The sequence below is a fragment of the Dendrobium catenatum genome, unplaced genomic scaffold (genome assembly GCF_001605985.2).
Source record: "Dendrobium catenatum unplaced genomic scaffold, ASM160598v2 fragScaff_scaffold_1413, whole genome shotgun sequence".
NCBI lineage: Eukaryota > Viridiplantae > Streptophyta > Magnoliopsida > Asparagales > Orchidaceae > Dendrobium > Dendrobium catenatum.
Window position 1 is genome coordinate 328989 of NW_021319875.1, and position 72089 is coordinate 401077.

Genomic DNA, 72089 nt, shown 5'->3' on the forward strand with positions numbered 1-72089 from the left:
ATGGATCAGGAAACATTTTCTCTGACTATGTAGGAGTTGCTTCGTGGTGCCAATCTATTCTTTGGAAGTCCATTGGAAATATTTTTCCATAGACTTAAAGGCGGGTTCTATTCTCTTAAAGTAAGTCACTATAGAGAAAGATTGGAGTTTTTATATGTACGCCGATATTTCCATTCTTTGAGATCTTACCAAGAGAGATTATGCCAGAAGATTGTAGATATGATAAAGGCTTGGAGGAATTGCAGACCAAATACATGTGTCGAAGAACGAGTTCAAATTTTAAACAATAGGAAATACCGAAAACCTGTGTTTCTGGTTGATCTTAATGCATTTCCTACTGATGAAGAGTTTTCATCTAAGGCTGAGAACAAGGTTATGAGACTTCCACAAGTTAAAAAACCAAGGCATATAAAAGAAGTGGAAAGTACACATGTTCCTGCCATGGATTGGAATGGCATGGGTTTAAATAGCAGGAAAAAAGCTAAGGGTGTTCTGAAAATAAAACCTTTGACGATGAATGTGGCATCAAAGCAGATTGGTCTACAATTGCACACAGAGTCCCAAGAACTATTTAGGCGGCCTCCAAAGGGTGTACTAAAAATAAAGCGTAAAGGTTATCCCAATAGTCTAGTAGAAAGACCAAAGGTGATTTCTGTTCTGCCTGAAAAGAATTCCAATACCGTATTTGATGTTTGCCAAACTAAAATCTCTTCTTCATTTTTTTTTTCTCTTTTTTTTTTTCGACATTTCATCACAGATCAACTAAAATCTCTTCTTCATGTTTTGCTTCACAGTTGCAAGAGGAGAACTTATATAGTAAGTTAAAAACTGATTTCACAAATGGTAAGAAAAGCGAGGATGCTTTAAGCATTGGTTCTGAGTTATTTGATAATGCACGTAGCTTCCTGAGAAAGAATACAGTAAATAGTATGAAGATGTACTCTAATGACACTAGTGATTTTGGAGGATTTTTTGACAGCCAAAAAACTGAAGTTTTAAGTCCAGGCTCTTTATGCTTATACCTATCAGCTTCTGATCATTATGGAAGGAAGATAATGCCAGTTCATACCAATTTTACAGAAGCAGTATCAAGAAACTCAACCTTAGTAATGGATGATTGTCAGATTTTTCCAAATTATCCTGACCATTCCGAGCACTGGCATAGGGAAAAAAATGGAGATGATGTTGGAAGAAGCAGCATGTTTCCTTTAACATATAAGAGGAAAAAATATGTGACAAAGCTTAGTTCCGTTCAGAACCTTAAACAGCCATCAATGGTATAGATAATATGGAACCAGCAGCTTCAACTGCAGCAGATTTTCATCAAGTGGACAAAGCCAAGTCAATAAAAATAAGAGTCAAGGGATGGAATGAGTTCAATTCTTAGTAAAAACAACAAATTCTAAATTGTCAGCACCATGGTTCTTTTTCCACCTAAGCAACCCTTTCTTTAACAATGATACCCTTCGCTCACTCTATGTGATTTTCCTCAGGTATTTTCAAACTTATCGAGTGGATCGTTTCAATGGACATAAGAGAGTTCTAGATGTTTGTTATGTCAATTAATGTGATGGCACTTAGATTTGGATTTTGGATCTGTTGGAGTCACAGAAATTGGTCATCAGAGCTAATAGATTCATATGAATACATAGGAATATTTCTTGTTTAAATTTATCCATTCGTTTCAGATTTGTATTTTGTTCTGTTACATTATCCTGGATTAGGTAGAAATAGGGGGTTGATTTTTTTATTTTAGGGTTTTTATTAATCAATTCTTGCTAGTTTAACAAGCTGGTCCTTGGAAGAGAACACTGTAGCATACCTAAAAAAAGCATCATGAATGGGGGGATTCACCAATGTAAGAGAATTAATGGAGTACATGAAGCTAATAAAACATCATGGGAGGCACCTACAATTTGAGATAATTATTTCCTACAAATTCATTAGTATGCAAGTTTAGAAGTTTTACAATTCCTTAATATTATCAAATAATTCAAAATTAGACTAATAAGCATATTAAAAGAATTGTTTCAAATGTTTCTTACGAAAGAAGACTAATAAATGACATATTTTAATTATTTAAATAAATGACATATTTTAATTATTTAAATAAATAATGAATAGGTATTTTAAAACTTTTAACAAATTAAAGAAGAAATAACATTTGAACACAATTAAATTTATAAATATTTTTTTCTTAAGTTTAAAATATATATCTATACATTTCTTCAGCTCTTAATAGAGTTTCAATTTCAAGGCCCCATCATGATCAATTTCTTTAAATTAGGTTAAGGTTTATAATTTAGTGATATCTTGAATCAGTACCATATGTTTAGAAGTGAGAGATGTGGAAAAATATATTAAAAATAAATGAGTATTAAAGAACAATAAATTATGTATTAGCTCTTCATATCGATTACTTAACTATTCTTAAACACTCATTAATATAATTCTAATATATCATTACCTTTTAGTATGTTTAGTTGCTTAGTGTTTGTAAGTGTAATTTAACCTTTTTTATTTGTAGTGTCTTCTTTTAATAAATTTAATACATAATTGGAATATTATGAAGTTGATGATTGTCTCGATGGAATAAATATATTGTTTCAAATATATTGTAAATGTATGTATTCAAAATGAGCACACGCCCACCATCTTTTATATTAGTATATGAAGGAGAGTTATCCTTAGATGATAATTTTTCACTATCATATATTGGTGGTAAATGTCAGCCCCTACAAGTTCCATTCAAATCAACTTTGAAGCAGTTAAAGGATAGGGTTCTTAGGGCGCTGAAGTTTGATCCCTCAAAGTTCGTGGCGACCATTGTGGGTAGTTTCTCGGTGAGTAACCAATTCATAGCTTCGAAGGTTGAGGACAATGAAGGTTGTGAATTTGTATTATCATTGGATGTTTCTGATGTTCTAATTCTCTATGTGGAGGTAGAGAAAATTCTAAATGATATTGATTTGGATGAAGATTTGTCAACTCAAATACGCGATTAGTCGTGCTCGATCATGTGCATGAGATGCATGATGCTGTTGAGATGACATTCACAATACCTAATGCACATCTTGGATATGTTAGTTGTGAATGAAATTATAATATTTTTTAAAGTAAGTTCTTATTCATTGTGTCTAATATTACATAAGTTGATTATGAGAATGAAGAGTTGATGATATCTTTCATGATTATGCTGTTACAAATTTTGGTGTTAAGCCAAATATCAATGATATTATTCGTGACTATTATATAAGAAATAAAAATACAAAAGAGGGCATAACATATAATAATGAACATGCTGAGATTCCCAAGATTACACATCAATGGAATGCAAAGGTTGCAACTGATAGTAATAATGTTTTCAGCATTACGGATTTTGAATTTATCATTCCAAATGAATTGATAGAGCATGTGTTTCTGCCGAAAATCTGAACTACAATTTGCCTTGCACAGCAGAGATATAGCACTTGCCTTTGATGGGTTGTGCTTAATTCTAAGCATAATAGAGATATAGCACTTGCCTTTGATGGGTTGTGCTTAATTCTAAGCATAATGCGTTGCTTCATATTTGACGACTCCCATATATCTTGATGCATATAAGATAAAATGAATCAATGAAAAAGTGAAGTGACTTAATTCTTGTGCCTTTGATTATTGGATTCTAAAGAAAAACTAGATATTTAGACAATTTTTCTAAATTTGGAAAATGCCTGCAAACAATTATGATTAGAACACAGCAATTTGCTGAACAAAAAAGCTCTTTGACCTTGAACTTATGCAACAAACAGCATAAACCTTAACATCAGAGACTTTTCTCAACTTTCCGTAATGGAGCAAGTTAGTAAGATATATTTAATAGTACTACACAAACATGGGAAGATGGGATTAAAAAGAGCATTATAAAAACCAATTGACAATGGCCATTTTATAAGAATTAACACATTTATGTTCCCATAAATTGATTAACCAAAAACTTTATCTTGCATTTGGAACATAGAAGCCCCTAAAAAGGGAACTTTACTGTTTGGGCACAATGCTTTTGGCTTCCAAATTGCAATCTGAATAATTGTACAATGGTGTGGAGATCAGTGGGAGATTCGTGAATCAGAATTTGGAAAGAAAAAAAAAAAAAGAGAATTAAACAAGCCTTCTCATTTCCCACTATAACTTTCCGTGTAAATTTGGCCTTTCTGCCCCTGCCATGATGCTCAAATCTAGTAATTTTCTTTCTCTTGATCCAGAAGAGACATCTCAGAAGCGCAAGGAGGAAGCTGAAGATCTTTCTTGAGGTAGAGAAGATCAGCAACTGATGCATAGAAAGAAGAAACTTGTTCTCAAAACAATGGTTCAACCATTTGGCTGAGGCGGCTGATCATTTGCTGGAACTTGTTGAATGCTTTCGAAACCAATTGGAGATTGAAGTGGATTCCAGCGATCAAAGACAATTCGTCCTCCACGACCTATCCTGCCATGGAATCGACAGGTTGGCTTTGAACCATTTTCAACTGGGGAAGAAGATGGTGGAACAATCCCTGCAGCAGCCAATTTATCTGGATCTAAAGGTCTTGTGAATAGCAGAACTGGTTCATGTGCGTCCTGTGTCATGCAATATTCAAACCACATTACTGTTCATGTACATTGATTCATGACTTAGGGTTTGTTTGGGACGTCTTTCTTATTGCTTCTTAAAGCAGCTTTCTAGTACAAAAATTTTAATTTTTGTACTAAAAAATTATTTTAAGAAGCAGCAAAAAAGCCGCCCCAAACGAAGTCATAAATGAAGCTTTACACAAACATTTCAATGGAAAATATTCAAACCACATTACTAGTAAGTATCGTTGATACATCTACAATGTTATCATTCTTCATACAATTTTTTCTTTACTAGATTAAGAATTTTTACTTATGCACTGTCGCAAAATTATATAATTATAGGTATAAAACTAAATTCTCTATGATAGCTAGCATAGCTTACCAAAATATTTTTTTAACCCTTAACACACCACCTTAGTTGATGATACTAATCTAGAAATATTGCATTTACAGATAACAATGTTCTGTAAAAATCTTTGAAAGATATAAATTCATATGAACTTTTTTCATTTTACTTTAGATCATAAGATAATCAATCTTAATGAATGAATTTATGTTCTCATGCTAATTTATTGTAAATAATGATTAAAATATATAATTAGTAGTTCAAATGTCAGAAAAATAAAATAAATTGATCAGCTTTTCACATCAATAAACTTTTAAATTTTTAAAAATATTTAAAAAAAAAATAAACTATAATGTGAAGCAGATGTTATAAAATAAACAAGATTTTCCTATGATGAAGATTTATAACAAAATGATTAAATGGAAGGGACCTGTCTAAGCTTTGGGTTTTCATTAAGGGACTTGTAAAATTATGCTATCCCTTATCAAATCCAAAAGCTCAGACATATTGGTTATTTAATCAGTATGTATTATAAATTGGCAAGTAAAACTAGTCCTATTTATTTTACATAATTTTCTACGTGATATAATTTATTTGTCGTAAATCAAAAACTTAAAAATATTTTAATTTTAGTCATATTTAAAAAAAAAATTCAAAGATCACATACCCTCCTGTAAGACCATCTGTGTGGCAATGCCCTTCCCCGTTTCATGTGACTCCTAGGAATCACTAAAATCTTGGGCTCCGCAAATGGTGAACTTCGTGCTGCTCTCACTCGTGGACGGCCTGTTCTGGCATCATCTGATTCTATAAAATCATCCTCACTTGAGCCAAATTTTTGTGAATTTGACTGAAAACCAATCATTGCCATTCCATCATCGACAAGTTGTGCCTCATTCTGAAAAGTAAAAGAGTCAGAAATAAAATGGAACAAAAACATTGTAACCAAAAAATTCAACAATAATAATAAAACATAGGGTCAGTGTAAGGCAACTTTTTTCATAGCATTATTTTTCAATAAAATGACATAATTTTATTTGGCTACAACTTTTTTTACTACTTACCAAAAATTTATTTGGTGAAAAATAGGGTGCACATATACAAATAAGACCACCTAGACACCAAATACATTTATTAGAAAATATGGGACACATACACACATTGAACACTACTTCAAAATTAAAAATAATACAAAAAAAAGAATATTAAAAACAACAAAAAAACACAAGACATTTAATTATAGCAATAACCTTAAGAAGATGAAGAGTCCAGCGAAACCAAAACCAACAATAGAACTTCAAAAATAATTTTTTTTAACATCACTTGTAAAAATTCTACCAAGGGTAAGAGAATAGTGATGTATTCACTAAATGTTAGTTGCTAAAGTGAGGAGGGTGAGCTTGAGCTTTGGTGATGAGAGAGAGGACATCGACTCAAGCTTGGGCTGGAGAGAGAAGATGGAGAGTGCAAAGGGCTTTGGCATCGAAAGGGGAACGGGCGTCGATGTCAGTAAGAGGGGAGAGGGGAAATACAAATGCCAAAAACATAAAACCCTAGTTGTGAGTGGGAAATTGTCGAGTAACATTCGTGAGTCCAAAACTGAAAAAATGGAAAGCAAATTTAGGTCTATATTAAGTAAAAAAAATGAAGCCTATATATAAAATTATAATTATGTTATTTAGGTCACATGTGTCAGATACGCATGTCCATTTCATTTTAAAAAGTATTTAACGAAAACATGTTCGCCATGTGTCAGTGCATGCAAACACTGCATATCTCAAGTTTTGGTGCATCATAGGATAACATGCAACTTTTATACATTCTAGAGTCATTTTTACGAGAAAGTTATACAACTTTCTCCAAGGAGAAATAATTCATAATACCCACAACTTTGTTGAAAATTGGTTTTTTCTACAATAATTCTACAAGATAAGCCACCACAACTAAAATGAATAAGCAGACATGAAGAAAAACATTGATTTTTCTCAGCCTAGGAGCAAAGTGATCAATCTCCGCTCATCCTCCCATCCATAATTCATTGTTATAAATTTCAAATATGAGATCAAAATTATTCATTATCTTTAATAATGTTAAAGAAAGACAATAAAATAAACATCAAGTCTTTATCCCACTACGTGGGGTTGGCTACATTAATCTTTTTTTTTGCATTATTTCCTATTAAGAGTAAATTCTCATTTAAATCTAATAAGGAAATAACATTTCTAATACTTTCTAATCGAGTCTTTTTTAGGTCTACCTCTACAATTCCTAACATAGGCTAGATCTAATACATATACTATCCTAACTGAGTCATCGGAAGGCTGACATTTAATGTGACAAAACCATCTAAGGCCAATCTTTTTAATCTTATCTGCCACGGGAGCTACTCTAACCTTTTCACGTATATACTCGTTTCACATTTTATCACTAAGAATAAAGCACTTCGTTTGGGACTTTATCATATGTTTTCACTAAGCAATAAATATCATATATAGATCCTTCTTATTCTCGCTATAATGCTCCATCAAACCTCTCAATAAATGTATGCTACCATAGTAGACTTACCTGGCATGAATCCAAACTGATTTAGAGAACATTAGAGGCACATTGTAAATTATGCTCAGTTACTCTCTCCCATAGTTTTAATATATGACACATTAACTTAATTTCTCTATAATTTGCAAAGTGCATCACCTTTATTCTTAAAAATAGGAAACACACTCCATCTATACTCATCTGACATCTTTTTAGCCTTCAAGATACTATTAAAAAGTTTAGTAAGAAAAAAAATTCCTTCATCTCCTAAGCATTTTCACACCTCTTAGAATATCAGGTCTAACTATTTTTTCCACTTTTTATTTTCTTCATATCTAATAATCTTAAAACAAGAGAAATAAAAAATTTCAAAAATTTTATAGATTGTCTGGCCATCAAATGGATTTATAAAAAATTTCTCAAGAATGGATTTGATTGTACAAAAATAAATAAATAAATATGATTTTCACTATTATACATTTTAAAATGTCATGCAATTAAACATGATTTGTCGATAATATTTAAATGTTTGATGGTTTTAGCTAGTAGTGAATGTATGAGAAAAAAAAAGCCTTTTAAGTAAGCTTTTATTCATCTCATCGATGTTTATTTTTTTGGATGATTGATAAATGATCAAACCGTTTTAAAAATCACACAAACTTAAACAATAAGAAAATTTCAAGTCATGGTTCTCCATCAACAATGCGATCTTCAGTTTGAAAGTCTAAATAAAGATATAAAATTTTCAAGAATTAGAAGAATAATCATTCTAAAATGTTAGGCTTGGTTTTAAAGTAATAGTGTCGCAAATATTTTATTCGAAAAAAAAAAAGACAGCATATTTTATGCAAGAATTGATTCTAAATTATTAGACAAATGTTACTAAAGGAATAATCATTCTAAAATGCAAGAATTGGAGAAAAATCTATAAGGAAATTATCATTAGTACTCCTAAGCCCAATTGAGAAAGATTGATGATTTATTTTATAGTGCCTTCATTGTCGGCCGTCTTTTATTGTTGCTATTACTCTTAAACCATAGCAGCCTTCATTGCTGCCCTGCACCTTGCTGGCTTGATTAATATAGCATTCATCGCTATCCTTTGCCACCAAAATGTCTGAAGCTAATTCCTACCAAAGCTTTATGGAAGACTTTATGATGCACTAAGAAAAAGGAGATCTCTAAAATATGCAACCTCCTATCCCTTAAATGGGAAGAATTACTTGAATTGGTCTCAATTTGTGAAGACCTAATTGAAAGGGACAAGAAAAATGAATCACCTTCTTGGGGTATGACCAAAGGTAGATCCTAATTTTTGGGCATGGGATAGAGCAAACTCCATGATCATGTTATAGCTGTGAAATTCCATGACTCCAGAAATGAACGATACTATCATGTTCCTATCTATTGTAAAAGACATATGGGATGCCACTAGTCAAACCTTCTCAAAAGCTTGGAATGCTGCACAAATCTTCAAAATTAATGTTAGGGTGGAAAGCACAAAATAAGCAGATCGTGACTAAATATGCCACTCTCCTTCAAAGCTTGTGGAAAGAATTTAGTCACTATAGATGCATAGAGACCAAGTGTCCAGAAGTATAACTTTCTTGCAGGATTAAATACGGAGTTTGACTATGTTAGAGTTCAGATTTTTGGCAAAGATGAGACAATCTCACTAAATGAGTCCATTTCTCTCATTCGTGCTGAGGAAAGCCAACAAGAGGCAATGTTGGAACCAAATGTTGGTAAAGGTTCAACAATATTGACAACCAAAGAGGCGTCGTGAAAGGAAAAAATGTAATGATTTTTTAAATTCTAAAGACAAAGACTCACTTTAATGCAACTATTGTAATAAATCACGACACATAAATCAGAGACGTTGGAAGTTACAGGAAAAACCCCCAAGTAATGAGTGGAATCAAAGAAGTAAACAAAAGTGAACATCATAAGCAAACACTACAACAAATCAGCTTAAGCCAACAATGCAGTCCAGCTTCAGAGAGCTCAACAAAGAAGATATTGATAAGCTAAAATAATTCCTGGTATCTTTTGAAAAATTACCTGCATCTTCTTCTCTTGCACTTTTAATATCCATTAGATTAAATACCTCTAGAAATCATTTGAAAGGTGTATGGATCATTAACTCAAGAGCCACATATCATATGACACACTCCACTACCCACTTCATAAACTACACTCCTTTCCCGAGTGATAAGAAAATAATCACTATTGATGGTTATCTTATCACAATAGTAGGCCAATGAGACATACCCTTATCTCCATCTCTCACTTTAAAAAATGTACTCTACATATCTAAATTATCCACAAATTTAATCTCCATACAAAAATTTACTAGTGATCATAATTGACAAGTCTTCTTTAACCCTACTTGTTGCTTATTTCAAGACCAGGGATTGAGGAAGAAGATTGAACTTGCTAAGGAGAGAGATGGATTGTACCACCTGGAAGAGCTGAACAAATCCATTATTATTAATAATGGCTATTTTATTTTATCCCTATTTAATAAAAAAATTATACAAAATTTTTTTTATAAGTTGGAAAATAAATCTTTTCGTTGTGAAACCTATGAATTAGCCAAGCATAAACAAGTTACTTTTCCAAACAAAAATAAGAGATTTCATACCCCCTTCTACTTTAGTCATAGTAATATCCGAGGACCCTAAAAAATTCCTAAAATTTCAGGGGCCAGATGATTTGTATCCTTCATTGATGACTCACTCGAGTCTCTTGGATCTCTCCTTAAAAACAAATCTATTGTTAGCACTATCCTCCCCATTTTTCTCACCATGATCCAGAACTAATTCGAGATAAAAAATAATAAAATTTTGTTTCTATAATGTCAAATATTACTTTAACCAAACTCTATCCTCCTCTCAAAAGGAAGGTATCATTTATGAGTTTTCTTGCATTCATACCCCACAACAAAATGGAGTTGCAGCAAGAAAAAATGGCCACCTTCTTGCCACCACCAGTGCACTTTTATTCCACCACAATGTACCCAAATCCAATTGAGGGGAAGCCCTTCTGACTGTCATATATCTCATAAACCAACTACCTTCAACAACCTTGGGACTAAAAATACTAATGAATATTCTACTCTCTTCTTACCATAAATTCTGAACCCATAATAGCCTCAAACCTAGAATCTTTGGGTGCAATTTCTATGTTCACATGCATAATCAAAATAGTGAAAACTTAGATCCCAGAGAACTCAAATGTATCTTTGTCGAATATTCATTCATCAAGAGAGGTTATAAGTGTTATCACCCCTCCATCAAGAAAATTCTTCCACCTGTTGACGTTACTTTTGATGAACAAACATGCTATTTCACCAAACCTCATCTTCAAGGGAAGACTGAAACTGAGGAAGCTAAAGAAAGTGAGCTTGCCCCTCTTGACCTTCCAGCTCCACCTCAAACCAATCAACCAAAACCTAAAATCAAAGCCAAAAAAATCAAGGATAAAGCTATTATGGATAACATGAGGTTTGGAAAAGTATATTCCAAGCGTACAACTCCAAACTATGCTCCAGAGCAGATCTAAAAATCTGAACCATCTCTTGAAATTGAGGTAAACACAAGTTCACCAAAAAAACCTCTCACGTATGACGTATCCCATAACCAACTTTGTATTCTCAACTTCACACAAAAATTTTCTAGTCACACTGAATGATATTCATACTCGTAATAATATTTCTAAGGCCTAATCTAATGAAAATTGAATAAGTGTCATAAAAAAAATGAAATGCATGCCTCATAGAAGAACAATACGTGGGAGATGACCGAACTACCAATAGGCAAAATAACCATTCAGCTGCAAATGGGAGTTCTATGTGAAATATAAAGTTGATGGTACACTGGAAATGTATAATGAAAGATTGGTAGCAAAAGGTTACACTAAGACTTATGGCATTGACTACCGGAAAATTTTTGCACCTGTGGCTAAGATGAACATCGCGAGGATCCTGCTCTAACAAGCAGCTAATTATAATTGGCATCTGGAATAACTGGATGTCAAAAATGCATTCCTACACGGGAACGCGGAGGAAGAAATATTTATGGAGATTCAATCAGGATTAAAGGAAAAATCTGGAGGTGATCAAATGTGTAGGTTAAAAAAGCTCTATATGGGCTAAAGCAGCCACCTAAAGCTTAGTTTGGAAGATTCTTAAAAATTCTACTACTCGATGGATATCGACAAAGCCAAGGGGACCATATATTATTTTTCAAGCACTTAGCCTCATGGGAAGTCACGGTTTTATTAGTTTATGTGAATGATGTCATCTTGATTGAAAATAATGAAAAGGAGAAATGATTGTATGAAAATGTCTTGCCTAAGAGTTTGAAATCAAATAACTTGGTAGATTAAAATATTTTCTTCGAATTGAAGCGGCCCATTCAAGAAGAGGAATCTTCATTTCACAACAGAAATACATTAATGATTTTCTTAAAGAGATAAGTAAACTAGCATGTAAACCAACACTAATACCAGTAGAATCAAATATCAAATTGGGGGAAGCTAAAGAATATTCAGACGTAGATAAGGGAGCTTACCAGAGACTTGTAAGAAAAATGATCCATGTTTCCCACACCAGACCAGATATAGCCTATGATGTTAGCATGGTCAACAAGTTCATACAAAATCCAAAGCATACTCACATGCAAGTTATAGACAAAATATTGCACTACCGTAAAGGGAATCCAGGTAAAAGAATTCTCTTCAAAAGAAACTGTGGAATAATCCCAAAAGCATATACTGACACAGGATCACCAGTAGATAGAACATCTACCTCGAGATGCTGCACATTTCTTGGAAGAAATCTTATTACATGGATGAGCAAGAAATAGAGTGTAGTGGCAAGGTTTGGTGCAAAAGCTGAGTATAGCTATGGCCATGGGCATATGTGAGCTACTATAGATCAAGATGATTCTAAAAGACCTAAGGATCAAGTGAGAAGGACCCATGTAGCTACACTATGACAACAAATCAACAATCAACATAACTCACAATCAAGTTCAACATTACAGAACCAAGCATATAAAAGTGAACAGACATTTCATAAAGAAAAAATTAGATATTGATTTTATATGTATCTACAATGTCTCATCAAAAGATCAACTTGCAAACATTATGACCAGGAACTCGATAACTCTACCTTTCTGGGACTGATTATCAAGTTGGGAATAACAGATCTATATTCCCCAATTTGAGAGGGATGGGGTGTTAAATCTCAATCGTCCCTAAATACTTAATCCCACGTCCAAGATGGGGATTCGTTGGAGGCTCACCTGTCACCTGAATCACGTCGATCTCTGTTAAATACCAGTCATCCCTTGACATTTGATCTCACGACAGCTAGGATAGGAATCCATGGGAGGCTCCCCGGGATCACACTGATCTCCTTCCATATTTGGGTGGTTGATTTAGGAAAAATTATACTAGGACAATTATACATGATTTTGTAATTATTTATTTCTTTATCAGATATCTTGTATAGATCTATAAATAGGAATAATTTTGTGCGATAAAATTAAGCCTTTTCTCTCTCCAATTCTCTGAATTTAACAATTATTAATGAAGATATTATGAATGTGATTGTGGGTTGTACTCATTTAAATTAAAAATAGTTCAAAATTTTGATAAGAGATGAGGCAAACAACTTATGTTTGAAGAGGTAGATTCTATATACCACTCCTTTTTCATTTTTTTTATGCAAATAGAGAAAGAACTTGATTTGCTAATGCACCATAGTTTGAGCCTATTGCATCGAACGCCATTGTTATAAAATGGGCTGCACATTCAGAGAAACCTTCTTTTGAGCCTAAATCAACTATTAAGACCTAGGGTCGAATGAAAAACTTGTGGTAAAGTATACATGTGAACGAGTAGTTTTTGGTAGGGATAAGTAAACCTATGAATTATAATAGGATGAGCTAAAAGAGTATTTATGGTGGGAATGAGACAGGTTAGAAAAGTATAATTCTGAGAAGCTAAGCCTAATTTTAGAACATACGAGTTTTGTTGATGATTGATTCATGGTCGACATGCAATCATTAAATTTGAATCCAAATATGAAGTTTGACAACAATAAGACACCAACAAGTGTCACTTCACATTCTAACCAACTAGAGAAGCAAGAGTTCAGTAGGATGTCATTTATGAAACGCCCAAACATAAACCTAATAATGATGAGGGGGCAAAAGTTGCTAGAAATTAAGAGATTTATCACAACCTAAAATAATTATGATGAAAATTGAGCATGGTTCTACTAAGTTTAAAAATAGCATTACATATTTAAGAAAGAATTTTTATGGACCTTTACCGAAAGAGCTGAGAATAGTTGATGTTAAAGGGTTTTTTAAATTCCGAACCTATAATAGCCTCACACCTAGAATCTTTGTTCTTTTTTTTTTCTCCCTTCTTGTTAAGATTCTTCATTCTCTTCATTATCATGGAGTTTTTAAATTCTCTTTCAAGGAATTAACCATCATGAATGGTGAAAATCAGACTTAAGGAGAACTCCATGAGCTACAAGCCTCATACTGCATGAGTGGGAAATAGAGAAAATGATCAAAATAGTCTCTTGACTCTTCAAGAAAGACAAAAATAGTTTCCAATTATATTAAAGGATCATTTTGGTCCCTCAACTCCTTAAAGAAGAACCATGAGATTATTTTGATTCATTTTTTCAAACTTGAATATCGGGATCAAGTATCATTCAGTTTTTCACTAAAGAAAGTAATAGATCGACTCTCTTAACTAAGGACAGCTCCTATGCCGGCATGGGAAGCATCACTGTCTACTTCAAACATCTTGTCAAAATCAGGTAACCTAAGAATAGGTGTTTGACTCATTTTTGTCTTAATCCAATGAAATGTTTTTCAGCTTCAAGGGTCTACCTAAAAATTTTCTTTTTAAGACAATCAATGATGGGTGAAATCAAAGTACTGAAACTTTTTATGAATCTTAGGTAAAAAGAGGCTAATCCATGAAATCCCCTCACTTAACTAATTGTTTTCGGAGTTGGCCAGCTTTGGATTACTTCAATTGTAATAGGGTCCACTTTAATGTCATCATCAGAGACAACATATCCAAGGAAAGTCAAACTAGGAGACATGAAAGAGCACTTTTTTAAGTTGATGTATAAGCATTGTTCTCTTAAAGTTTGAAGGACGTGTCTCACATGTTCAAGATGATCATTGGAACAAGTGCTATAAATCAGTATGTCATCAAAATAAACCACAACAAATTTTTCAATAAAGGGAAGTAGGATATGATTCATGGAACGCATAAATGTGCTAGGAGCATTTGATAGTCCAAAGGGCATAACTAGCCATTCGTAGAGTCCGTCCTTTGTTTTAAAGGTTGTTTTCCACTCATCATCGGGTCATATTCGGATTTGGTGATATTCACTTCTCAAGTCAATCTTAGAGAAAATTTTAGCACCACTAAGCATGTCTAGCATATCGTCAAGTCTTTGAGATAGGAAACATATACTTGATGGTTGTCTTGTTTATAGCTCGACTATTAACACACATCCTCCAAGTTCCATCTTTTTTGGGGTTAAGTAGGGTTGGGACAACACATTGACTCATGCTTTCTCTAATTAATCCTTTAGTTAAGAGTTCAGTTGCTTGTTTGTGGAGTTTTTCATGTTCAGTAGGACTCATATGATAGTGAGGGAGGTGTGGTAAATTTGCCCTGGGTATAAGATCAATATGGTGTTAGATATCTCTTAGAGGAGGCAAGGAATCAGGTAGTTCTTCAGAAGTTATGTCTTTAAATTTGTTGATTAAAGGTTGAATTTCTTCATGAAATTTTTTGTTTACTTTAGTCTCTTTTCCTACCACAAGATAAATCACTTCAGTGTCTTTGAGTTCATTTGTATTGAGAAGCAATTCAGGATTGGGTGACTTTGAAGTTGTTTGGACCAACTATTAAAAAAGCAGACGAGGCGTCCCCGCATCGAGTCGCGCCTCAAGTCGAGGCGGAAGTCAAGCGTATTGGGGCTTACGCCTCGAACCATCCAGCGAAGCCTACGATTTTTTGCACGAGGCGTACGCATCAGAGCGTAACGCCTCGAGGCAGTACGAGGCACCGCCTTCGGTATATATGTAAATACGACGCAGCCCATTCGTGTTCGTGTATTCCCGTACAGGATTAGGGCTTCCTGTGAGAATTGAAAGGCGAACTGGAGGCGAAGCCGTGAGGGAAAGAGACGAAGCCATAAGGGTAGGAGATGAAGCCGTGAGTGCAGGAGACGAAGTCGAAAGGAGACGACGCAAGAAACGAAGCCGAAAGCAATAACGGTTTCGAAAGCAGAAAACGAAGCTGAAGTTGTGAGTGTAGGAAACGTTCAGGCCTCAGTTAGGTCGGAAGAGCAGGTTAGTTGTGTTGTGGGCCTTGACTTTGACGTGCAGTAACGAAAGCTTGAATAACTCCTGATTCGGCTTTCTTTCATTCATCCGCTCATTGCATTGTTTAAATTTAGGCCCGCCAGAGTATTAGTCAATTTTTTCATTTGTTGTTGTACGTTAGTCATTTGTTGCATAATCATTTGTTGTCAATCTGCTCGTTGATTATTTTGATTATTCATTATTTTTAAATAAAAAAAGCGAGACTCACACAACAACTCACTCTGATACCAAATTGGTGTAACCTAAGTTCCATAACCAAATAAAAGAACACTAGGATAAACAGGACACCTCCTTCTGTAAACAAAAGCCAACAACAACAGAAAGAAAACTTAATAGAAACAGATATAAGAGTACAAGAAAACTTAGCAAAAACAAACTAATGTATAAAATAAACTACCCTAAGAACAACCTTAAAAAAAAAGTTCACCTCACATGCAAATCTGAAAATTAGGAATTGGTGGTCTAAGGAAAATTAAAACCAGTGGTTTGCCGCAAAAATCTTGATCCAACACCGGTCGGCACTACTCCGAAAAATACCGATAAACCGGCCCAACAACACACTACATTCACTATATTTGGAGAAAGACACAATTGGAAGGGATGAAATAGATAGAAGACTAGAAGAAGAATTAGGTAGAAGAAGATGGCAGCTCTCAAGCTAGAAAGAAAAACCCTCAGGTTTAAAGAAGATTTCAGCCAACAACCTACACCCCCAACCAGCAGCAAACAACCCCCATTTATAGGAGAAAATGAACCCAATCAACCTCATAAATGTGCCGCCCCCAAGCAGCCAATAGGAGCTAACACAACATAGAAAATAGCAAAGGGAGGGGAATGGACAACACAGGAAACCAACAGCCAAAATATTCAAACAGAGATCCAAAATCTGCATTGGAACCCAACATAAATTCTAATAGCCGCCAAACACCAAATAGCCAGGGATAAAGAGAAATGGGCCAAGCCCAATAAGGAAATATTAGCCCATAAATAAATGCCCACTTAGCCAAAATAAAGCAAGCAAATAAAATCATCATGAGTGGAAAAACCAAAGGAGAGAAATTACCTAAGAGAACCAAACTAGCATGTTCATCGATTGTCTTCCATCATAGGGTATATAAAAGAAAAAAAAATTACATAATATTCAAAAGGTAAGAAATACAAAATGAAAATCATTGATTGCATCAGGCTTGTATTGAAAGCACTCCAAAGTAGTGAATGAGAAGAGAAAATCTGCCAAGAGACTGAGTTTTGAGAGAGAGAGAGAGAGAAAGTGGGATGAAGCAAAGGTGGTAGCCACACTAAGGAAATAAAAAGTAAATTACTGTATTCATCAATAATTAATTAATAGTCTCATATAAGAACCCTTTATTTAAAAAGAAAATTTACAAGTGATAAAATAGCAGTAGGAAAGAAATCTAAGTTCAATTAAAATAAATCAACCAAATATCTTTTTTAAAGACAAGCTTTTATTAATGGATTTTCTAAAAAAAAGCAACATTTGATTGCATCTGATCACTTGAATAATCCTAATATGGCAGTTGCCTACATGTCAAAAAATGGTTAGTTAAAATGAGACAAGAAACACAACCTACCTACGTGTGATAAAGGTTGAGTAAATGAAGTGATTAGCTTTGTGTAACTAGTGACCTAATTGAAACTAGGATATATTAAGCTTTCTCAGAAGGATTAAGACAAAGATATTAAGATTTAGTCTAAGTGATGTTGATGAAGAAGGGTAGCTCCATATCATGCTTAGTTGCTTTAGTTATTGTTCAAATTCAAATATGAGGATCATAATAGAAGCTAATTAGCATGATTATTTGTTTCTTTCATTTATATTACCTTTTTTGATGTTTTAGAGGATGTTATGGAGGATTGAACTATTATAATAGGAAAAGAATAAAGAATATAATTTGACATAATAGAAAGAAACAATTTCCTCTATCTCAGTTATTTTTCCCTTGGTTGTCTGAAATGACAAAAAAAAGAAAATAATTCTCCTTAATTTCTGCATGATGATAAGACTATTAAAATCCTCACATCTCTCGGCTCTTAAACTTGGAAGCATTTATTTCCATGGTTTATGTGGCTCTCATGTTATCTTTAACATCCAATGTCACGTTCCCTCTTCTGCACGTGTTAAGCCTCAGGACTCTTCGTCCAACAACAATCAAATACTAGAATGCATCTAAGCTTCTTCTTCGTGTTGACCACATTCATCTAAAAATAATCTTGGTTCTTCACATTAAGCCCTGTCCACATTGAGCCCTCTTCATGTGTGTGCTAGCGCAAAAATTTCTCTTTTTAGCTCACCTTGCAACTCACCTTCACTGCCATCTTGTGGGCTCACCTTCATTGCTTGCATCACTCTTAATCTCAACACATTTCAAAAATTTAGACATCGTGAATCGCTCCTTCAACTCTTTATTGTAACCCACTTCTTCGTTCATTCCAGTCTCACCATCGAACTCCCCCCTCAATAGGCGCTACAAAATAATAGCATTTATTTAACACCGCTCTTGAGCTATCAATCTCCTACAACTATTGACCCATAGATCAGGTGTTCTACACTTTGTCAAATTTTTATGATAAAAACCTCCAACGGTTAGTACTTGCTTATTAGCCAGTCGTTGCTCATACCCTGCGATCTTCTGATAGGAAACACTTGAAGATCTCAAGTATTTTCTATCAATCTTCGAACAACAGCGAACTTTCTCCATAATAATCCGCACAAAATCACAAAAACAGTAGATAATTTGTATGATTTGATGAAAGGAACACGGAAAATAGCAAGATAAACTTGATCCTCAATTCGAGAGGAGGATCGATCTCTCCCAAATCTCTAGATGCCGCTAGAGCTGAAAGAAAACCTAAATCTAAGAGATCTCAAATTTCAGTCAAATTCAAGATGCCATAACCCTAGCAAAATCAACTATTTAATTCATACAAATCAAAAGGAAATCCCTAACTAGTCCATACATTCAAATTTCCCTCTCAAAACCGTTAAAAAAACTTCCTAAAAAGCTCTGCTTGGGCTGTCAGGCCGCCCGATCTCCGCAGGAGGTGGAGATCCTGCGTCAGTTTGCGAAATGCCGGTCTGGACCGGTCTAACAATACTCCCCTCCCAAAGATCCACCTTGTCCTCAAGGTTGAAATATGCTCGTGTTCCCGTGGAGGTGGTCATCCTTGAGGTGGCTGAAAAACCTTATCGAAATGTTGAATTAAGGGCTGCACTGAAAGAGAAACATCCACTCCCTCCTCCAATCTGATCGCATCCAACCTGTGTAGTCCCACCAGATAATCTTCTCCCACCTCTTGTATGTCCCAAACCATGGTCTTAAGTGATGTCATGGCTTTGGATAGCCCCTCATCGCCCCTTATAACCACCTTTCTCCCATCCACCATTAATTCCATCATGAGTGCTCCCCAATTGTCCTTGATTTCCCCCAAGGTTTGCAACCACTTCATCCCCAGGATAACATTAGTACTTCCTAACTCTAGTGGGAGAAAGTCCTCCCTTACTTGAATCCTCTGGATGGCCAACACCACTCCTCTACAAATCCCCTGGCCTTTCTCCACCTTCCTTGTACCCATCATCACTCCATAACAATCGGTGTCCACCAACTTCACTCCCAATTGATCAACGACCTAAGTGGAAATGAAATTGTGGGTAGCCCCACTGTCAATTAGCACCACCACCTCCCTGCCCTCTATCTCCCCCTTCACCTTCATGATATGATTCGTAGTGAATCCTATCACTGATTTCAGGGAAACCTCATCCAGATCCAAGTGTAGCTTCTCCTCCTCTGTCTCCTCCTCACCTCCCTCCTCCTCAGTTTCCTTATTATCACAGACGGTGAGAACCTGAAGAGTTCGGTCCATGCACCGATGCCCTGGCGTATACTTCTCCTCACACCTGAAACACAACTCCTTTGTCCTCTTCTCCTGCATCTCCTTCTTTATCAGCCTCTTTAAATTTTCCCCACTCCCTCCTCCTACTGGCTTCTCCCTAGTGGTCTCATTAATGTTGCCTGATGCAGGCCCCTTGGGTGCTAGAAGAGTGGTCGTAGTCTTGTAAGAGCCTCCTGAGCTGCTGCTCCTGGCTCCCTTCTCCAGATTCTTCTGATTTTCCACCAGCTGTGCCAACTTCATGGCCTCCCCCAAGTCACTTGGCATCAGAACTTTCAATACCGCTCGGATCTCTGCCTTCAACCCCTTCATGAAGTTCCCCTCTAACACCGTATCTGATAATCGCTCCACCCTACTGGCTAGGTGCTCAAACTGCTCCCGATAGTCTGCTACCGATCCCTCATATGCTAGAGAAAAGAACTGCTCATAAAAACCTCCTCCCCGGTCGGTTTGAAAACGTTCTATTATGCAATCCTTGAATTCCCTCCAGTCCCTGATAAGTCCCCTCTGGTCTCTCGACTGGTACCATGACAGTGCCTTCCCCTCCAAACATAGGCCTGCTGCTGTCAGCTTCTCCTCCTCCGTTAGCCCATTAACAGCAAAGTACATCTCCACCTTATAGATCCACCCATACGCATCCTCCCCTTCGAAGATACGTATCATCAACTTCCTCACCTTCTGATCTCCACCATCCCCCCTTATTCCTCCATAGCTTCCCCTCTCCCAAGTGCTCGGCCCACCTCAAGTCTCCGGGTTTTCCCTTGCCCTGCCATAGCCCAAAACCCCTTCGAATTCCCCTCTTCTTCCTTCAAAATCAGCACCTCGACGACCATAATGTCCCTCCCGACATTCCCAATCAGCACCCCTTTGCTCCGTCCCTCCATACCCATGCTTTTCCCCATACCTACCTCCTCTATCCTCCCTCTGGAAAGGCTCCATATAGGGTTTCCTTCTTTCTCCCTCCATGATTTCCACCTCATTTTCCTCCCTACGAATTTCAGAATTCGTGTTTTTTCTTTCCTCCTCTTTTCCCACGGAAGCCGCCGTTTGGTTGTGGATTTCCAACATTTTCTTCATCATGACCCGGAGATCGGCTACTTGTCCTTCCATGGAGGAAATTCTTTCCTCCGCCGTTGTCTTGATTTGGTTCATCTCCCCTTCAAGCCTTTCTTCTAGCGCATCAACTTTCTTGGCCGCCATCTCGATCCGAACTTCTCTAAATCCAAAAATTATGGATTTGGATTATAAAAATAGCACTTCGTCCCTTCTCGACCAAAAATTGGGCGCCGAACTTCGCCAAATCAACCCATGAATGGTCCCAAGACTTGCTCTGATACCAATTTGATAGGAAACACTTGAAGATCTCAAGTATTTTCTATCAATCTTTGAAAAACAACGAGCTTTCTCTACAATAATCCGCACAAAATCACAAAAATAGTAGATAATTTGTATGATTTGATGAAAGGAACACGGAAAATAACAAGATACACTTGATCCTCAATTCGAGAGGATGATCGATCTCTCCCAAATCTCTAGACGCCGCTAGAGCCCAAAGAAAACCTAAATCTAAGAGATCTCAAATTTCAGCCAAATTCAAGATGGCCTTACCCTAACAAAATCAACTATTTAATGCATACAAATCAAAAGGAAATCCCTAAACAGTCCCTACATTCAAATTTCCCTCTCAAAACCCTCAAAAAAACTTCCTAAAAAGCTCCGCTTGGGCGGTCAGGCCGCCCGATCTCCGCAGGAGGCGGAGATCCCGCGTCATTTTGCACTGGACCTATCTAACATCTTCCTTCATTGGCAATTGATCTCCTACAATTGTATAACCATTAATTCGACTTTCCAAGCGTGATTTTTCTATCTCCTACAACCATCAAATTTCATCACTTTCCAGTATTCACGACAAATGTTTTTTATCTTTCTAGTTGTTCGTCTAATTGAGTGCTTTGTACCTTTTTCTCCCATATGATCAAATTTATCATTTAGATCAAAAGTCGGAATTATACTCATTTAGGATCAAACTTCATCAACAAAGAACAAATTGAGTTAATCCAAAAAATGTTCAGACAGTCATCAAACAATTGTCCCTCCCTTCACCAAGTTTGGTATAAGTTCATTGGCCCAAACAAGTAATTTTATAAATGCCTTAAAAGTAAACAAGGTTAAATAAAGGTTTTGGATTATAAATTATGGTGCCTCAGATCATATCACAAGTGATATCTTAATTATAGAAAATTATAAATCATGCAAGAAGGAACTCACTATATAATTGATAATGGTTCAATATCAAAAGTTGATGAAATTGGGGTTGTTTGTATCAAACAAATTAATCTCAATTCAATCTTAATGGCACTAAACCTTGACAACCTATTGTCTGTCAACAAACTCATCCTCACATAGTGCAATAAAAGCTTGATGTTGTTAATGTCGTTGTTATTGAAGCAAACATGGATAAATGGAGCTAACGCCAACCCCAAATATTTAGTATGAAACTAATGATAATAAATATTTCTAATATCAATTTATACGTGTCATTGTCCTGCTTTAAGAGATTGAACAAAGCTTGCACTCTCTTGCAAGGTTCCACAACTGAGGTGCCCAGGCTGTGACTTTAAGTGAGCTGTAGTGTACCAAAAACTACATGTTCACCTCAAAAAACATAAGACGCCAGGGTTTAATACATTTGCAAGTGCAAATGCACCTAGACATATTTGGAATACAAGTAACATACGTTGGGTATGTAATGACAAACATAATTCTGTCATTGATCAAGAGTCAAAAACAAGAACAGGATTCAACGGCCAAACTCTTGAAAGAGGCTGGCTAATTCATTGCGACTAGTCTTTTAATTCTTCCTGGCCATAACTATTCATCATAAAGACCATATGAAGGTAGCCAATTCAGGCTAAATTTGATTCAAGTCATGGTACAATAAGAAAACTGATAAAGACTAGCTCTAAGTACCTTATACTTCATCTGAATCCGCTGAAGACTGACGTTACTTTCCATAAGTAGACGCTTGGTTTCTTCCCTCTACAAAGAAATTCATAATAAGCAACTTAATCATATCTAAACTATCAGATTCACGAACATAAATTCATGACAGAAACTTAATTATTACCCTAAACGGACCTTAATTAAAGCCTCCAATACTGTTTTTGCCTGGCCCAAGTTACGCCTAACCTGAAATTTGACCAAATATCAGTAAACAAAGGCATCACATAATGATTACATTTTAAAGAAAAGAGCACTCTTTCATTATAAGTTGCAAAGAAAAAACAGGAAATCACCTATTTTATTACATGATGTAAATAACACCACTATAAAGTAATTTTCCCTTTATTTTAGCATCTAAATAATTAAACAATTAAAACAGGTTAAGCAAACTAAACCCCCTATTGTATTAAAATCTAAAGCTGACAATTAAATATAGAAGAAAGTTAAATATTAAATATTGACGGAAGCCTCTTGCACCAGTACACTCATTTTCCTGTTATCATGCATAATAAACTATATCATGAAGTAGATTAAAGATAAATAACATAATTTTCATTAAGAATATAACATAAGAAACTTTTCCTGGAACAACATAACCAATCTAGCCCAACTGCCTATAGCACACCCAAAGCTTTCCATTCTAAGGAACTACCATTCCAGAACCTTATTTTACACTGGATAATCATGGTTCTACTACTCAAATAATAAACATGTGACTTCAATCCATCCATCCAAAAAATAAAAAAGAGAACACTTCCCTTATAGCATCTCTCTTAGAAGCTAGACATAGAAGTTCACATCAGCAATATAATCAAAGAATCTTTAACAATTTCAACCATAGTGGTATATTGAACTGGATAGAAAATTTTGGGGGAATACTGCTTATTCCTAAGGGTTAGTGTGGTGCAGGTAATTTAGGTTACTTTATATAGTGGTATACTACTAAAAATCAAAATTCAAATTAATAATAATGAACGATTCAACCAACAGTCACTCCAGAAATTAAACCATCAACGGGAAAAAGTTTGGAAAGACATTTAGTAGAATCCAAGGATGTGATACAACAACTCAAAACACCACACCCTGAATAAACAAAGTAGGCTCATGGGAGTCATGAAGATAGTATCATGTTATAACTATCGTGCCTTTAAGCAAGGGTGGACATGACATAAATGACCAAAAATAATGAAAGAAGATGGTAAGGATCAACATGAATGACAAAAGAACTACCTGGACTCATTCAATACATGCAAGAACCAACAGCATTCAGTTAAAATCAAGGTTATGATCACAGGTTAAACCATGACAGTTTAATCAATCTTGGCATATGTTGCAAGAAAATTTATTATTTACCTGACGTAGTTTCTCAAAGGACTGGACATTGTTCTCCCTTCTCTGCATCTGAATTAAAAGGAAGAGAAATAAATTAAAAAAAAAAAGTAACACCTCTCCAGTAGTGCGCCTACTGCCCATTTTTGTGAATAAATAAATTAATTTAGCCATCATATGTTGACGGATAAATGTTTCAAATGTTAAACTACATGTTGCACCCACCCTCCTTGTGTGAAGGCGATGGGCTTTCTCCCTTGGTCTGAAAACATTGTAAGGATTTGTATCATTAACTGGTGGGGGTGGCTGCAAAAGCCAAAAAATAGAAACTCTTAGATTGCATAAATGACATCAAAATGATGGAAGTTAAGAAAAATAAGTTTATAAAAATATAAATTAAAGGTTACATCTCTACAAACGGGCAGAATGCATATAGACAGTACAGATGCAGCCTTAAAGTTCAAAATATCAAAATGCGCAAAGATAACACCTAATCCCTATACTTCTTGTTTCCACTTTGTGATTGCTTCAGGTGGGATAGAATTGCAACACTGACCACAAAATTAGTTCCTTATGGCACTAATTCTTTTCAATGTAATGCACAACAACGTCAATGCAGAGGTATTGGCAGTGCGTTAAGTATGAAAACCCTAATCTGCTTTGGCATTGAGCTCAAGGGAATATGTTTCACCTAGCACAGTTTCCAAATTTCAGCTTTATTGTGAGAGCATGGCCGTCTCCATGGATTTGACCATGACGGTTGAGGACTTTTTTATCTTGCTTTTAGCAAAACATAATTAATACTTTTAAACATTATTTGAAGTTCCCCGGATCAGTCATTAGAAGTCAGGTACTTGATTCTCATGGCAGGCCCCGTTGAGACTAGCAAGGTTAGTTGACGTTTTACTATTTTGCTAAAACTTAATTTCCTTTTCCCTACAAATAGGGCTTCACAGTCAACGGAGACACTGACGATCATAAGACTAACAAGAATGGGACAACTTATAAGTTTAGATATGGTGGTAATACTTTGATGGTGAAATTCTAATTATCCATTGACAACTAAATCTTTACAAAGTTCAAAAATGGACATAAATCTTTCTAAAATTATGTACAATATGATTGAACTTCGATCCATTAACAATTTTCCTTACAGTTTGTAAGTTTTATTTTTTAATTCTTCATCTCATCGTTTGCACTCAATGCTAGGAATCAACCCATCTTAATGTTGGCTGACCTGAGAAAAGGAATTTGCAACTGGAATTCTATGATGAAATGATCGTTGCATGTGATATTTAATTGGAAAAGTTTTTGGCCATTTGAGCCTCAACCTTTAACTAAACTGTTGTATGCAATAGTTAAAAGATCTTACCCTGAAATAATATGGAAGCAGGCAAAAGATCTAAAGCTCTATTCAATGTCCCTAATTCCAGTACAGATCATAACAATTTCATTATCTAGCGACATTAAATTGCATATACAGCAGTGAAAGACATAGGTATGAGAGGTAATAGCAGTGTTATCTGTAAAAACAAGCATAAAACAACAGAACTTCAGCTTTATTTAAGTAGCAGAAGTATATTGTCCCTAAATATTGATAACTAACAACAAAACGTTGCTATAATGTTCAGAATACAATAGAACTAACCTGTAATCGTCTTAATATTGGTTTCTGCCAATGTTCTCGCTGAAAAAAAGTAATGAGCCATCCATAAGAAAACATTCCAAAACAGAAACAACAGTTTAAAAAACTAGTGCAGTAACACAGAAAATACAGGTTTCCTTAATTAAGGCACACAAAGCTTTACAGAATAACTGCAGCAGATGTTAGATAAAGCCTAACCACAAAACATATATATTTTTTGCAGAGTAGGTTACAGACCTTTGATTTCCAGTAGTAATATATAGATTGAATAACCGCAAGCCGCAAAGATTGCCCCTGCAAGGCCTGTAAAATAAAGGAATCATAAAAATTTACAAATGAAGAAGTATGCCCTGTTACTACAAAAAGTCAAAAACAGATTTGAATAATGACAAACCTAACAAATATCACATCAGCATACAAAATATGTTAAAGAAAATTAAAGACCAAAGACCTTGTATGACCTCCATAAAGTGCATGGTAATACCATAGACAGATGAACTTCTTGTTAACATCAAGTCAATAAGAACATTAAATAAAAGCAACTTCAACAACAATAGCAACAACATCAAGCGTTTATCCCACTACGTGGGATTGGCTATATGAATCTTTTTTCTCCATTATGTCCTGTTAAGAGTCGAAGTCTCATTTAAATGTAATTAAAAAAAAATATCATTTCTAATATTTTCTAAACAAGTCTTTTAAGTCTACCTATACATTTCTTAACATAGGCCAAAGCTAATACATCTACTCTCCTAACCAAGTCATCACAAGGTTGATGTTTTATGTGACCAAATCATCTAAGTTGACTCTCTCTAATCTTATATGCCACTGGAGCTACTCCAACCCATACTTGTTAACGACAAATGGCGCACCATGGCGCAAAAGTCCCATTGGAGCCATGGCGCATAGCGCGGCACGCACCATTTTGAACATGGTACAAATTATTCAAGAATTATAAAATAATAAGCATGAATATGAAATATCATTAAACTGAAAGACAAACTATCATAATAACAAGCAAACAATGACAATACAAATAAATAACAATCTAAGCAATTTACTCAAGCAATCACCCAAGCAATTAATTTAAACAGATAACCCTGTTATACTTTGCAGAATATTTATCTATCCTAACATATCATTCTACATTCTAAAAACTATCTACTAGTTAACTAACATGCTAAGAAAATTACTACGTCCAATCAAGATATCACTTCAGTCACAATCATATCAAGTCCATTACTAAAAAAAGTCACTTCAACTTTCATGTTCTCCATCAAATATATGCCTTCATATAATAAATTCCAATGAGATTATCCTTCAACTTGTATCTAACAATTTCAAGTCATCTAACAATTTCAAGTCCAATAAGTAATCAATCTTCGTACAACTCAAATATACTTAAATGAAAGCAAATAGCATTAAGAAGATAAAAATATGCAATCTAACATTTATCTTAACACTTTTAATATATTTAAAAAATATAAAATATATTATCTTAAAAATAAAAAAATAAATATAAAAAATATTTATAATTACATTAAAAAATTTTTAAAACAATGGCGCCATTTTGAAAACCATGGTGCCGTAGGTGCACCGCCATTGTTTTAAAACAATGGCGAGCGCCGCGCCATACACATAGCGTCGTAGGTGCACCGCGTCGCGCCGTGCGCCACGGTATACGGTATTTTGCACCATTGACATCTATGCTCCAACCTTTTCACATATATGCTTGTTTCACGTTCCATCTCTAAGAGTAAAATAATTCATCCACTTGAGCATCCTCATCTCTGCAACACTTAACTTAATGCTTTTCTTTTAATAGTAACATTCTACGCCATAAAGCATTGTAGTCTCAACACCATCTTGTAAAAATTTTCCTTAAATTTAAGGAGAATTTTTCTATCACACAACAAGCCCGATACATTCCTCCACTTCAACCATCCAACTTGAACTCTACTAATAATATCCCCATCTATTTCACCATCACTCTGAAAAATAGACCCGAGATATCTAAAACGTGTACTCTTATAAATAACTTGATTGCCCAAAGCAACAACCCCCCCCCCCCAATTAGATCTATTACTACTACAAAAATTACACTCCATGCATTTGGTTTTAGATCTACTCAAATGAAAAGGTTAACCTCCATAATTCAAGTTTACCATCAACTCCCTCTGTAGTCTTATCAATAAAAAGAATATCTCAAATAATCAAATTGCTCAAACAAAAAACTAAATAGGAGAGGAAAGAGAACATAGAAAGCAAAAGTTGTAATAGTTTCTATAACAATGTTAAATGAGACTAGTAAAGTGTAAATAGCCACTATTAGTTCAAGTTTGACAAGAAAGGTTAACATCAATGTTAAGTGGGCAGCCAATCATAAGTCAATGTCAAAATTCATGAAATGATTGGATATCAATATTTATTAGCGCTAAGGCATTGCTACAAGCAATATGCCACAAGCTAAAAAACATTAGCTAGGATGTCACCCATAAGTCATAAAATCAAGGGTTGGCATGAACATAGTTAGTAAGTAAAGTCACAAACTAGTTCTAATGAAAATGGGAGTGATTAAAATGGCTAGAAAAAATAAATAAATACTGCATATGTTCAGAAAACTTTAATGAAAATGGAAAAAAAAAACCACAAATATAGTGATGGTCATATTAAATTATAGTCATAGTTTAAAATTGCGCAATTAGAGGGGCGCCTCTGCGCAATTCTGGGCAAAATCGCCTCATTACTTAAGTCTTTTTTGCTCTTCGTGAGGCGCACGCCTCTGTCCTTGTGAGGCGCACCTTTGAGGCTGAATTGCGCAATTCAGTGTGAGGCGCACGCCTCTAGTAATCGGGACCCACACACTTAAGGTCTAAATGAATTCAGCTTTCTTCCTCCCCTCTCATATCTGCCTACCTGAAACCGAGCAGACAAAAAAAGTCGTAGGCCCGCAAGCCTCTTTCGCACTACATCCGCTCGGCCTCCCTTCTCGCCGCCTCTCCCGCCAGCGCCGCCTCACTCCGACGATCTTGAAGTGTCTGGTCGCCCTCGAGAAGACGTCCACTACCGATTTTAGGTTTTTTTTTTAGTTCAACGAAAGATTTTTCAAGTGAAAGAAAATCTATGATTTTTTATTTTTTGAAATTTTTTGTTTGTTTTCGCATTTGTGCATTAGGAAACATGGTTAGAGGCAAGAAAAAGACAAAGACGTCATTGCGGCGGGACCTTCTTGGAAATATAGTGTGCAAGTTGATGTAGGAGGCGGCGAGAAGACATGAGTATTTAAAATGCAATTTTTGTGATAAAGTGGTGAATGGAGGAGTAACTCGCATGAAGGAACACTTATCCGGCTCACATAAGAATGTAGCACCTTGTGTGAATGTTCCGGATAAGGTGGAAGAAGAAATTACAGCTTATATGAAAAAGAGTACCATGACCAAACATTTACAACATGAGCAATTTGATGAAAGGGTCGAACTTGGTTCTTACTTCGGGAGTGAGAGTGGAAAGGGCTCTTCCTCCACTATGCATAATAGAGGTGCACAGGGTCCTATGGACCAGTATATGACTAATACAGGAGAGGATAGAGGACAAGAAAAGATGATGCCTGTGGCTGAGGGTCAACGACAGGTTTGCATAGATATTGGCAGATTTTTTTTTTAGAATGCCATACCATTTAATGTTGTGACATCGTCGGCCTACTTCAATATGTTGCGGTCTATAGGATTGTATGGTAGAGGCTTGAAGGCACCTTCCATGTACGAGTCGCGAACATGGATTTTGAAGGAGGATCTACAGAACACAGATTAGAGCATTGATGAGATTAAACGGACATGTAGTGAGACTGGTGTTATAATTATGTCAGATGGATGGTTTGACATGAAGAGCGGGAGCATGATTAATATCCTTGTAAACAATCCCTACGACACGGTGTTTTTACGATCTGTTGAAGCTTCAGATGAGGATAAAAATGTTGAATTCATTTTCAATTTACTATATGGGGTTGTTGAGGAGATTGGGGAGCAATTGGTTGTTCAGGTGGTGACTGACAATGCTAGTGCATACAAAGCAGCTGGTCAGATGTTGACGGAGAAGAGGAAACACCTCTATTAGACCCCCTGCGCAGCACACTGTATCGATCTCATATTAGAGGAACTTGGTGATTTAACTCAACACAAGAGCGCTCTTTTTAGCGCGAAGAAGATCACAAAGTTCATCTACAACCATTCATGGGTCTTAGTCTTAATAAAAAAGTTTTCAAAGAAGGAAATCATTTGTCCTGCAACCACTAGGTTCGTTATCACATTTGTGCACTGCAAATCATTTTCAATTCCTATTGCAAGTTTATTCTACAGGTTTGTCATATCTTATTTGACACTGCAGAGCCTGTTGGATGTGAGACAACCCCTTGAAGCAATGTTTACATCGACACAATGGCTTAATTCTGCATGGGGGAAGAAACCTGAGAGGAAGGAAATATGAAGGCTAATTCTAAATGATAAATTTTGGGCTAGTGTGACCTATGTCATATTGAGCACGAGACCCTTAATACAAGTTCTACGTTTAGTGGATGCCGAGAAGAAACCAGCCATGGGTTTTATTTATACTGCTATGGATGCGGCAAATGAGTTGATTGTACATAATTTGGGAGGAGAGGAGGCAAGTTATAAAGAGATTTGGGATATCATTGATGCTCGGTGGGAGGTTCAGTTACACTGTCATCTACATGCAGCGGCGTATTATCTCAATCCTCAATTTCAATATTCAGAGAGGAAATTCTCAAATCCGGAGGTGAAGCTTGGCTTGTATCATTGCATGGAACGACTAAAACCGGACCAGACCTTCAAGGAGCTAGCAGATTTAGAACTTGTTCTATTTCGGAATAGGGAGGGATTTTTTGGTTTGCAAGTAGCAAAATCTACTATTGCTAAACGGACTCTAAGTATATATATTTTTGCAAAGCATCTGTACATGCATAACACTTTAATATCTTCTGATTATCATTTTTCTTTTTGAAAATAGTTGAATGGTGGATCCAATTTGGTGATTCCACCCCTACGTTATAGAGTTTTGATGTTAGAGTTTTGGGTATCACTTGTTCTTCCTCTGGGTGTGAGCGAAACTAGAGTACATATAGTCAAGTGCAAACGAAGAGAAGAAATCGACTTTCAACACTCAGAATGAACTCCCTTATGTATATTATGCACAATAAGAGGTTGAGAGATAGGAGGTTGAGGAACAAGAGGTTGAAGGATGATGAGGACCATTGGTGTGTGATGATGTGGTGTCTGAAAATGAGTGGTTCATAGATGATGAGATAGATTTGCCATTATCAAACCTGCAACTAGAGGATTTAAGTGTGGACATCTTGAGGGACGAAGCAGATCAAGTGGACACATCCACTAGTTCTACAGCACAACAAGCAACTAAAGGTATTCCACAACTTCCTATATGCTATTTCATACTAAAGGTATTCCACAATTTTTTATGTGCTATCATTATATATATATATATATATATATATATCAAGTGGGCAATTAACATGACAATAATCATTCTTATTGAATAGGGAAGAGAAAAATGAGTAACATTGAAGATGATGAAAATATGACATTCATAAATACAATTGGAGAAGAAGATTTTCTTGAAGACCCATTTAGTGATGAGACATGATTTGATTTAATATGTTCTTTTTTATTTGTATGTTGGGAGTTTTAATAGACTTATATTTTGTGGTTCTGTACTTTGGGATATGATTTTATTGCATCTATTTTCTTACTTTCCACTAATTTCACTTGTCATTTAGATGTTTTTATTGTATGATAGAATCTTACTATTATTTACCTGCTAAAACCCTTAAATTCTCATTTACGCAATTATTTACCTGCTTACGCCTCACACCGCCTCGAGGCTTACGCCTCGCCTCACAGACGAAAAAAGCCTCGATGCTTATTTACGCAATTTTAAACGTTGATTATAGTAAGTATAGTAGGTTAATAATAAATGAAAAATGAATGATGATGGAAAAAGAATAGAAAAATAGAAAGATGAGGTGCATAGGAAAATTGCTATTAAATAAATTTATGATATGAATATTCAAAATATAATTAGTGCTTATATTCCTCAAGTTATATAAAAAGAAATTTTGAAATATATCAAAGGATTAGTGGTGACTTAACCAAACATGTGATCATGTTTGTCATATCAAGATTTACAATTGGATCAAAAACACGTGACTGATTAATCATTTTTCATGCTTTTATAGTAACTTGACTTTAGGAAATACCATAATTTAATATTGGCGATTTTTCTAAGTTTATTTGAATTTCTTGGTAATAAGTTATGTAGTGGGACAAAGACTTGAGGTTGTCTTGGTAATAAGTTGTTATTCTCTTTAGACAAGAAGATCATGACCTAAGGTGGGTTCATCATGATAATTGATAATTGAATGAACCTCGTTTCTCAAACCTAGCCATCAATTCTTATTTTTCCCATTTATCTCTTACTCTTTTCACATCTCTTTTTCTCATTCTTCCCTCTTCCCACGGTTCACCTCTTTCAATATTTGTTTCTCTTCTATTTTTCTAATTTTGTTGCCACATCTACACCAAGTAGTATTAGAGCAAACCAACTCATGTATCGACTCAACCCCCTCATCCTTGCCTTTGTTCGTATGTAAATATACTCTATTTATGCACGCAATATACACACCATTGCTCTTGCTTATTGGTGAAATCACTTGATTCCACACTAACATTATTCACTTCACTCAATCACAAAAGTTCTCTCCCCCTGATTTCTCGCAAGGTTGGTTCACATTTGTCCTTGTCCTCACAAATGACATTATCATATTTTTCTTATAAGTTCCTCTCATCTCCTTCATCTCAAGTCGCACCAGTACAAATATTCCTTTATCATCTATACTTGAGCATGATTCCTCTAAAAATCGCCTCAACTTCTCTATACTATAGCAAACAACTCATTCTTTCGAGACTATTGCCTTCATTTATCGTGTGCTTTCACATTGCCTCACAAACCCGTTCGTTGGCCATTGTTGCATTTCTTGCTAAATAATCATCATTGTGATTGGATGAAACTCGCAGGTGCGTCACTTTTCTACCCTCTAGAACCATTTTGTGCTTTATATGGGACCTATGACATCCGATCTGAACCACCTATAGTCCTCTAGGCCATCACAAAGTATTTCATAGCCATTTCGATTTCCTTTTCAAGGGTAATAATATACATGGAAACATATCCTTTTAATGTTTACAAAGGAGTCAACGACTCTTCATTAGTATTCAATGTTATTACTATATTTTGGGATTAAAGAGTGTGTGTGCGGGCGCAGGCACACGAGCATGTATACAAGCATATCATGACTAAAAATCACATTGTATCAATCTTGGTTCTTCAATAATTTACTATTGGCATATAAAGCAGCTTTCTCTTCTTCCACCTTCAAAATTTTGTCATAATAAAGTAGCATTGTGCAAAATATGGAAATGCTCGAGTAAAGGGATCGGTGAGATCTAGTGTTACATTGACTTAACTGAGATCAACTCTAAAATCACCAGGGTAGTCCTTTGTGGTTACTCTTAAATAATCAACCATCTATAGAGGAGAATGACACCATTGCAATTTGTGTAAACTAAGGTAGAGGGATCACACAATAAAAAATAGTGTATGTGGAGGCAATGGCAATTGGATAGTTGTGGGAGGAAGGAGTATAGAGGAAGATCGTAGTTATGGGTTATGTGGCTATATAGATTGCAGTGACAAAACGTGCACAGGGTGGATAAAGAGAAGAGAGTTTGTTCGAGCATTGGGGCGTAGATAGAATGAAGATGTGTTGTACTAGATGTAAATGGACGTGACACGATATGAAGGCTCAAAGGTTGCAAAGTGTGATGACAAACATCATTATTTATTTGTATAAGAGAAACGTCTAGCATGCGACAGACAAAAGACGCAATGAATAAGGTGGTGGGGTGAGCAAACCTATGGAAGTCAATCAACAGAGTATTGGGGATTGGGGTGGAAACAATCAAATGCTCGATTGAGGAATGATGGTTTGCATGAGGTTAATGTATAAATCAAGGAGTTCAAACCACAGAAAAGAGTTGGCGGCCCAAGTGCAAGAGAGTCACATGTTTGTGGTCGAACGATATGGTGTAAGGGTGATCATGTTAAGTTTGTCACTATATGTGGCTAATCATATTGGGGAATTTAATGAAGGAATATGCAAAGATGGACTGTGAACAGTTGATGAAGTGGATCTAGTATCTCAGGAAGAAAACGATGCGTGATAAAAGATAAGCAAGCTAGCTCTAATACCAAAAATGGTGTAAACAAAGGAAGAGATTTAGAGAAGTATGAAAATTATAAAAAAGAAGAAGAAAAGCAAGAAGAATTAAAAGAGATGGGGAAAATATTCAATTCATTACATTATAATCGCATGTCCCTTAATATAAGACTAGAACCCCTTGTATAAACTCAAGTAACATAATACATTCCCAAAAATTCATTAATGGTACTAGGGAAAAATGTCCATATTACTTAAATAAAATTAATCTAAAACATATTCTAAATTATGGACATACATTAAACATGCACGACTAAGTATGATAGCTTGTGAGAGGATTAATGAATGAGCATGAAAAGGAGTTAAAATTGTGATATGCGAGGCTATACTTAATCTCATAGTAGACTATGATCTTGCAACCATAAACATGTATTTAAGAAACAAAGTTTCAATTACAATTTCTATCTAAACACAAAATTGATAAAAAATTAAATGAAGAACAACTTCAAGCCAACTTGTAATTGAATGATTTTGAGCTTAGTTTAAGTCAAAATAAATTTGATACAAGCTCAACTTAAGCAAACATCTAAGTTTATGTTTCAATTCAAGACAAACTCCATCAAAACCAAGTCAATGCCACCACAAAAACACTCCTGCGAGCTAAAGGACACAAATCAACCGAATATACTAATGTTAAATGTCTTAGATGTTGGATTAAGATTAAAATATTGAAATGAGTTGGCAACAACAACAACAACATCAAGCCTTTATCCCACTATTTGGGGTCAGCTACATGAATCATTTTTTCTCCATTATGTCATGTTAAGAGTTAAATTCTCATTTAAATCAAACAAAAAAAAGTCATTTGTAATATTTTCTAGCCAAGTCTTTTTAGGTCGACCTCTACCTTTCTTAACGTACGTCAAATATAATGCATCTACTTTCCTAACTGGGTCATCGGAAGGCCGTCATTTTATGTGACCAAACCATCTGAGATGACACTCTAATCTTATCTTCCACTGGAGCTACTCCAAGCTTTTCACGTATATGCTCATTTCATATCTTGTCTCTAAGAGTAAAGCCACTCATCCACCTAAGCATCCTCATATAAGCAACACTTAACGTAATATTATGTTTCTCTTTTAATGGCCAACATTTTGCATCATAAAGCATTGCAGGTCTAATCACCATCTTGAAGAATTTCCCCTTAAGTTTGAGGGGTACTTTTCTATCACACAACAAGCCCCATGCATTCCTCCACTTCAAACATCACACTTGAATTATACTAATAGAATCCCCATCTATTTAACCATCACTCTAAACCATAGACCCAAGATATCGAAAACATGTATTCTAACTAATGACTTGATCACCTAAAGTCACAATCCCCACACTAGATTTATTATTACTTAAATTACACTCCATATATTCAGTTTGAGATCTACTCAAATAAAAGCATTTAGACTGACCTCCATAATTCATGTTTGCCTTCAACTCCCTCTCAAGTCTTATCAACAAGAAGAATATCATTAGCAAAAAGCCTACACCAAGGTACAACCTCTTGCAAATGTCTAGCGAGAACATCCATGACTAAAGCAAAAAGATATGGGCTTAAGGCTGATCCTTGATGTAATCCAACTGAAATAGGAAAATACTTGGTCAAACCACATTGTGTTTGAACACAAGTACCAGCTCCTGCATAATGACTTTAATATAAACATTATTAACCTCTTTCTTTTCTATAACTCTCAACAACATTTCTCTTGGAACTTTATCATATGCTTTCTTTAAATCAATAAATATCATATGTAGATCCTCCTTATTCTCTCTACTCTTCTCCATCAAACATCTCAATAAATGTATAGCTTCCATAGTAGAACTACCCAGCAAGAATCCATATTTATTTTAAGAAATATTAGTATCACGTCGCAACCTATACTCCATAACTCTCTCCCATGATTTTAAAGTATGACACATTAACTTAATTCTTCTATAATTCACACAATCTTGTGCATCACCTTTATTCTTAAAAATATGAATCGACACACTCATTCTCTACTCATCTAGCATTTTATTAGCTTTCAAAATAATATTAAAAAGTTTAGTAAGCCAACAAATTCCTTCATCTCCTAAGCATTTTCACACCTCTATTGGAATATCATCAAGCCCAACAACGGAGTTGGCAAATTGACAAAATAACCAACTTGTTGAAATCGCTAATTGAACTCCATCTGAGAGATTAACTCAAGCTTTTTCCGAAGGATGCAGATAAATTTTCTCTGGAATGCTCAGGCAACTTCCAAATGCTTAGAAGGAATAACAATTTGTTTTTTACCTTTATTTCTAGAAAAATTTTCCAAGGGAACCTGTTAAAATAGGGACTCTATAATCAATTGATCATAGAGGTTCTCTATTATGGATATTTTGAAGTAACAGTCCAAGGGAACATGCAAGCCATGCCAAAAGGCATCATATGGGGAAAAAAAATCTAAACAGGAAACCATTTTATTTATTAAAATATACATTTTATAAAAAAGAAATAGTAGCAGTTCAAATTAGAGCATTTAATTCCTGCTTCTGAAGTATTACCTGTCCATACACTACCTAAATTCCACAAAAAAAGGTTTGAAAATTACAAAGTCATCTCTTTCATAACATGCAATAAGAACAGTATTATCAGTAGTAGCTTTAGCCCATGACATTTAACAAAATGAAGCAACTGTCCTCATTCAACAAAGAAAAAAAAAGTATCACCTCAGCTGCAGCATCAAGCTGCAGAAAAACCGGAACAGGATCTGTGAAAGTAGGTTGCAGTCCTCCTGATCTCTCTCGAATTTTATGATCCAGAACCTCCAGCTTGAAAAGTAAACTCTCAAATCTGCATTTAACACATGGATGAGTGGGAAAATGATAACGAAAATTAACATTAGCATGGTGGTAATCAGATTTCCACTAAAATGTACTGAATGATTAAGAAGCAGGTTTCCACCGCTGACATTTAGTTCAGCAAAATAAAAGGGTTATGTAATCAATATATGGGATTCAAACAAGATTAATGATCAGCTTTATCTAGGAGCATACTGAAAATTAACGAAGCAGATATCACATAAGAATTTGCACGCTGCTACTGAACAATTTTCATTAGCCATGTCGCACCAACGTCATCACACAAATTTGCGGCACAAGATTGCACAAAAGCATTTGACAAACAGCAAGCAAATATGGATCATAAAATAGATTGTATGGTTCTATCAAATGAGAGAAAAATGCATGAAATCACAAAGGCTTAAAAAACTAATTAATCCTTACCAACAAAAGTAAGAAGTTTCGCCAAAAGATGATTTTATAGCTTTGAAAACATAAGAAACTTTACCATGCTCCTCATTACTTGATGGTTAGATGGTGGCATACTATGGAATAAGACTGGCATAGTGATAAGTATGTTAAATAGACCAGACTTTTCTTCAAAACTAAAATATAGAATACCTCTAATTCTTGAAAGACATTCATTCTAGATATTAAGCTAAGTCGTCTGAGATCTCACCATCGTAAGTTCTGTTCCAGACTAGAAAATAAAAATAAAAATAAAAACTACTTAAGGCTTCATAAGAAAACCAACATCTGAAACAGAAAAATACAGTACCGGATCTTTGGGATAAGCATAAGGCATGTCTGTGCATGCACATTTGAAGCGGAATCAGGTATGAAAGGCTTACGGAACTAACAGGAATTATCTAAGGCAAAGATTTAGGTCTCCTATGGAGAAATTAAGGGTAGTGGGATTTACCATAGACTACTTGAGAGGACAATGAGAAGGTAGCAGGAACCCATGCCTTAGGGATTGACATCCTGTGGAATCTGTGCATTAAGGGGAATAAAGGGAAAGAGTCCATGGGGCTACTTGTCAAAAAACACAAGAAATGAGAAGGAATCTCTGATTTTTTGTATGAATTGTAATATGCATCATGTTGACTCAAAAATTTGCTCGAGTGGACTAGAAATGATGTAGGCAAAGGCGGGGTCAAAACAAATCCTAAATTTTGGCCTTGGCTGCTCTCTATTTGGAGCCTTTGCTGCTCTTGGTTTGGGGCCTTTTGCTGCTCTCGGGTAGGCTTTGGCTGCTATAGTTTTGAGCCTATTAACTTGTTGCTAGCTCATTAAATTTTGAGTTGTTGGTTAACTCATTATGAGCTGATGTTTAGTTCATTAATTGGTGTAGAAATCAGCTCATAAAGCCTTCCCTTCCCTTTTTCTTTTCAGTTTCTGCTGTCTGTTGCTATTCCCGTGGGTCCTCCCTCTCGATTTTCCCCTCCTGGCTGTTTTTCCCGTGAAATGATGCTCTGTTTCCAGTGTTGGCTCTTCGGGTCCCTTGCTGGCTGGGCTTCCCGTGGCTGCTGGTTGGTTTTTCCGTGGCTAGTCTCCCTGTTTTCTGTGCAGAAATTCTGCTGGCTGTTATGTGTCTTTTGACCTTCTAGTTCCCTCTTTTAATAGGATTAATTAGTAGTTTTAGGTGGCATTTTAGCTGCCCCTTTTAGCCTATAAATATGTGGTGTTTTATATTAGAAAAGAGGATGTGATGATGCAATTTTTGGAAGTCAAAACCTGCGGTTTTGTTGTTTGGAAAAGCTTGCAAGCTTTGTCCAACTTCGCTTCTTCCTCCTCCTAGGAAAGCTTGCGAGCTTGTCCTCCTTCGTCTTGGCTTCTAACCTCTTCTTCTCTAAGCAAGTGACCACCCCACTTGTATCCTTCTTCTCAAAGCAATGGAAATGCAAGTTTAGGTTTTTATTATATAAATTTGTTTGAGTCGTTTGTAAGCATCGTTTGTAAGGTGTTGTTTTATTTTATAAAAGTGAATTGTTTTGGTTTATTTGTTGTAATTTGTAGCCTTTTGGGTATATTTGTGTCTTTCTTTTATCTAGGAAGGTTAACTATTTGCTTGCAAAAATTTAGGGCCCTTCCCAAATTTTTGTTCGCATCAAATTGGTATCAGAGCGGGTTAGCAAATCCCAGTTTGTTGTGTGAGTCTTGTTGTCAAGTGATTTAAGTTTTGTTGAGTCTTTTTTAGAAAAATGGAAAATCACAAAAAGATTGATTCAGTCATAGAAGAAAGAAATCCATAAGATCTTAAAGTCCCTCTTCTAATGGACAGATGGGTTCCAACAGAAGGTGAATCGACAGATCCCCTGCAGAATGAGCTATACAAGCTTCAAGTGAAGATGCATTTGTATACAGAGCGGTACATGAAAAAGAAACAACTTTTACAATAACAATTCAAGTGAGAGCGAGACGAGGTATTCAAAAGGTACGCAGATAAAATTCAAGAGCTTGAAGCGCCTAATTTGTCTCCTCGGGAAAAATCGAAAGCTTTCTCATCAGGAGATGAGCTTTTTTAAGTGGGGGAGAATTTGATGTAGGCAAAGGGGGGGTCAAAACAAATCCTAAATTTTGACCTTGGCTGCTCTCTGTTTGGAGCCTTTGCTGCTCTTGGTTTGGGGCCTTTTGCTGCTCTCGAGTAGGCTTTGGCTGCTATAGTTTCGAGCCTATTAACTTGGTGCTAGCTCATTAAATTTTGAGTTGTTGGTTAACTCATTATGAGCTGATGTTTAGTTCATTAATTGACGTAGAAATTAGCTCATAAACCCTTCCCTTCCCTTTGTCTTTTCGGTTTCTGCTGTCTGTTGCTGTTCCCGTGGTCCTCCCTCTCGGTTTTCCCCTCCTGGCTATTTTTCCCGTGAAATGATGCTCTGTTTCCTGTGTTGGCTCTTCGGGTCCCTTGCTCGCTGGGCTTCCCGTGGCTGCTGGTTGGGTTTTCCGTGGCTTGTCTCCCTGTTTTTGTGCGGAAATTCTGTTGGCTGTTATGTGTCTTTTGACCTTCAAGTTTCTTCTTTTAATAGGATTAATTAGTAGTTTTAGGTGGCTGTTTAGCTGCCCCTTTTAGCCTATAAATAAATATGTGGTGTTTTATGTTAGAAAAGAGGATGTGATGATGCAATTTTTGGAAGCCAAAACCTGCGGGTTTGTTATTTGGAAAAGCTTGCGAGCTTTGTCCAATTTCTCTTCTTCCTCCTCCTAGGAAAGCTTGCGAGCTTGTCCTCCTTCGTCTTAGCTTCTAACCTCTTCTTCTCTACGCAAGTGATCACCCCACCTATATCTTTTTTCTCAAAGCAATGGAAGTGCAAGTTTAGGTTTTTATTATATAAGTTTGTTTGAGTCGTTTGTAAGCGTCGTTTGTAAGGTGTCATTTTATTTTATAAAAAAGAGTTGTTTTGATTTATTTGTTGTAATTTGTATCCTTTTGGGTATATTTGTATCTTTCTTTTATCTAGGAAGGTTAACTATTTGCTTGCAAAAATTTGGGGCCCTTCCCAAATTTTTGTTCGCATCAAATTGGTATCAGAGCGGGTTAGCAAATCCCGGTTTGTTGTGTGAGTCTTATATCAAGTGATTTAAGTTTTGTTGAGTCTTTTTTAGAAAAATGAAAAATCACAAAAAGATTGATTTAGTCATAGAAGAAAGCAATCCAAAAGATCTTGAAGTCCCTCTTTCAATGGACAGATGGGTTCCAACAGAAGGTGATTCGACAGATCCCCTGCAGAATGAGCTATACAAGCTCCAAGTGAAGATGCATTTGTGTACGGAGCGGTACATGAAAAAGAAACAACTTTTACGGAACAATTCAAGCGAGATCGAGACGAGGTATTTAAAAGGTACGCAGATAAAATTCAAGAGCTTGAAGCGTCTACTTTGTCTCCTCGGGAAAAATCGAAAGCTTCCTCATCAGGAATGAGCTTTTTAAGTGAGGGAGAATTTGATGTAGGCAAAGGGGGGGTCAAAACAAATCCAAAATTTTGGCCTTGGCTGCTCTCTGTTTGGAGCCTTTGCTACTCTTGGTTTGGGGTCTTTTGCTGCTCTCGGGTAGGCTTTGGCTGCTATAGTTTTGAGCCTATTAATTTGGTTCTAGCTCATTAAATTTTGAATTGTTGGTTAGCTCATTATGAGCTGATGTTTAGTTCATTAATTGGTGTAGAAATCAGCTCATAAAGCCTTCCCTTCCCTTTGACTTTCGGTTTCTGTTGTCTATTACTGTTCCCGTGGTCCTCCCTCTCGATTTTCCGCTCCTGGATGTTTTTCACGTGAAATGATGCTCTGTTTCCTGTGCTGGCTCTTCGGGTCCCTGGCTGGCTGGGCTTCCCATAGCTGCTGGTTGGGTTTTCCGTAGCTTGCCTCCCTGTTTTCTGTGCAGAAATTCTGCTGGCTGTTATGTGTCTTTTGACCTTCTAGTTCACTCTTTTAATAGGATTAATTAGTAGTTTTAGGTGGCTGTTTAGCTGCCCCTTTTAGCATATAAATATGTGGTGTTTTATGTTAGAAAAGAGGATGTGATGATGCAATTTTTGGAAGCCAAAACCTACGGGTTTGTTGTTTGGAAAAGCTTGCGAGCTTTGTCCAACTTCTCTTCTTCCTCCTCCTAGGAAAACTTGAGAGCTTGTCCTCCTCCTTCGTCTTGGCTTCTAACCTCTTCTTCTCTACGCAAGTGACCACCCCACCTATATCCTTCTTCTCAAAGCAATGGAAATGCAAGTTTAGGTTTTTATTATATAAGTTTGTTTGAATCGTTGTAAGCGTCGTTTGTAAGGTGTCGTTTTATTTTATAAAAGTGAGTTGTTTTGGTTTATTTGTTGTAATTTGTATCCTTTTGGGTATATTTGTGTCTTTCTTTTATCTAGGAAGGTTAACTATTTGCATGCAAAAATTTGGGGCCCTTCCAAAATTTTTACTCGCATCAAGGAATCAAAATTTGCTTACTTAATTAGGCCAGACTTTTCTTCAAAACTAAAACATAGAATACCTCTAAATCTTGAAAGACATCATTCTAGATATTAAGCTAAGCCATCTGTGATCTCACCATCGTAAGCTCTGTTCCAGACAAGAAAAACAAAAACTACTTAAGGCGTCATAAAAAAACCAACATCTGAAACTGAAAAATACAGTACTTGATCTTTGGGATAAGTATAATGCATGTCTGTGCATGCACATTTGAAGAGGAATCAGGTGTGAACAGCTTACGGAACTAACAGGAATTATCTAAGGCAAGGATTTAGCCCTTCGATGGAGAAATTAAGGGTAGTGGGATTTACAATAGACTACTTGAGAGGACAATGAGAAAGTGGCGGTGCTGACTTCGAACCCATGCCTTAGAGTTTGACATCCTTTGGAATATGTACATTAAGGGGGAGAAAGGGACAGAGTAGATGGGGCTACTTGTCCAAAAACATTAGAAATGAGAATGAAGGAATCCCTATTTTATTGTATGTATGAATGTATACAAAATTTGTAATATGCATCATTTTGACACAAAAATTTGTAATATGCATCATTTTGACACAAAAATTTGTAATATGCATCATTTTGACACAAAAATTTGCTCAAGTGGACTAGAAATCAAAATTTGCTTAATTTTGACTCAACCCCCTCCCATCCCCCCCACCGGAAAAAAAAATTTTTTTCAAGGCAAGCTTACTCGAATTTAACCTGTTGTTCGCCAATATAAATTGAATGGATATTAAATCATGTATGTAAAAAAAGGAAGGACAAAATTCTCAAGCAAACAAGTTTTGAACAAGATAGCTAGAAATAACTAGTCATAAAGACGGGCATGTAAAAGAAATTAAATACTTCATGGGGACATCCGACCGTGGAAATATCAGAGAAGGGGCCGAAGATCTACGGCCATAATTGGACCACTTTATTTCAAAGATTTTATTTGTATTTGATTTATTTATGTATCGTTTCCGTTTTTACCCTCATTTGAGGGAGTAGGAATGAGGGAGTAGGCTTATGTGACCCCAGGGGGCACTTTTGTCATTAGACATTCTATTGTATTTTGGCTATTTATAGACCCTGCCCCTCTTTGGAGAGGATGATGAATATAATGAAAAGAAAAATTCTGCACTTTGTTTTCTTGGAGAGTTGTGAGAATCTGAAGTCCTGTGGTGAGGGCAAAGCACTAACCATCAACCGCATGAAACGTGCAGGCTCGTGGTTCATCTCCAACTCAAATTTGCTTTGCTTTCTTCCTTAGCTGTTGGCCCCCTACTTTCCCTACCCGACCTCCCCCCCCCCCTTTTCCTTCCCTCCCTAAAGCCGACGGCCACATTTTCCCCACCCTCTTTAGCGATTCCCCTACTCCCACCACCGCCTCCCTTCCCCTCCTAGCCGCAAGCCACCACCCCTTTCCCTCGCCTCCAAAATTTTCAATCGAGAAATTGATCCTTTCAATATTTGATGCATCTTAAATTAAGAAGGTTTTAAATTCAGATTTTAATTTATTTGAAATTAAAATTCCTTTCCTAAAATAAGATGAAATATCTTAAGAAAGTCCCCCCCCCCCTTTTCAAATCAAGAAATTGATCATTTCCATATTTCACGCATCTTAAATTAGAAAGTTTTTAAATTCATATTTTAATTTATTTGAATTTGAAATTCCTTTCCTAAAATAAGATGAAGTATCTTAGGAAAGTCCCCCCCAAAAAAAAAAAATTTCATGCCAATTTAAATTAAGTAGGTATTTGCCATAATCCCTCCTTCCTTAAACAATATTCTATGTTTGGCAAGCCTCTCAATTCCCTAAATCAACTACCCTAATCACCCTAGCCGCCACCCCTCTCTCTCCCCTCTTTCTCCTTTTTTTCTCCTTCCAATTAATTCTCCCCCAATCAATTCCTACCCAAATTAATTCCAGATTTTGTTAATTGCTGAAGTTAATTCTAGATTTCCTAATTGTTGCCTCCACTACCTTATATCCACAAAGTCTGAAATTACATGTCATGCTTCTTCCCTCCTTTGGATGGCTAGCCATATCCCCACTCCTTCCTCCTAAAATGTTCGCCCTAACTTATTATTTCTCTTGAGGAAGGAAGATGGGAGCCCTCCTCCTTTGGCTAGCTACATCCCATCCCTTACCTCCATCACGACGCCTGACCTATCATCAAGACTTGTTCGGTGCAAGGAGAAATCCCAACAACTCGACAACCAATTTGAGAAATAACAAAACAAATATCAAGAACAAGAGAACGGTAAACTCTTTCCCTAACTCGATATCTTCAACTCTTCCTCAATTAGGGCATCGTGTAATTATGAAGACTTATCCACTTAAACCGCATTAAGAGTGTGAGTGCGTGGATCTTTCAGGGTGACTATTCTAATTGTTAAGTTAGGAATTCTCTTTGAAAACCGTACATTAGCATAGTATGATTTGATTTGATTATTTTGTATTCCTAACATTATTATGTAATTGATTACTTGATCTTAATCACCATCTTGTTGGCTTAAATCTTTGCTAAGAACATAAGAAATTGATAAATTTCATAGCTCTGTCTATGCATGTGTAACTTTCTGATCCACAGCATTTGCCTATACACGTAGTCCTACATCAATACTAATTTACGATACCTTCCAAACATGCTCATCAACACAAAATTCCATTCAATAAACCTTTGAAAGACTTGCATAAAATAGTTCAAATACCATTCACACAATCAAAATAGGTCATGAAAAGATCTGTTGCAAATGACAACATGAAATGCATTCTTGTATCACGATGAAGTGTCTTTGTATGTTAAGCAAGTATCAGGTGAAAAAGCAAAGAACTTGAAGTTTGAATTCAAAAATAAGGCGTCAATAGAGAAAGAACAGCAATTTACTTTTCAGGTGGGAGAATTCTCCTCTCATTATTGAGATTTTGAAGCCAGTCCTCATCCTCATTGTCAAGATCATACTCTACAAATTCACTAATCTCTGCTCTGGCTGCAAAGAAGAACAAATTTTCAAATAAATTTAACAGTATGTTCTATAGTGGGGCTAGGGGAACCAGAATACAACGGCAGTAGGAGCAAACCTCCTCTTCCACGTAAGTAAGATGAAGGTTGGCTGAAAGTTCTGGAATAATCCCTTTCATATGTTTCCACAATATTATATTGAGGCGTGGGGATTTCGGATGAAACTTTTTTGACAGTGATGTGATGTGCCTGTAAAAGATCATCAGTATTAGGTCAATCATTACCAATAAAAAATTAAATTAGATATACTACAAGAAGGATTAATGTACTATGCTTCACAAAGTATATAATTCTACTAAAATATATTATGAGAAACATATTCCAAGTTTTTCAAAGCAGTTGAAGGAATTTGTTTTGTTCTGGTTTATAAATGCCTTTCAAGATACCATGAATAAATAAATGAAGTACCAAAAAGGAGGCCCATGGCCTGAGTATTCAAAAATAAATTGAAATGCAAAGTGAAATTGTTATACAGGCACAAAATCAAAACTGTTGTTATCACATATGAACGGAATCTGTCTGCATAAAAGAAAAAGGAGGCCCATGGTCGTTTCTCTAAAGCATATGACAAAACCGAAGCAGCAAGAAAGGTTCAACCAAAGTAGAAATCATGAAAAACTAAAATAGCATTATCAGTTAATGATATTAGCAAAATTAAACTTTAATTTCAGTACATTCGATTGGGATACCCTTTTTAGGAGTATTAAGGTATAGCAATTGGATCCAATGCATGACAAATCACAGGTATTTCCCAATTTCTAACTGAAAAGTGACAAAGGAGATGAAGCATGCACATATTGCCAAGAAATGAGTACACCAATCAAAAAAAATTTCCAATCAAAGCTGCTATGCCTCTAAAATAACAATCAATGTAAATATCAACAATTTATCAACTTTTAGAAGTACCTCTATTGTTTATTTTTATATTTCATAGTGATTTGGTCATGATTACAAGCTTACCTTATCCTAACTTTGTTTTTAACCACTTCACTTCAAGCTATTTGGTATAGGGTTTTGGAAGTTTGGGGGAGAATTTTATCGAAATTTCTAAAATTGCACAACTAAACTTAATGTGCTATCCACTAGAACCACTCCACTATCAACTCTCTAAGTAGGGGTTTAGTTTCAAGATATCGAAGGTCTCTTAATGATAAAATATTCATTACTTCAGTGCTACTGAAATGAGATCCAAGTGCATTTTTTTTCTTCATCCAATATGATTAGAATTCATGAAGGAATGCCAACTATCCCAAGCACCACAATTCAAAGCTTTTGTTCCAAATAATGATTTTAGCTATCTCATGTATCATCTAAAAGGGCAACACCACCAAAGTTCTTTTAAACTACATTGAGATATGAGATAAAGAATTAGGTTAAATTCCATGACAATGCCATAAGTTTTCTAAGAATGCAGGTACGATTCTTATCGCAAGCCTTCCCATAAACAAACATGACAAATTCAAGTTTGTCATTATCCAACACAAGCACTTCAAACTGCTACTTAAAACTTTCATGCAAAGCGGCAAACAAAAAATTATTATCCTATAAAAAGTTAATCCAGCACCCAAAAAAAAATAAAGAAGAAGACCAATGTGTCCTAAATTGCAACAATAAAGAACTAAAATAACTAAATCAAACACGTGCATAACAGTGTTACCTCATTGTCATAACAGTGTTACCTCATTGTCTGTCTCGGCTGCAATTCGTAGTAGTTGTGAGTTCCGGGTGGCAGCAGCAGCAGTTGGCACGTCATCATCGTCAAAATCCTTCACAGACTTAATAATAGGAAGTTTCTTATGAATGTCAAGAGGGCGTGGCCTGAATGACAACCTACTCATATCTGCTCATGCCCCACCCATGCAAGCGCAAACGCTCAAGCTCAACATCCAAATCCGGTTACTCCATCCAAATATCTCAATCGACACAAGTGAAACCAACTGGAAGCTCAAACTAATCCACAAGCAAAGCCACCCCTTCACTCAGCTACAGAGAAAAGCAGGGCTTTTAAGTCCCCAAAATAGACTCAGCACAGCCCGGACTGAACACCGGAAGCTTAAAACTTCACAGACGAGAACCGTAGACACAATTCAAGGAAGGGCTAGGGAGAACAAGATAAAGGAGCACTGATGCCCTAGCTCAGGGGGGGAAAAATAAGTAACGGACGGTTCTTTTTAAATTTCCCCACAGTTCCGAATAACTAGCGCTAGTATCAAACCACTGCGAAGAATTCGAAGTGATGTGGAAGTTGACGGGGCAATTAGGGCACGGGCAGGATGTGCGAGCAAGACCGATTTGACGAGCTAGGGATTTATGAACACAGAAAATAACCCAAAAACCAGGAGAAGAAACGGCAGTAGAATTAAAGGGAATGGTTTCCTAGGGCATTGAAGATTGGAGGTCTAGGGTTTGAAAGGAGGGAAAAGGGAGGGAAGGGAAGAAGGGGAGTGCGAAGAGGTGTGCGATGGAGGAATGTTACTCCGAGGGGGCCTCTTCCTCTTCGATGCAAGTCAGCTACAGAAAATCTACGGCTACCATACGGTGGTATGCGGTGGGCTGCATGGATCGGACGGCTGAGGAAGAACTGAAAACAGGGAAAACATGCACTTAGGCTCCTCAGAGGAACGTTTCAATGTCGAAGCACAGTTGTAAGCTTGAATTCTTTTTAGGGGATTTACATTCCACGAATTAGGTTTAGGAGCCATTTCGTTAGATTATTTTAGGGGGTAGAGTATTCTTTTATAAACTTTGGTATTTTGTTGGAATACAAAATCATGCAAAGTAAAATATAATAAATATAATATAAAGTGAAGTAGAACATTTTGAGAGTAAATCAAATTCCTCGGATTTGGATTGAAAACGTTTACACCACACGCATACTTGACCACTATTTGTCACAGGCCATCTCTGTTTGTTGCTGCCGTCAATCGCTCGCCACTTAGAATTGTTGTCTGTTCACAGCTGGACGTCACCAATTAGGATTTTACTCTATATTAATTACTTCTAACTAAATAAAAAAGTCATTCACCTATATTTATTTTACATTCATGCAAATAACTCCAAAGTATTCATTTTACACTGTATTCCTTTTCAGCCAACCAAATAACCCTAATCATTATGATGATCATGTGATGGTTGAAGGTAAGATGCGCTACTTCATTAACAAACAACTTAATCATGTGAGAAGAACCATTAGCTTAAGAGCAAGATAAATAAATGCCCTATTTTTTATAATCAATCTAATTATACAAAAATGTTATCATGACCTTAAGTAGTTTGAGGCAATCCCAAAATAAAATTCATTAACAATTTTTTATAAGACCTATAAAGAATAGGCAATACAATGTATTGTTCAGACTTCTACTCGTAGCTTTGATTGCAAGTTAAGCATTGTGCTGCTAATTTTAAATATTTTCTTTTAATTAAGGCTAGATAAATCTGCCTCTATCAAACATATAATGTTATCTTTTTCAAAATGATCAATTATTCTTCTAGAATGCAATTTTGAAATAAAAAATCATCTAAATGAAGTTATAGGAATACAAAATTATTTTCCTCTACGTAGATATCCATTGAGCACAAATACTATTCCTTGTAGTGTCAAAGGTTCATCTAAGTGCTCTATGTAAATTAGATGAAAGTTGGGATAAACTACGTACTTATCTTGAAGTCGTTCAAATCAAGAGATTTTGAGTTCTAGTGAAGAAATAGTCAAAGCTACCCTAGATAAGAATCTACAATTTTATTTTCAATTTTCGATTTATGTTTGAGGGCAAAAGGAAAAATCTTAAAGAAACTTGAATGAATTGGCATTCCAATGACTTAGTTTTCATTGGGTGTTGAGGAATTTAAGGGTGTGATTATTTGAGTTAAGACTTGTGATTCCCTAAGATCTAAATTTAGAAGAATTGTTTATTTCATCTCTTAATTATTCTGCTTAATTTTCTAATAATTTGTTAAATAAATAAATTTATTGAAAGAAGCTATAAATCATATACATAAAAATATTTCTATATTTATTCATGAAAATTTAATTTACAATAGTCAGGAGATTAATCATTACATTAGTCTATCTCTCTATGCTCCTCACCATAAATAAGTAAAACTACAAATTAAAAAAAAAAACAAAACAAAACAAAATCTTAATCCAGATATGTATCATTCCACTAGATCTTGACCCCTTCCTAAAAAATTTGTGAAAATAACATAGTGAGCTAACAACTTTGTATATTACCATAACCTACAACTACAATCAATTAGTATATTACCATAACCTACAACTACAATCAATGCACGATAGTATAAAAAATATTTATGTCACAACCCAACCCCACCCTATATAACCCACAAAATACAGGTTATATCTTGTTGGATGGTGACAGAACATGCCAAGATATTTTATTTGGAGAAACTTTTTTTTTTTTGGATAACAAACACTAAAGCTTCTAATTTTTTTCCATTATAAATAAATTTACTCATCCATAACAATTTCTTTCTTTTATTTTTTTCTACAAAAGTACACACAGTACAGATTCTTGATTTAATAGCCCCTAAAAACATATAGAGATGGAGTAGGAATTATAGAAATACTAGGACTAATAAAAAAAAAAGTGTACAAACAAACCAGCCAAACAAAGAAAATTAGCCTTATATACTCAACTAACTCTTTACCCTTGCACTAACTTGAAAATGGAATGCATAATACATAATGCGCTAATATAGCTCAGCAGATTATACTACCCAAATTATTTCTTAATAATTGGAAAATCAATAACATAAAATAAAGCAATTATTCTAATCTTAATCACAAACTATAGTAGAGTGGTTTTAGAATAGTGTAGGGTTTTGCATATAACTGAGTAGGTTACATAATTCATTGCACAATATGCAGAATAAAATATAAATTAACACATAGTTCAGAGCAAAAAGTAACAAAATTTTAGCCCTTATGTCTCTCATTCAAAAATCCAGACTCTTATGCCTTCATTTAGAACTCTTGGCCCTCTGGCCTTCAACTGCTCTCAGCACATTCAAAATTTATGCAACAGAACTCCACAGATATATATAACCTAACTCTAAACAAACCTCCCCCCCAAACTCCTTAGATTTGTATAGAGATGCACAAATGTATAGCTAAGCATAAATGGAACTATTTACATAACTTCAAACATTTGCCCACAGGCAATATTTTAGCAATCGAACCCAATATAGTGTAGCTAAAATTTACTAACTCAGAATTCTACAAAATTATGAGAGATTGTGTAGAACTACATTTCATAGGTTTAACTGTTCTACAATACTATTTTCAGGGCCTAAAATATTTTTAATAGCTTTAGAAAAGTTGCATTTCAAAAATACCTTATGAAAATTTTATAGAAAAATATTTAAATGTTTTGAACTATATTCTCTACAATATACTAAAAGTTACACGATGAAAGTTTCCCAGTTTAAAAGTTATCTCAGTTCAAACACTAGAAATTTATATTTTTAATCATAAAATTTTCAAAATAATCAAATTATTAAAAATTGTTATTGGTAAAATGCAAGCTACCTTAAGCTGAAAAACATTCAAAACTGGATCGTCAATAAAAAATGACACGAAGTGACTCAAAATATACTCTCTCTAAAAATCCTCCTTTAATTATATGTTGTGATTGGGTGAATGGATTTGTATAGTGGAAAATATATTTTTATTATTAAAATTTTGTGGAACGTGCAACGCTCTATTGCACATGCTACAGTGCTCCCTTTAGGAATCCATAACATCATAATATAACCCCAAACTCCATCATGTTGAAATAATTTGCAAAAGGATGTAGAGCTTAGCGTCATAATGTTGCCTACCCCAATGTCATGGCACCCTAGGGGGACAAAATCTATATTTTCAGGACATCCAAACATACCCTCAATATCCATATCAAAGTTGATTTAGATATTCATATGCATACAAAAAATTTTGAAACACATGCAGATGGATATTAATGTACAAATTCAATAATTTTCTTTTTAAAATCGTGTCAAAATAGGTGCATCTATATCTTGATTCAGTGGGTGTTATAATATTTTGCTCCTTAAAAAAATGCATCCTTGATATTTTAGAATTCAAATTAATGGAACATATAAGGATATACTTACCTCATCTTAAATTCCTTCTCCTAAGTGGCTTTTCTTTTAGACATATATTTCCACTGCACTTTGACCATTAAGATTTATTTATTCTTAAAATATTAACATATATTGAAATCCTATTTGGTTTTTCTTTATAGCTCAAATCTAGACATACCTCAACATCATTGGTATATAATATACTCTAGAATCATATATCCACTTCCTTAAAGAAGACACGTGAAATAAATTGTGTATGTTAAGCATGTGGTCAGTCAATACTAGTCTGTAAGCATAACTATCAATCCTTTCAATAACCTCAAAAGGTCCAATATACTTTGGACTTAGCTTACTGATTCTTCAAAATTTGCTGACATAATTCATTTGCTAACCTTATATACATAAAATCACCTACCACAAAATATACTAAATGGTACTTCGAGTCACAATACTTTTTTCTTCCTATAATGTATAGTTGTCAATCTTTCTCAGATCAGAAGAATCTTTGTTATAACATCATTCATCAAAGCTAACCCTAACAATTGCCTTTCTCCCACCTCTATATAAGACAAAGATGTCATAAATTTTCTACCATAAAGAGTCTCATAAGTTGTCACATACATACTTGACTAAAAGCTATTATTATAAGAAAACTCAATCAGAGAAATGTAATCTTCCCAGCTCCTGCCAAAATCTAGAACACATAATCTCATAAGATCCTTCATTATTTAAATAGTCATGTTAGATCGTCCATCAGTTTGGGGATGAAAAGCTATACTGAATTGCAATCTCATACTTAAACCCTATTGAATGCCTCTCTATAATCTAGAGGTAAACCTACTATCACGATCGAAGATGATAACCTTTGGAATACCATACAGCTGAATAATGTCTCGTACATAGATCTGAACCAGGCTATTTACAAAATCAGTCTATTTGATCAAAATGAAATGTGCATACTTTATTATACAATCTACCACGACCTAGATAACATCATGGCCTTGCCCAGACCTTGAAAACCCTCTAATGAAATTTATTGTTATATCTTCCTAATTCTACACTCAAATAAACAATGACTGTAGAAAATCAACTTGTTCCTAATATTCTGCTTTCACTAATTAACACATTTTGAAATTAAATCCTCTATGTCTTTCTTTAATTTAGGCCACTACCTTTCATATCATCATAAAACTTATTTCTTTCTTGATGAATTGTATAGCCTAAATAATATGCCTCGTGTATAATCTTAATCTTCAGATACTCAATAGTAAGAACCTATAAACTATTCTTATAGAATATAACACTAGAATTAGATACTCGAAGTTCATGTTTCTTACTATATTTGATCTAATTAATCAACATCGGATATTATATATCTGACTTTTGAGCTTTTTGAATCATCTCCTATAGAGTAGGCTAAAAAATTATTTGGAATAATGTACCTAAATTTGTGTCCACAAATCTCATTATCTCTAACTCTAACTTTTTTATATCACAAATCAAAGAATCCATAGGAACAAATAGAGAAAATGATTCAACAAAAATTTTTCTATTCAAAGAATCTACTACTATATTCATCTTACTAGGTTGATACTAAATTGTTAGATCATAATCCTTAGTTAATTCAAGCCACCTTATCTATTTTAGATTTAGTTATTTCTATAAAAATATACTTTAAATTTTAGTGATATATGATATCTCACACTTGGCCCATATAAGTAGTGCTACCAGATAATTAGAGCAAACATAATAGCGACTAGTTTCAAATCATGCTTGAGAAAATTCTTCTAGTGTGTGTTGTGAATCTGATTTCAGGAATTATAATTTTAATGATAACAAACATTTCTAACACTTCTATTTTTCTATGATTGCCTTGCCATCTAACGTTTTAGGTCCACAAGGTCAATGACAAATAAAGTCAGCTCAAAATTAGGTAGATTAGGACTAAGTTAAATTATAAACCATCGTTAAGTATTTTTTTTACCTTTTCTCGAGTAAATTATAACAATGTGGGCCATGTTTCTAAGTAATCTTGCACACACACACTTAAGAAATAATTATATCTATTTTTAGAGTTTTTAATTTTTGAGCACATCGTCCTGGATGATCAGTTAAAAATAGAAACCCTAATTAGGGCATCCTGATTAAGACAACTATAATTAAGCACATCATCCTAGATAATATTAGCATTGTTTGGGACAATATGCTCAAATCAGAAAGAATCAGTCGCTACAATAGTTTAAGCATGTTTTATTTTTTGGACATCATCCTGGATGATGTATTACAATTATGCCTAAATTAGTTTGGTGATTAAGGAAATCAATTAAAGTTTGATTGCTTAATCATATCGTCCGGGACAATCGCATGATCGTTAGGGACGATCAGTTAAACAAACCTTACTTTCTTTCTAGATGACCAGAATAATATTCTAGTGATGTATATTATTTTTGCACTAATTGTCCGAGACGATACAAAATTGGCCTAGACAATTAGTTATTTTTCCATCGTCGAGACATGCATTGGGCGATGTGCTAGACGATATTTATCATTTTGAACTAATCATCCAGGATGAACGTGAAATCATCCTGGACGATCAGTTTACTTTTCCATCATCCAGACATGCATTCAAGGCGATGTTTTAGATGATACTCAATGATTTGAACTAATCGTATAAGACGATATGAATATCATCCAGGATGATTATGTCTGTTTGTTGCAATTAAGAGTAAATCTAAAGCTCTTCTATTTAAGACCTCTTATTTACCCAAGATTGTATTTTTTGCTGTTGTCTAAACTTGAGAGAGTTAAGAGGAGAGGGAGAGTAATGGAGAGAGAGAGAGAGGATCTTGTGAGGGGAAGTTTGTGAGGGGTTTTATAAAGGTTGCTCTAAGTAAGGATCTGAGTCATATTCTCCTGTCATTGTCCCTTGTTCCTTGGTGGTTCTAGAGATGTCTACTTTAACAATTGATTGAGGCTCTCTGCCTGCTTCAGGGGGAAATAAAAGGAGTCGGGTTCTCTGCCTGCTTCAAGGGGAAGCAAAAGGAGTTGGGTTCTCTTCCTCACCAGTGTCGGTGGAAAGAAGGTTTATACAGGCTTCTCCGCCTTACTGTGGGAGCAAAAAAAGAGTCACTGAGTTTAGTGCAATACTTGGAGGAGAGGCTCCGGGGAGTGGACATAGGTCAAGTTGATCGAACCACTATAAATTTTTGTGTGTTCTTTCTTATTGTTTTGCACATTTAATTTCTACACTTAGTTTTTCTTGTGGTGAATTTTGGTTTGGTTTAAGATTATGTTTTTTATTGAGAAATTTTTAAAATACAAATTCCCCCCCCCCCCCTCTTGGTTAGCTTTGGGCTAGTTCATAATGGATTAACATCCTTAACAAACTTTCAGTGTTGCTTTAACTTCCTTGAAGAATAAGCTATAAATTTTCTCCTCTACATCAGAACACAACCTAATATCTTTAGTGAAGTATCATTGAATACTTGAAATCTGCCAATACCAGCATGAATCATTATAATTAGAGCCATCATCAAATAATCCTTCAGTCTATATAAACTTTGCTCTTAGGTGTCAAGTCCCAAGCCACTGAATTCTTAGTTAGTTTAGTCAAAGGTACATAAATCTGGGTAAACTACATACTTCAAAAACCATAGTAGGCCTTAGCCAATCAGAAACTACTTACTTTTTTGGGGATCAATTGATATTCCTGCACTACTAATCACAAGTCCCAGAAATATGATACTTTTCAACCAAAAAAATATACTTAAAGAATCTAGCATAAAGTTGATGATATCTCAAAGTTTCTAAGACTTTCCTTATGTAGATTTTGAGCTCCCCTTTAGAATTAGAATGTACCATAATATCATCAATAGGTACAATAACAAACTAATCCAAAAAAAGTCCTAAAAATCATGTTCATGAAATCTATAAAAATTTTCAGTGCATTAGTCACGCCAAAAGATGGGACTAATAACTCATAGTTTTTATATCTCATACTAAAAGAAGTCTATCTTCTTCCTTAACCTTCAACTGAGGATATTAGGATCTCAAATCAATTTTAGAAAATATAGATGATCACGTAAGTTGGTCTAGTAGATCATCAATCTATGGTAGATGATATTTATTCTTAATATTTTTCTTATTTAACTCCCTATAATAGATGCACATTTTTATAGTACCATCCTTCTTTTTTATAAACAAAATTGAGCTCCGCATGGAGCTACACTAGGATAGACAAAATCTCGATTAGCCAACTCCTAAAGTTGTACCTTCAACGCTTGAAGATCTTTAGGTGTCATGCAATAAAGAGCTTTGGATATTGGAGCTTCACCAGAAAATTCATCTATACAAAATTCAATTTCTCTATCAGCTGGTAAGCTCACCAATTCTTCAGTAATAATATTTGGAAATTCTCATTCCATAGGAACACTATCCAAAAATCCAAAATATATTCTCATATCTCTAGTAGTAATAAAAAATATAAGACTACCCTTCTTCCAAAGTTTACCCATTTTCAGAGTCAGTATTAGACATGATAGAACACTTTATGTTAAAATATTACACTCTCGCCATCCAGAAATAAAGTAGTTTATTTTTCAAATAATTAATTTGAGCTTTAAATTTGTTCAACCAACCATGCCCAAAATGATATAAAACTAAAAAATAGGCAAAACTAGTGAGCTAGACATCCACTTCCTATTCTAAATCTCTAACTCACAGAGATAAAATCTACTAGCAATCATACTATCTCCAATAGGTAGAAGAATAAATAGGGTAAAAGATAATAGTACAAAAGGTAAACACATTTGTTTGAAGTATCTCTCCAAAATAAATAATTGACTGGCACTAAAATCAAATAAATTATAACAAGGCTTAGCTAAAATATAAGATATAGCTATCACCACATTAGGAAAATCCATAGCCTCTTAGTGAGTCAAAATATATACATTTGACCAAATTAGAGTCAAAGTTACAGAATGACCAGGCAATCTCTGAAATCCTATAAATTGTCTTCCGATTAGAGGATCACTACCTCTACCAAATGCTACATTAGTATATCCCTAAGGTGGAACAACTCTCAATCTCCCCACTAATCTGACAGAGCTCTTAGAACAAACATAAAAAAATCAGCTAGGTTCTACTTGCAGATATTCTACAATTCCATGTCAACTCTAACCACAATGAAAACACTTCCCTATCATATAGTAATATGTCCTTGTATGTCTCTTACCACAGCTCAAGCATATATGTACAAAACTGCTAGAATTGATTATACTACCACCAATGAACTGCATTTTCTAAACTTGAAGTTTCTAAATCTACTTTTTATCCCAATATTTTTGCTCCCACTTCTACATGAATATCTATAAAACCTTTTCCTACTAGTAGTCCACTACTAGTGAGTAGTAATCAGGATATTTGCAATCAATCTGGCTTGCTTCACATGATCAAAAAAATTAGTAATCTGGAATGGATTCAACATTTGTTTCATAATATCTCATAAGCCTCTCAAAAAATGGTAACACCTATCTCTAGAAGTACTAATAAGCTTTGGAGCATACCTGGACAAAGTAGTAAACATTGCCTTGTACTATATCTCAATCATGCTCCCCTTAATTAGTCTAAAAAATTTCTCAGGCATCTGTTATTGGGTGGACAGAGGTATAAACCATCCTCTTAACACATCTATAAATTCTTTTCAACAAATTAGAGAATTTTGCCTCCCATGAAATATCTCTTATTACTAGCCCAGTTAGTAGTTCTCAACCTCACCATCTAATAAAAATATAGCCATGGTTACTCTCGTCTCAAGAAGATACTGCATACCATCAAAGGTTTTCTCTAACCTTATTATCCAATCCTCTACAACCCTACATCAACAATACCCTTGAATCTTAGAGGCTTCAGACTCTTAAATATCGGATACTAATCCACATCCTCAATCCTACTGAAGAACTTATTTTGGGCCTTGCCCATTAACTGTGCTACCAACCCAACAAATTATGACATCATATCAGAACCAATAGTAAGGGTTATATTAATTATCAGTGCACTTTGGCTCGCACTCTACTCATTATTCATATGATGCTCGAGCTAAGACATCATAACTTACAATACACATCAACAACTGATACACGCATATGTATAACAAAATAAAATAAATGCATGATACTATCCAAAATTACCTCACATGATTATAGATTAATTCTTATAGCTCTTTTTATAATTTATTTCTCCAAATAACACTATAATATCAAAATTATTATAACCCAACCAGATATGCTCCATAGATACGGGTCATACCATATTGGATGGTGATAGAACATGTCAAGATATTTTATTAGGATAAATATTATATTTCTTTTATGATAACAAAAACCAGAGCTTCTAATTTTTTCCACTATATTTAAATTTACTCATCCGCAAAAATATTTTGTTTCTTTTTAGTCCACAAAAGTATATACAATACAAATTATTGCTCTAATAGTCCCTGACAATAGATACAGATGAGGTAGGAAGTACAAAAATGTTAGGATTGTTTAAAGATCTAAAATAAAATAAAAAAATATACATACACACTAGCTAGAATTGGAAAATTAGCCTCTTCTACTCAACTGGCCCTTTACCACTACCCTGACTTATAAATGGAATATAAATATAGAATGAGATAAGATAGCTTAAGATATTATAATACCCAAATCATTTCTTAATAATTGTAAAACCAATGACTAAAATAAAGTAGTTATTCCTATCTTAACAATAGACTTACAATAGAGTGGTTTCAGAACAATGTAGGGTTTTGCACATAACTAGGTAGGTTATAGAATTCATAGTGTAGTATGATGAACAAAATATAAAGTATACTAAAAAAAATATAAATAAACACATAAAGCATAAAAGAAAGCAACAAAACTCAAACCCTTATCTCTCCCATTCAAAACTCCATACTCTTATGCCTCCAATTCAAAACTTCTAGCCCTCCCTTAGGCCTTCCAGTGCTCTCAGCACATTCACAATTTTTACAACATAACTTTGTAGATATATATAATAGAGCTACAAACAAAACTGGCATCAAACTTCTCAGATTCATACAATGATGCACAAATGTATAGTTAAGCATAAATGGAACTATTTACAAAACTTCAAAGATTAGCCCTATGGACAGCATTTTAATAGTTGGGCCCAATATGTTGCGGTTAAAATTCACTGACTCAAAATTCTATCATATTACCAAAGATTATGCAAAACTACATTTCAGAATATAAAAAGAGCTAGCATAGCTCAACATACTATAATACCCAATTCATTTCTTAATAATTAAGTTATTCTAATCTTAATCACAGACTTCCAATAGAGTGCTTTTAGAATAATGTAGGGTTTTTCACACAACTAAGCAAGTTGTAGAATTCATAGTGTAGTATGTTGAACATAAATATAAAGTATACTAAATAGAATATAAGTCAACACATAATTTATAGCAAAAATTATTAGAACTCCAACCTTTATGTCTCCCATTAAAAATCCTAGACCCTTATGCCTCTCATTCAAAACTTCTAGCCCTCAAGACTTCAAGTGCTCTATGCACATTCATATTTTCACAACATAAACTTGTAGACATACATAATAGAGCTCCAAATAAAACTCCCCCAAATTTCTAGGATTCATACAGAGATGCATAAATGTATAGTTAAGAAAAAATGGAACTATTTACAAAACTTCAAAGATTTTCCCACTGGCAGAACTTTAGCAATTAGACCCAATATATTGCGATTAAAATTCACTAACTTAGAATTCTACCATATTACTAAGGATTATGCAAAACTACATTTTATTGGTTTAACTATTCTATAGTACTATTTTTAGTGCATGAATATTTTTCTATTATTTTATAAAAGCAACAGTTAAAAATATTCAACAAAAAAGTTTACAGAAAAGTATCTAAATATTCAGAATTAAGTTCTCTTAAAATATACCAAAAGTTACATGGTGAAAGTTTCTCCATTTAAACGTTATCTCAATTCAAACACAAGGAATTTATAATTTTAATCAAGGAAAATTCAAAACCATTAAATTATTAAAACTATGATTGAAAAAATGTAAACTACCTGGAGCCAAACAACTTTTAGAATTGGATCATCAATAAAAAATGACCCGAAGTAGCTTAAAATGAAGTTTTTTTCTCTAAAAATTCTCATCACTCTAGTTTGCTACTATGATTGGGAGAATTGGATTAGAATAGTGAACAAATTTATTTATTTTTATTAAATTTGGTTTAGTGCCATGGCACCCCATTGTGTGCACCAGAGTGCTACTCTAGATCTATCGTGTTGAATTATTTGCAAAAAGATAGTGTTTAGCACCTCAATGCTGTGACACGTAGGGGAAAGAATTCTAGTTTTTTAGGACATGCAAATAGACACCCAGGACCTACATTAGAGAAAATTTAGATATTCATAGGCATAAAAAATACTCTTAGGCATATTTTGATAGATTCAAATGTAGAAATGCAGTAATTCACCTTTTTCAAATCAGATCAGAATAGATGTTATTGTATCTTGATTCAATTGGTGTTATAATGTATGTGATCATTCTTTCTAATGTAGTATAAATTTGTAATTATGAAAATATTAAGTAGTCAACATGAGTGTAATTTCATCTAAGTAATATAAATTAATGAAAGCTTCGTATCTTATCATCAATGGTCATATAAAGGATCTGTGTGTTTTATTATTTCCTATACTCGTAAAAAGTTACAACATAATAACTATGTTAAAAATCTATGCATGTTAATAATTTACACTCTATATGAAATTTCATGTGTATCAGTATACCTGTCATATCAAACAATTATTCTATATCTATTCTAGATTATGATAAATGCAATGTATTATGTATATCAGGTGTATCATATGCCTTTATTTTAATCTTATTAGTCTTATCATACCTGCATTAGCCATATGCCACATCTTATGCTTATCATATAATATTATATCGTATCACTTATGCTATTTATCAAGTTTGTTGATGTCATATGCATATGTAAGCAAAGCAGAACAATTTGTTACTAATGTTTTTATTATATCATGTCAAGTAGGCCAACTCTATAGGAATCAATCTCAATAATATCATTCATGTTATTAAGAATCAGTCCAATATCACATATCATAAGTTAAGTGGTGTTTATATAAGAAGTCGTCACTTACTACCCATTGACATATCATATCAATTTGATTATACATTTCTTTTCATATCACTAAGGATTACACCACGAATTTTATTTAGAAGGAAAGTTCAATGCCCCACCCTCCTATATAGGGTAATATAACGCAAGCTAACCTAAACCAGTTAATCATTTTTAGCTAGTCTTACTTGTGTTCACACATAATTTACAACATATAAATCATAATAACAAACATCATATACACTTAATGGAACTATCATTATAGTCATTAGCATATTTGTAGTATTCAAATAATATAAGTTTGACTAAATAAATAAATAAATTATGGATATCATATATTTCATGTCCAAAAGTAATATACTAACTATTGACCATATTGTACTCAATATTATACTTCTAATTTCAAATAAAATGATATATATGCAAAACCAATATCTAAAATTTTAATATCAAATAGTTAAAATTTTTTTTAAAGAATTGTATGGAGCATTTTATAAGATGCAAAAAGGAACCAAATAAAAAAGAATGAGAATAAAATCAAAGAAAAAGACTAATCCTCACTTTACAAAAGAATAAAGAGAGAGAGAGAGAGGAAACACTAATGAAAAAGAAAGTGCAAGGGAGATAAAGCGTGGTTCAAACATTGTCCACAATCATAACTAAGAAAAAATCATGATCTCCTTCCAACATCTTATCTTCTTTTGCCACCAATATGCAATTTTCATATTGATTTAGGGACTCAAATGTTATCTCCTTGATCAAATTGGGGTGATGGGGATGCCAAATATTAAAAAATAAAAAAAGTTTGGTTTACATCCCGGTGATTCAAAAAAGATGCAAGGAAAATAATTGTTAGACTCCCTAAAATAAATACTCAAATCACCATATTCACGTAAAGAAAATAATAAATTTACAAGAGATAACAATCTTATAGACTTGTTCACTTGAATTAAAGAGAAAACAAATTTCCATGAGCCAATAATAATCACTATGAAACAACATAAACCCATCTGGTCTAGCATTCAATGACCAAGATTCATATCTAAGAAGAACATATAAGTGCTTCTTAGACAATCCCAAAAACCTACAATTGTAATAATTGCAATAATTGGCTCCTTTGATTCAACTTGAAAAACCACCACCCATCCATTACACTTGAAGCACCTTTAATTCCATCATCAACTTCAACAAGCAGCTGCTTTAAAACAGCTACTAACGTTGCTTTAACTACCACACAATGGCCCCTTGATAAGAAATGATCATATATTGAGCCATCAATAAAAAATAAGGGGATTTAACATGTTATCCTTAGACAAACCAGATGAGCATAGCCCTATGGTTGTATTGATCCCAAAGTTCTACTTAGCTGAAGCCTCATGATTTAGCACATAAGAATAATATTCAGCTTCATATAACATCTTCAACTTTGCTTTGGTCAAAGAAGAGCAAAAATTGTCCATAGAAGTTTCTTTAACTTCTACATCTAATTTAACAGCCATTTGAATATACTTGAACTTCTCGGCTACCATTGAAGAAGACCTTAATATGTGCTCATCCATTGAGACCACATAAACATGGCTAGGAAGAAAAATTATATCCTCCTGATATAATTTAAAAAACTTAGTTCTACAAACTAAAATAAGCACAACAAAGAACTCCATAGAATAACTATCATAAAAAGTAGCCCTACATGAACTATGCCATATCTTAGAACATCCATGAATAAGCCCCCTTGATTATTAGGACCACATAAAAGATCTTCCAAAGACAATGCTACTTAAATATCTTTCCAACACCTCCAATGGAAGATCCACTCCTTCCTATAACCTCCATTCCAATAATCAAGCAAAGCATCCCTAAAACTTCACCAATAGAATGCACTTCACTCCCACCAATCTTTAACAAAAAACTTGACACCACAACACTAATATCAAATTGAAATCCCAAAAGGGAATTTATTAAAACACCTTGAGGGTGAGTTTTAGGGAGTAGATAAAAGAATAAAAAAATATTTGAATTTCCACAAATTTATTAAATTTAGAATCCTCATGTTCCATAGAATTTTCAAAATCCTTATAAAAAAATTCATCCTTAATAGAAGGAAGAAATCCAAACCTGTCAACAATTGAATAAGGAGGAACTTAGATTAGGACTTAAAAGACATTTCTTATGAACCATCTAAAAAGAGAGGAATCACCATTATTAACAACATTTTTCATCCAATGAGAATTATAAGTAAATATTCCAGAGAGAAGTAAATCCTTCAAGAATAGGATCTTCAGGCCAATACTCCTACCGATACTCCCAAAATAATTAAAACCAAAAGACCCAAATCGAACCTTATAGTAACTCTCTAGTAACATGAAATAATCCAGGATTGCAGAAAAGATACTCCATTAACAATTGAAAAATTGCTTCGATCTTCTAACAAACCTTCAAATGAAACATCTGACTTAAACCAAAAAATAAATTAAGAATATTATAGCTGACTAGCAACACCATAATTCCACGACATGAAATATCAATAACCCAAAGAGGAGCAAAAACCACCATAAAACTCTTGAACACCAAACGTTTACCCGCCAAGAAATCACCAACAACAAACAACATGAACCAAGAATCCACCATAATCATAACATAACCCATAACAACCATCTTGATCACCAAAGAACCCACCTAGAACATACTTGACCCATCATGACCACCTTCAAAATTGAAATAAGAAAGACTCCAAATACCATAAAAAATAGCCATTAAAACATCCAAAATAAAACTCCCCATCGGCCACCACCTGGACAAACTAATTCCTTCGCCACCCCCCCGCCCCCAACAACATACGGATAAACTTCAATTTAAAATTAAGAACCAGTCAAAATATTTAGATTAAGGATATTTACCACATATAAAAAATTATATGGCAGAATATTACTAAAGTAAGAGATATTATATTTTTATTAATTTTAGGAGGGAGAAAATATGCAAAATGAATAATCACTAAAAATAGAGATAGTCTTATGGTTATCTACCTTGATTTGAATACTTTTCACAGCTAGAGCAATGGATAAAAATTGTCTGAGAGTAACTTTCTCTCTCCCCTTTTCTTTATTCTCTCACACAACTAAAGAAGAAAATGGGGGAGGGATGTGATGGCTTAGAGATTTAACACAATCATTTTAGATTTACTTTTTAAAACATTTATGACCTAGTGTAATGGTGCTCAAGACCCCAATGTTGCAATGCTCACTTAAACTTTAGAAAAATCAAGAGCTTGGTGTCAAAATGCCTATAAGCTTAGTGCCTCAGCACTCCTTTATACCATTTTTTTAAAGAATTTTAAGGAAATTAAATTTGAGGTTATTACAATTTACCTAGCTTAGAAAAATATTATCCTCGACATTTCCCACTATAGTCCACTAGCAAACATAATAGAATACTAATCATTAATCAATTCAAGTATTCACTCACACATGTATAAATATACATGTCAATCAATAAATCATATAATATGTTATGCAATGCATGTTAGCCATAAATAATAAAACTTTCATAACGATATTTAGTATAAAGAACCATCTATACCATTGGACCTTTTTTGGTATATATCTTACTTATTTCTGACTCAGAATTTATACCCCTAGCTGAAATGGTGCTACCATCACTAAAGGCGTGGAATATCTCTAACTCCCACTAATATTCCTTCCTTTTTTACCAATCATAGAACTTTGACTAGATATTCTTGGTACAAAAAGTCACTATCCATATGTTTGTCTAGACTGATCTATCCTAGAGCCAAATATCTCTCTATATCCTCTCTATGGAAAATCAATCATTAGGTGACTGTATTGACCACATATGAAATAATTTCTTGTGATTAAATAACATTCTCCTACATGTCTCTTACCATATCGAGGGCACTATATCACACTATTAGCTGGTACCATATATCTTCTCCTAACATCAGTAAATCTATTTTTCATGACATAACGCTCTTATCTTATTGCTTCTTCACCTGCTCTCTTTTTGCGCATGTCCTAGCTTAACTAGGAAATGTATAAATTATTTTATACTAGTATAACTCTCTCAACTAACTCTAAAAAATCCTAAATTCTTAGTGGTATAAGGGTGCACCTCAGTTCACCTTTTAATCTTCTCAAGAACTTATAGCATTTTTTCCTTAACAGTACTAACAAGTTGAGTTTCATACATAGTTAATGTAGTATTCCAAGCTTTATATTGCATCACAATCCTATTCCCTTGTTGTAGTCTATGAAAGCTTAATATATATTATCGAGCTGACGGGAGCACAAACTAGTCTCTGAATATAATAATAAACTCTGCGCAAGTAATCTTTGCATTCACTTTCCCTAGAATTTCTCCCATTATTGTACTATCCATAATTTCCCAGCTTCACACTCAAATATGATCACTATTAGTGGTACTTTTTTGTTCCCTAGACACTACATACTATCAAAGATTTTTTCTATCATCAACAACTAATCTCCTGCTGCCTATGACTCTATAATTCCCTTGAATAGTGGGGGATTTGACTTGAAGAAAATCTATAAATGCTTATCTTCTTCATTCCATATTGCTAGTCTGTCTGCTATATACATTACTTATCAACTATGCCATTAAATTAATAAACTACATCATACTCTAAAACTCACTAGGGCTATTGAGCTCTGCTCATTTGGTGCTTCATTGTTAGATAGGTCCATCAAACTCGATAAAGTTTGTTTTCCTATCATATTATAATTCAATCATACATATGCATGTAATTACAAATGCATAAATGAATGTACCTTAGAACTATGGCATTTATACCCATCTCAATCAATTTTTGGCTCTAATTATAATTTAATTCTTATAATAACCATTACTATGATACCAAAATTTGTGATGCCCCAAGATCTAAATTTATAAGAATTATTCATTTCAGCTCTTAGTTATTCTACTAGAACTTCTAATAATTCTTTAAATAAATAAGTATAATAGAAGCAACTTTAAATCATGTACATCAAAATATTTTTTAAATTCATTCATCAAAATTTGATTTATAATAACCATGAGATTAATCACTACACCATTCTACCTCTCTATGCTCCTAGCTATAAAATAAAAAAAAGGAAAATATATAAGAATAAAATACAACCAGAATCTTTATATGCCTCACTCAACTAGATCCTGACCCCTTCTTGAAAATATGTGAAAAATTATAAAGTGAGTTAACAACTCTGTAGGTTATCATAAGTTACAATTACAATTAATAAATGATTGTAAAAAGCAATATGCATGTAATTATTCAATTCAAAGCAACATAAATGTATAATTATAAAAATATAAAGCTGTCAATATATATACAATATCATTTCAATGAGCTATACTAATCAATATAAGTTGTATATCTTATGATTAGTGATCGATGGCCATATAAAGGATTAGTGTGTTTCAATTTTTTATACTCAGGAAAATTAAAACATAATATTTCTATTATAAATCTATGCATGTTAATAATTTATACTTTATATGCAATTTTGTGTGTATTAATATGCCTGTCACATCAAGCAATTGTTCTACATATAAAATGTATTGGGTATAAATTCAAATTATCCAAAGCAATGTTTCATATAATTCATGTATATCATATATATATCATACAATTCATGTGTATCATATGCCTTGTTATATACTTATATTAGTCATGTCTTGTATCTTTTGCCTGTCATTTCGTATCATATCACTTATGCTATTTATCATGTATACTGATGCCACTAATGTAAGAAATGTATGGCATCAAACTATTTATAATATTTTTTCCTTATATCATGTCCTATAGGCCAAATCTATAGGAATTAGTCTCAATCATATTAGTCATGTTGCTAGGAATTATTCTCATATACTATATCATAAGTTACGTGGCTTTCATGTAATAAGGAATCACTTCCTACCCATCAATGTATCTTATCATATTAGTTAGTCTCATTATACCTCCCTTTCTTATCACTAAGAATTACACAACAAACCCTATTTAAAGGAAAGCCCTTTGGCTCACCCTTTTTGTCTAGGGTAATATGCTCCTAGTCATCTCAAATAATATAATCATTTCTAGTTAGCTTTTCTTGCTTTTATATAATTTCTTAATATATAAATCGTAATAGTAAATATCATATACACTCAATGCAATTATACTTATACTCATTAATATGTTTGTAGTATATATAAAATGCATGTTTAATTACATGAATAATAAATGCATATATATAATATATTTCATGTCCAATAGTAATACACTAACTCCAAAAATATTTATACATATTATTATATTATTTATTTCATATAAAATGATATATATGCCAAATTAATCAATGAAATTTTAATACTAAATAATCAAATATTTAGGATGATGATATCCACCTCATGTAAAAAGTTATATAATGAAAATCACTAAAATAAGATAAATTATATTTTTATCAATTTTAAGAGGGACAGAATTGGTTAAATACAAAATCACGAAAAATACAGGTAGGGTTAAGCTTACCACCATGATTAGAACACTTTTCACCATTGGAGTGATGGATAGAAATGACACAGGAGTGACTTTCTCTCTTCTCTTTATTCCCTTCTCTCTTCTTTTCTCTCCCCTTCTATATATTCCTTACTTGACTAAGGAATAAAATGGGGGTGGGATGGGATGGCTTAAGGATTTAACCCTATGGTTTTAGATATTTTTTCTATAAAATAAACATTCAGAACTATCACCACTGTGCCTAGGACTCTAGCACCATTGTGCTCACTTAAACCTTAAAAAATTGAGATCTTGACGTTCAACACCCATAAGCTAAACAACACAACGCTCCATCAGACATTTTCTAAAATTTTAGAGAAATTTAATTTTAGGCTATTACGGGAATAAACTCCATAAATAGAAGATAGTGATGCCAATCACTCAAAAAATTGATGATATAGTGAATTTTCCTATCATGTGTTGAAAATAATTTTTTTTTATCTTATTTAGTGTTTCACTAAGGAAAACCGTTGTATAACTTTTTTGACTTGATATTCCACCAATTCTAATTTTAGAAACATCACAAGTTACTTTAATGGCATTTGAAAAATTAGTAGCCTAAAGATAGGGGTTGCAGTAATCATAATTTTAATATTATCTAAAGCCTTTTATGTTGCAGGGGTCTAGGAAAATTTATTTAGTTTAGAATATCAATCATTAGGACAACAATTGTACTAAATTTTTTGATGAATCTCTAATAAAAAGTAGCTATACTATGAGAATGTTACACTTCAATAAAACTTTTGGGTGAGGGCTAACTTAGGATTGTTTGAAAAATGTTTGATTCTAGTGATGTAAATAATAAATTGTAAAAAAATAATTCAATTTATAGAAAGAAACTCTTCTTTATGTTGATGTATAGTTAGTCCTTCCAGAGAGTTTCAAAGGTATTGTACAGGTAATATTTTTTATATTAATTAATAAAAATATCTCGTGAGATTAAATCCAATATGTCATCCAATCAAGGGACCAAAAATCTATACTTTATAGCAATTATTTTAATAGTCAAACTATTAATACACATTCTCTATGGGCATTCTTTCTCAGGGGTTAATAAGGCTGGAATTACACAGGAACTAAGAATTTCTTTTACAAAACCTTTCCCAAGTAAGTCCTTAACTTGTCTTTTGATCTCTATTTGTTAGTGCAATTCATTAAACAATGGAAGATATTAAAAAGTTGAGAGCCTAGGACAAATTTAATAACATGTTGAATAGATGAAGGGAAAATAAACTGTAAACTTAAAAATTCTATTTGTGATCAAATATAATCTAGAGAATAATATACCTTTAATGATAGAAATTACATTCTATGATGAATTTGAAAATAAAATATGATTTTTTCCTAAAATAATATCAGCATTTATAAAGACTTTACCCTTTCTAATGTTTATAAGATAGGATTTATTTTATTCTACGGTACATATTCTCCATAAAAGCAAGCCCATATAGTTAATTGCATTCCAAGGGAAGTAATATCCTAAGAAACTCTCATTTAAAGTTGTGGCAAACCTTCTTTTATAGAAGGTTGTTATTTTATAATTTTAAATGAGATAGTTTCAATTTGGAATATTTTTTTATGGAGCCAAAATAAAAATACCGGGGAGCATTGAATTTTGAGAAGTTTATTATTAAAAATTATCCAAACTTGGATTTTCAAATTTTATAAATTTGAATTTATTATTATAGTTATTCATTTTATTAAAAATTTGAAGATTACATCTCATCATTACAAGATTGAGAAAAGGCCCAATAAGTGTTGACGTATGATATATAAAATGAGAAACTATCCGCATCAAATCCTAAAACTAATGTGAGAACTATGACATAAGTAGTAACTCGAATATAAGTCCAAATAAATTTATGGGAATTTCAACCCTACTAAGCATTTTAGAAGGCATAACACTACTAAACTTATAATCCTATTGGCTTAACTATGATGTCAAAATATTAATGCAATACATGGTATGCTAGATTAATTTTTATTTAAGACTTGGAACACACGGCTTAGTTATTGAAATTAAGTAGTCCAACCATAAAAGGGTATGCAAATTATTCTAGTTAATATTAAGTTTCATATATTATTCTTAAAAAGGATTTTCCATTTTATATTGAATTTTTTTCCAATCTACGAATTAATTTAGAATGCACTTCACCTCAATCTTATGTCTGTAGATGGCCAATAGAGATACTCACCAAGATTTTGATGAACTTTTTCACATTTCTAGCACATGAGTAAAATCCCATACCCTTGTCACTATAGGTGATTATGAGTGAACATAGGAAAATGCTACACTTAGAAATATGCAAGTGAATATTCACTTAGCCTTAGTCAGCTCATTAGTAAAAAATGCACATACCATTCGACATTGAATTTATTGCAGTGGACATTCTTATCCTCTACATTCACAACGTGACTAGCATTAGAAATCCTAGGGCATGTCATAGAAAAAAAATCTATCACTTGGAAATATCAAAACTTATATAGAAGTTTCAAAATATAGCCTTATATATATCCTACCCTAGAGGACCACTTCATAAAACTATATCAGGGTCCCATCGATGATTATTTTGTTTTTTATCATGTATTTTCTTGAATTGTACTAAAAATAAGCTTGATGGTTGTGCAATAATTGAACTGTACACTTTATTTTTTTATTTATTAATTTTATGTGATGATTAGTATGTTACTTATCATGTATAGTATAATTTGCCTAATTTAATCCCTTTGATTAAGCAATCGAATAAGGATTAATCATGATTGATGATCTTTCAGTACAATCTTGATCACACTGGATGATCAATAGATTGACCTTTTAGATGATAATTAATCATCCTAGTGTTCATCCTATATGTAGAACTATTCAATTAAACTAATCTTACTGGATGATCTTAGATGCTATCATTTTAAGCCAAATATATAAACTCTTTTTATAACTTTAATAAAAGTCTTTAGGTTGTCTAGGGTTTTTATTTCTTCTATGAGAGAGCTTATGGAGAGAGTATTGAGCAATGGAGAGAGAGGGTGAGGTTGTTTGAGAGGAAGAAGATCTTTTAGGGTTTCAAGAGAGAATTCATGGGGAATGATTAGTGAATGGTTGTATTCCAACTATTCACTAATCAAATCTTATGTTTGTTAATTATCTTCAACTTTTGCACGTATAGGATGCACACACATGTACTTAGCCTAGACTCTCCTAGTTTTAAGGACTTGAGTTTGATTATATATGCCTTTATATTTATGTCAAGGGTTAGTAGAATTTTGATTCAAACCCATACAACTAGTCAAATTAAGGAAAAAAAGAACTTAGATAAATTATAGAAATTAAACATATATGCAATAGGTATGAAACTTCAACCATTTAAACTTACTGACACCTCCAGCCCATAGGAAAATTCCCACTAGTTTTAAAAATTACTAAGCCACTTAATTAATTAACTTAAGTTTAATGCATTCATTAAGCCTTAAAGTTTCTAAAAAATTTAATAAATCAAATTTAAATTCAAAAATTACACATAATGCCACTAATTATCTACAATTTAACTCTTAATCAAAGAAAAATAAAAGCCACTTGACAGGACTTTATTTTCAATCTTAATTTAAATTAAATTAAACATTAATATTAAATTAATTTAATTAATTAAAAATTCTCAAACACTTAATAATACCTCCTAAGGTGCTTTATGACCTTTGGAGGTGATTTCAAGAAGTTTAGAGTTAATTTGGTTTCAAACCATTAAAACCCTTCTAATTAAATAATTTTAATAATTCAAATAAATACTTAAACATCTGAAAATTATAACTAATTCTAGAAAATTTTAAATTGAGCAAACTCAAAGGCATTTGACTCCATTTTGGGTCTAATATTTATTAAAATTTAAAACTAGTAGAAATAACTTAAATATTAAAAATGTCTACCATTTGGTTAACTTTAAGTTAAAACATTAAAAATTCATAACTAAATATAAAAAAATCTCAATATAGCAAACTTATAGTTTAATTACTCATCTTAAGGTCTATTATTTATGAAAAATATTAAATTTCTATATATTAATTTTAATATAAGAGTTAAATTTTAGCCCCTTAATTTAATAATTAAAATAACCCAGAAGATTCCCAAAATTTAATATTTAATTTTAAAATCCAGAAAACCTTAATCCAACCTTAAAAGCAAACAACCAACAAATTCTAATTAAAACTCATCAAGCTTAAAACATTAATAAATTTAATTTACTTAATTATACTGGTTACCAGTAGGTAACCCGGGCCTACGAGGATATTAACTTAGCCCCAAGAAAATTAAAATAAATATTACAGCCTCAGTGAGCAATAAAGTTTATAGCTATTTAACTTTAAAAAACATCTTAAAATTAATTCTAAATTAATAATATTTAAACTTTAATTAAAATTTTCCTTAAGCCTTTCAACCAACCTAAACATCAAATAACTTTAACTAATTGCCCTATATAGGACATATCCAAACCATACAGCCCATCTCACACACTTTAGATAATTTTTTAGAATAACCAACTCTAGTCTTACGCTAGGCTAGTTTTTACTTTTATTCTATGTGTTGGGTTTTTCATGAATTTCATAATATATTGGTTGTTAGTATAGATTGATGTGATTATTTATTTAATTTATATAATCTGTGTATTGATGTGATGGACATTAGATTTATCCTCAGGTTAGGGATGATTTAAGTGCTAATATAATCTTATATAGGTGGTCATGCTCATACAAGACATTAAAATTAAAGGGGGAAAATAAAAAAATTTAAGTTTTAAATTAATAATATTTTCTACATGTGTTACACATGCTAAGATCCCCTTTAAAAATTAAAAGAACATAGCCAAGTGTGGTTGGAACTTTTGTATTTTAATCAATATTAACTACTTGGATTGATTTAATTATAACTGCTTAGGATAACTTTGCAGGTTGTTTGAGTTTAGATTTTTATTTTAATTTTTAAATATAATTTGATGTATTTTAGTCCAGAGTTGTAATTTTGAGTTGTAAAAGTACTTTGAGATGGGAAGTTAAGCATCCAACTTAGAATCCATAGAGGAAGAGATCCCTTAGGGGAGAGTTCCTCACCATTTGGAGGTCCAAATTAGGATGACTTTTAAATATTCAAAGAGAAAAGATAACGCCCCTTTCGAGGGAGAGATTCTTTTCATTTGGATATCTAGACCCCACAGATCCAAGGAGCCCATAAAAGGGTAAAGAAGTGAAGAATGAGAAGAATCCCTTTCTCAAAGTCACTTGTGTCTTAGTACTAGTAATCAAGGCTT

General features: G+C 33.9%; 1 protein-coding gene and 1 pseudogene across 1 annotated transcript; one reads left to right on the top strand and one right to left on the bottom strand.

Annotated features, from left to right (window-relative positions):
- The window catches only part of LOC110094892, a 3744-nt pseudogene extending 1819 nt beyond the window's left edge, over positions 1–1925 (top strand).
- Positions 1926–3900: 1975 nt separating this feature from the next.
- LOC110094893 lies at positions 3901–47592 on the bottom strand. The gene is made up of 12 exons (XM_020820232.2): positions 46624–47592; positions 45004–45133; positions 44810–44912; positions 36861–36984; positions 26039–26104; positions 25805–25843; positions 24382–24462; positions 24181–24228; positions 22963–23013; positions 22795–22863; positions 5610–5840; positions 3901–4599 (listed from the first exon to the last, which is right to left on the bottom strand). Exons 1-12 carry the CDS (start codon positions 46780–46782, stop codon positions 4351–4353), a joined length of 1350 nt encoding a protein of 449 aa, XP_020675891.1. The 5' UTR covers positions 46783–47592; the 3' UTR covers positions 3901–4350.
- Between the last annotated feature and the right edge of the window lie 24497 nt (positions 47593–72089).

Bases quoted from the DNA above. Each gene is read 5' to 3' on its own strand.
- LOC110094893 (XM_020820232.2), bottom strand. From the start codon at position 46,782: ATGAGTAGGTTGTCATTCAGGCCACGCCCTCTTGACATTCATAAGAAA. The intron at 26,105-36,860 runs GTGATACTTTTT...TTTATTTTACAG, and splicing joins AGCTTGATGCTGCAGCTGAG to GCCTTGCAGGGGCAATCTTT. The intron at 24,229-24,381 runs GTGGGTGCAACA...CTTTTAATTCAG, and splicing joins ATCGCCTTCACACAAGGAGG to ATGCAGAGAAGGGAGAACAA.